Source organism: Diorhabda carinulata, chromosome 5, assembly GCF_026250575.1.
Source record: "Diorhabda carinulata isolate Delta chromosome 5, icDioCari1.1, whole genome shotgun sequence".
In the NCBI taxonomy this organism is placed as follows: Eukaryota; Metazoa; Arthropoda; class Insecta; order Coleoptera; family Chrysomelidae; genus Diorhabda; species Diorhabda carinulata.
This window is the reverse complement of record NC_079464.1, coordinates 1,951,054-2,023,142: the sequence shown is the minus strand read 5'-3', so window position 1 is coordinate 2,023,142 and position 72,089 is coordinate 1,951,054. Positions and strand designations below refer to the sequence as shown.

General features: G+C 36.2%; 2 protein-coding genes and 1 pseudogene across 2 annotated transcripts in view; 2 read left to right on the top strand and 1 right to left on the bottom strand.

Annotated features, from left to right (window-relative positions):
- Positions 1–2,152, bottom strand: part of LOC130894215 (uncharacterized) — a 2,670-nt gene extending 518 nt beyond the window's left edge. Inside the window, exon 1 of the mRNA XM_057800860.1 lies at positions 1–2,152. This exon is cut by the window's left edge and continues 518 nt beyond it. Within this exon, the coding sequence (XP_057656843.1) occupies positions 1–319 (319 nt within the window). The 5' untranslated portion in view covers positions 320–2,152.
- A 46,201-nt stretch (positions 2,153–48,353) lies between these two features.
- On the top strand, positions 48,354–49,567 carry LOC130894626 (uncharacterized). Its single transcript, XM_057801552.1, has 2 exons — positions 48,354–48,451; positions 48,511–49,567. The coding sequence occupies exons 1-2, from the start codon at positions 48,425–48,427 to the stop codon at positions 48,943–48,945; spliced, it is 462 nt and encodes a 153-aa protein (XP_057657535.1). The 5' UTR covers positions 48,354–48,424; the 3' UTR covers positions 48,946–49,567.
- Positions 49,568–55,699: 6,132 nt separating this feature from the next.
- On the top strand, positions 55,700–61,796 carry LOC130894625 (uncharacterized; annotated as a pseudogene).
- The last annotated feature ends 10,293 nt before the right edge of the window (positions 61,797–72,089 follow it).

Here is a 72,089-nt window from a genome sequence, read left to right as displayed (position 1 = left end):
GTGCCTGACCCTTGCCTTTGAGGCGGATGAAAATGTCTCCGCCGCTTGTTTTTTTGACATTATTAATGTTGACGTTGAGGCTCGCAACGTCAGCTTTCTGTTGCATAGTTTTTAATACTTCGGCGAAGAGCCTGTCTCCTGTCCTGACCAGGACGGATTCACCCTTTTCCGACCTCCTACCTCTGGCGGCCCTCGGGTGTACCATCATATTGTAATTACCACCGCTTTTGCCGGTAAATTCTATTATTTTTCTCGTGGGAGCTACCTCCCCACCGAGAATGAGGACATTCGTGTCCTCGCCCAGGTTCTCCCCGACCATGGCGTTGATCGTTTCAAAGTCTTTTCCTGGCTCCCCTTTAAGTCTGGCGACATAGTGCCTCCAGGCTTTTTTTGGTTTTTAGGGAGGTTACCGAATTCTCAATAACCTCGAAGTCCCCGGGGTTTAGGGATTTCGCCATCTCCCTGATTTCGAGAGTCATGTTTTCCGACTCTTTATCGCTGTTTGGATATATTAGGACCATACAGTCCTTTCTATCCAGTGCCTCCTGGCTCCTCATAGAGAGAATCTTAGTTTTGGAGAACACCTGGTCCTTCCAGAATTTATCTTTAATTCCTTCAAATTCCTTGAAGGAACCTCCCTTTTCAAGCGCTGCCTTAATTGCTTTGGCAATCTCCGCTTTTTTAAGCTTTTCAGCTTCTTTCTGGCATTCTTGGCATTTTATGCCGCTTAAATTAATCTCGGATGTGTTTTTTTTATAATCCGTAGTCTTGATTTTTTTGCTAGTGTTCCCATTTCCCCCATCCTCCTTTTGATTTCTTCGTTATTAATATTTAGACTCGCGATTATCTCTTCGACCTCGCTGAGCTTTCCTATAATGGCCTCTGGGGCCGTCTCATCATTTCTGGAGTTTTCTTCCCTCCAGGATTTTCTTTGAATTTTTTTTTCTTCAGCCCTGGTGCTTTGGCACCAGTAAGGTTTGGTGACCTTTTTCTCGATCCCGGGTAGGATCGAGAATAGGTCGGACTTTCTGAAGTCAAACTCTTCGCTTGACTCCTGCACCTCTTCAATTAAATATTCCTCTATCATGGTCGACGTTTCACCATCGAAAAAAACTTGTTTCATTTTCTTGTGTTTTAGAATCAGCTCCTGTTCGAAGAGCTCCCGGGCGAGGTCATCCTCGACAGTTTTCACATCCTCATTAGTAGCTTTTTTGTCGTCTTCACCAGAAGACGACGTGTAATCCTCATCATTCAGAACTTTTCTCCTTCTGTCATGAGACAGAGATGACTCCGTCTCCGACGAAAGATTTCTTCCTCTTCTGCGTTTTTTTGTTTTTGTATTATCCATAAATAATCCCACGAGTGGGGCCGAAATAACTGTCCGGCGAGGCAGTGCGCCCTTACCTCGCTAAGGCAAGGTACTCTGGGAGGTCGCCTGGTATCCCAGAGGCATCGTTCATCCCGCGCAGCCATTCATCCCATAGCCATGGTGGCTAACAACGTAGGATTACGGATTTTTTCTCCACGTTTACTCCTGTTTTTTGAGCTGTTTCTTAGCTTCATTCCCCTCTACCTGTCCGTCGAGACGGTCCGAGAAGAGAGGAAGTTATTGAGCCACTCCACCAACGTCAAGGTCTTACAGCTCTCAGGAGTGGAATCTAACTTTACTTTTTTTTGTTGTGGGTGGAAAAATCTTCAAAAGACTTCTGGGAAGGTGTCCCAGGTGTGCTGGATTCACCCGTTAACCGGGCGCCTACCAGCTAAAAACCCACCCTCTTCTCCACCGACGCATGTGGAACCGTTCTTAGCGAACATCGCGTCACATGCGCCGGCTGTACTCTTCACTCCGTGTGCTCTACGTATTCTTCGCTTCCTCTAATAAATAACACATGCACTAGACACTAAAAAACATCACACGCACATAAAAAAAGAGAGGACATACACGTAAATAACCATAAATAAAACCTACCTAAACTGTATAAGTAAAACTTAGGCTAACTTATCCTATTTTTAAAATCATGTGTATAGTTAAAACTTAACCTATCTTAAAATTTGTAAAAACCTAACCTAGGAATCTAAAAGAATTTTTCTTTTTAATTAATTCTAATTTAAAATTGTGTATAAATAAAAGAAAATTTTTTTTCTTTCTCAATCTAATTAAAAAAAAAAAAAATAAAATCTTAGGTCTAATTTAAAATTGTATAAATAAAATGTGTCTTAAGTTAATTTAAAAAATATAATATAAAATATAAAATAGTTTAAAATATATAAATAAAAATCCTAAATCTAATTTTAAAAAATTGTATAAATAAAAATCCTAAATCTAATTTAAAAAAATTGTATAAATAAAATTTCCTATATCTAATTTTAAAAAACTGTATAAATAAAAAATAAAAAACCCTAACTCTAATTTGTATATATGTTACCGGCAATGTGTATAATTCAGGTATTGTATACAATCCCTAGGTAATGTATACAATCCCTGGGGCGTCCAGGCAATGTATGAAATATCATGAATATCATAAATAAATCTTGAGACTAAACTAATGTTAGGTAAGCCGGTTAATATCAATAAATCTTAACTTATCAAATAGCGGATAAATAAAACATGTTGTATTTACTTGAAATAAACTTTATTATCAACTTTAAAATCACAAAAAAATAACAGGAAACTTAAAATTCTTCTTGTTTGTAACATAACATTACAAGTATCTTTTAACATAATATAAGTAATTTTGTAATTGAACTTCACAAACAAAACAATTCTCTTTATAACAAAAAGTAGGTCTAATAGGCATTCACAATTTTAAGTAAAAGTAGGTTTTATTTATTCTTACACAACAAACTATTATGGCACTTTGAAGAGCACAGAGCCTTACTTTTGACACAGGAACACTTTTTAGAGTCACAGTTTTTTTGCAGCTACATTTCACAAAGCCCTGTCCTGTCCCCGTAGATTGAAAAGTCGCAACTGTACGGAGTGTCGTTTCCAGATTGGGGACGTCTTCTTGCAGTAATTTCTGATGGCAAACAGTGAACTGTTGTCTTGAATACAATGTCTTGACAACGCCTTGCTTTGTGCCTAGTTGATATAGATCATCATCAGTTTTGTGTAATACTACAGCCAGTATATTGCGAGCATCACCACGACCTATATCGACTTCTGGAACAGGAATGCGTACAGTGGTACCCAACGATACGGGAGGGAATTTTTTTTCAGAAGTTTTAAGCATTTTCTGAGCTTGTACTATCAAATTCTCTTTGGCTCTGATGCGGTTTTCTATCGAAAAGGCGTTTTTTGCGCATAAAGGACAGTAGCTTTGGATCCAAAACCTTCTGCAATATTTTCTTCCTGTGCAGCATAAATAGTATGAATAGGCCTATTGCACATTCTTCACGAATGACCACCTGTTGTCTCCTCGGAACAAACACAGCATATAAGTGCACAACTCAATGACTCCTCTCGTACTGATACCAAATTCGGATCATGTAACGCTTGATCATTTACCTCACAAGGAAGATTTTCGACATTCGTAGGCTCAACAGCATTCTTAGTATTTGGGATAGCCATGTGTTCATCATGCGCACTTTGGACATTTGAAGCTTCCTTACCGATGTTAAAACTATCGAATGCAGCGTTTTGTTGATCTGGTGCCTGTAGAGGTTGAGTGTCAGCTGTTTCAGTTTCTGATGTCTCAGCCGCATCTCTTACAGATTCTGAAGATGACTTCATCACTTTTTCTAAATCTTCTTCGCTCTCCAGGTTGTGAGTATCCTCAAAAGGCAAAGATATGCCAACTTTTATTTTCGACCCAAAAAGAGCTTCATAAGGTGTTCTTTTGATTCCTGAGTGAAACGCCCTATCACTCCCCCCATCACTCCAACGTTCGCTATCGTTATCTTGCATCCAAGTTGTAAGCATGTTTTCAATGTCCTGGTTAGCTCATTCGACACTCCCTTGACTTTGGGAATGTCTAGGCTTGCCATGCACAATTTTTAAGTTCGGCCAGTATATTTTAAGATTACTGACCACTCGGTTTGCGAATTCTCGACCGTTGTCCGATTATAAGATGGCTGGTGCACCAATCAGTGTAAAAATATCCAGTAAATTGTACGCTACTTCCTCAGCGCGTTTTGTTTTCAGGGCTCTTAATATGACAAATTTTGTGAGATGATCCTGATAAACCATTATGAATTTATAATCCCAATCTGGATGAGATTGATAGTCTATCAAATCTACTTCACAGCGAGAATTAAATTCTGTTGAAAGTATGGGCTTCACGACAATCCCTTTTTTTATTCCTTTTTGTTTTTGCTGGCAGGGTTCGCAAAGTTACAAAAATAGTTCAACATCGTGGCGAGTTATATTCTTATATCTTGAAGAAAGCTCCTTCAGCATTCTGTCTTGTCCTCCATGGCCGATACTTTGATGTGCGTCGTGAAGTATTTGAAATAATTCGGTATCAGCAACGTAGTACATAATATTGTTATTTGTAGTAGCATCCACAGGAAAAATCAACTTATCTTTCTGACCAACAGTTATAACATCATAATGCTTCAATAACCAGTAATCCCGAGAAGCCTTTTTCTCAGCCGTTTTTGCATTTTTTGTTTCTTCTATCAATTGTTCATAGCGATTTTTTTTCAATAAACGTGCGATTTTTTGTATTTGCTGCTTCTGTTTTTATTTGTAATTGTGAATAAAATCTTTCTTTCATCTCAGCTATTCGTTGTTCGGCCGCCATTTTTTAATAAATTAAATTACTTTCCTACCTGACGAAAATTAGCAAAAATAATAACTATGACGCAAATAGCTCAATACACGTGTTAACAGTATCATCGCACGTCGCGAAATGAAATGGAGAAATGCGGCTGTTTGCTTAAATAGTGTCGCGGCATCCTTTTTCTCAAGCGGTGGCGGCGGCTCCTTTGACCTGAAAGGCCGCCCGCTCGCGGTATCCTTTTTCTCAAGCGGCGGCTCCTTTGACCTGACCGGCCGCCCGCCCGCCGCGCCCGCGCTGCCTCTTGTCAAAGGATTTAATTTTATTTACAAAGGCTACCGCGTGCGGCGTACACCCGAAAGTGAAATTGACAGTTTTATATCGAAGCGCCTCCGTAGTGAAAGATTGTGTTTGTGAACTGTTGTACTACGAATTGAATTTATCCTCAAAAAATCCGACATTTGATAAGATTCTGGATAAATTACACCTATGTACTTACCTCCGTAGCAACCTACAGACGCTCCAGCCGTAAGTCAAACTAAAAGAAAGTATTAATAAAAAAGGTAATTCCACATTTATGTGGAACATAAGTATACGTAGTTCACGCAATTACAGAAGAAAATAAGTTCCTAAATATTTTGTTTTGGATTCAGAGCGTGATAATGGCTCTCTTATTAAAAATACGGGTGGTAGTAACTCTGACAGTTCGAGTGATGAAGAATTGTGGTGTAATTTTACTTTGAATTTACCTACTTTCGCATATTTTTGATTAAAATTATCTTTGCACCTAGCTTGTGTGTCCCGATAATTTTTATTCGTATTTTGTTTTATTAAACACAATTGCGTTCGGGTGTACCGACATTATCTAAACGAACTTACTTTGATCGCGCCGCCTTGGCGCCGTGCCGTCTCTTGTCAAAGGATTTAATTTTATTTGCAAAGGATACCTGCGTGCGGCGTACACTCGCGAGTGAACGGTCATGCTAAAACGATTCACTTCCATTAATGCTTGAAATGGCGCCTCTAGGAACGGTGTCAGGGTTCTATGAAGCTTACCGTACTTATTTGTTTGTAATAACCACAATTGCGTTCGAGTGTTACATTACCTGCTGCAAGTTTGGCATTGTATAGAATACCTAGGTAAAGTGTAAAATAAATTTTATTTCATACTTTACCTGCCCGTTTTAGGTATTCTATACATTGCCTAGGTATTGTATACAATACCGGATTATACACATTGCCGGTAACATATATACAAATTTAAAAAACTTGTAAAGATAAAATAGTTAAAATAATAAATTAAGACGCCACAATTCTACCTACACAACACATTAAAAACCGTCACGCTTTCTATCTTCTTCTTTGGCCTTTATAATTCCCGTAACAATATTTATTATCTGGTCGTAAACCTTCTTATCCTTAATGGCAGCGATCATCATATTTCTACAATCCAGGGTGCCTTCTCCTAATATTTTTTTATTGTCTTTTGTTTTTGCCTGTGGACTCGACAATCCATCACCACGTGACGGGGGTCCTCCGTCACACCGCAGGTGGGGCATAGGTCATCTCTTGTTTTTTTTATTCCATATGTATATTTCCTGAACGACCCATGCTCCGTTAGAAATTGGGCGAAGAAATAGTTTGTTCTGCGGTGTGCGCATTTGTACCACTCCGTCACATCTGGGATTATCGTCATCGTTCACTCGGCTTTGGCACCCTCCTCTCTCCACTCTCGCTGTCATTTGTCCAAGCTGACTTTCCTTTCTTCCTTTCTTATTCTTTCAATGTTTTCTTTGTCAGCTTGGATTCTCCTGTAGATTCTGACCCTCTCCTCCACTAATATGTGGAATGGGATCGCTCCCGCGATCGTCTGCAGCGCTATTGCTGAAACAGTTCTATATGCGCTGCAGACCCGAAGCAGCGGTATCCTCTGTGCCGAGGTGTATAAGTTTTTATATTTTTCAATCTTCATGGCCCGTATAGGAGGGTGGATTGAATTACTTCAAGTAGAACCCTCCTCCTTTTGCTATCTTCTGTAGGGCGGAAGTCCTTTCCTCGGCTTTTCGCACCGCTGCCTCCACGTGTTTCGAGAAGGTCTGTCTATTATCAAAGGTTACGCCCAAGTACTTTAATGTTTACTGTGAAATTACAAAGTGCCCTCCGAGATCAAATTGGATTTGATACCGGACTGTTCTTGGACCTCTTAGCACTATTATTTCCGTCTTCTCTACTGCTATTTGTAGGTCCATCTGCTCTATCCAGCTTTTAATTCTTATCATGTTTTCTTTTATTATATCTACGATGCCCCAATTCATATCGCTTTCCGCTAATATCGGTAGGTCGTCAGCGTATGCGGTCGATCTGGTGCCGCCCTCCAGTTCTAATCGGAGTACCCCGTCATATAATATGTTCCAAAGGGTCGGTCCTAACACCGACCCTTGAGGTACTCCGGCGGTCAATTTAATTTCCTGCCTTCTCGATACGCATATTCTCCTTTCGGTTAGGTAGTCCTTTAAAATATTTACTAAATACCCTGGGGCCTCCATTTCATTTAATTTTTGTATTATGAGGCCCCAGTTAGCTGAATTAAATGCGTTTTTGATGTCTATCATAACGAGGGCTACCCATCTTCTTGAAGCTTTCGCCGCATCGTGTACCCACTTTGCGGCGTCCACTGCTGATCAACCCTTGCGGAAGCCGTACTGCTGATCCGATAGAGCTGCTTTGCTCTCCAGGAATTTTTCTATTCGTTTTTTAATTAGGATTTCGTAATATATGAGGCCGGCGAATCGGGGGGTTTCCCAGGCTTTAATAACAATACCAAATTTCCTATTTTTAATTCTCTGGGGAACTCTTGACTACACAGTAGTTCGTTAAAGACGGATGTAACAGTTTCAGGCCTCGTTGTGATCAGGGTTTTAATTGCCTCTGGTGGCAGGTCATCAGGGCCGGGGGCTTTACCCTGCTTGATATCTTCGGCAGCGGTCAGGATCTCTTCCGTCGTGAATTTTGGTAGAGCCGCGTCGATGCTGCCCTCCCTAGAGAAGTTTTCTTCTCTTTTTTTTAGGAAAGAGCAGGGCTGCTGCTCTTCGTTTAAGTTGTATGGGGCGACGGCCTTCAATGCTTTCATTGTGATTTTATATGCGTCGCCCCATATGTCCTTTTCTAGATCCTCACATATGGCCCGCCATCTTTTCCTATTTTCGTTTTTTATTAACTTGCCCAGTACTTTTTTTTTCTGTTTGTAAATATCTTGGTAACTTCCTTCGCCCCCGCTTCTTGTGTATGTCCTCCGGGTAAGGAGGCAATCCTCTCGGAGTTTTTCTATCTCATCGTTCCACCAATATGGCATTTGCCTGTTACTATTATTTTTATTTTCCCTTATAATTTTTTCTTTTATTTCTTATTTTTATTTCTATTTATTTTAGTTGTTCTATTTTTAATGTCAAAGGTGATGAACCTGTGGTGGGTAAATATCTGATCATCGAGAACGTCCCAATTTACAATTTTTCTGGATGACCCCTCACTAGCAAGAATCACATCAATGTGACTCCCGCTAGTGTCCCTCACAAACGTAGGTTTTTTGTTATTCAAAGCTATTATGTTTATTTGGGCCATCCAGTCGTCCCAGAGGTCACCCCTCTCATCATTAATAGGGGATCCCCATTGAGACGATTTTGCATTAACGTCCCCGACGATCAGGAAGTTCTTTTTGCCGGTGACGGTATTCATCATTTTCTTTACTATTTTTCTATAATCAATCATAGAGATATTGGGGGAAATGTAGCAGGCCACAATCGTGATCTCGCAATCAAGCTCGACCACGACGTAGCCCGCCTCTCTTTGCATATTCCTCACCCCAATATCCCTATTTCTAAAGAATACCGCCACGTCCTTTCTCTTGTCCTGTACCCAACCACCCCCCTCAGTCAGTTTTTTATTGGGTTCTGAAACGATAAGAAGATCCGCTTCGAGTTGAGCAGCTTTAACGTGGGTCAGGTCGTGAGCTAGTCTGACCCTTCCCCCATTAATCTGCAAAACCCTGATGCCGGTCTTGTTTTTTTGTATTCTCCCATTCTTCCCCCGCTAATTTTTCCCATACCTCATATTCCCCATCCCCTGTATCTAGTTCCTCCATAATTTTTTTTGTTTTCTCCTTTTTCCTGTGTTTTTCTTCTTCCTCTATACATTTCTTTCCTATATTTTTTAAGTTTTTGTTAGATATTAATTCCCTCAACTCCTCAATTTTTTAAATTAGTTTTTCGTCCCCTCCCAGCATGTTCTTGATTTCCATTATTTTATTATCTATTTCCCTTTCCTCCTCCCCCGTTGTTGTCATTTCTCCCTTCTTTTCTTTTTTAGTTTCTACTTCTCTCTCGACTTTACTTTGGGCCAACTCACTTCCTGCCTCCTAGACTCGACCTCTCCGGGCACGAACCTAACCTAACTTAACCTTTTTTTTATAGAGGGGTTTAGGAAATCTGCTTGTTAGACTACCCCGTCTGTTGTTCTTGCGACAGGGTGCCGCCTGGTCTGGCGTATGACGGGGGTGTGTCGGGTTGACGACCTTGCCAGTCGTCGACGGACTAAAACCCTTTCCCCTCTTTACTTCCCAACGTCCATCCGGAAACCGCTCTCGCATTACTTCAGATTACTTCAGAATTTCTTCCTCACTTTTTGTTTTCATTATATCGGTTATCATCTCGTTTATTGCATTCCATTTATTTTCTTCTTCTATCATTTTCCTGATTATGTTTTCCTTCGTAACTCTGCAGCCGATTTTTTGGTGGCATACCTCTCTTTGTTGTTTCCAATTCTGGCATTGGAATATTATATATTCTGCTGTATCAGCTTCTCCGCAGTATATGCATTCGTTGTCACATGTTTTTCCAATTTTATATGTATAATCTCTGAAGCTGCCACGTCCTAGTAGGAACTGCGTGATATGAAAGTTAATATTTCCATGTTTCTTGCTTACCCAGATTTCTATGTTAGGTATTAGTTTTTTTGGTCCACCTGCACTCTTCGGTTTCATTATCATTCCAACTTACCTGCCATTGCTGTAAGGCTTGGGCTTTAGTTTCCTTCCCAGTTTGTTTCCTACGCTCTTTTTCCACGCCATATATGACGTTTCTTTCTTCTATCAGTAAATCTATTGGTGGTTGTTCCGCTATTACTAGAAGTGCTTCAGTTGGTGCAGTTCTGTAAGCGCTGCATATCCTTAGCGCGGAGAGCCTTTGTTCTCTCTGATATGCTTTTCTATTTTTCTTTGTTTTTATTGCCGTTGACCATGCCTGCATAGCGTAAAGCAATATCAAGTTTGCGACTGCTACCAATACTTTTCTTTTACTTGCTTGTGGGCCTCCAATGTTGGGCATGATTCTAGCCAATGCCATAGTTGTCTGACTTGCCCGAGTTACTGTTTTGTTCACGTGTACTGAAAATTTAAGTTTTTTGTCTATCCACACTCCAAGATATTTTAACGAGTCTTTAGGTGTTATCTCCAATCCAAGTATACTTAACGGTTTTTGCTGGACTTGTGTCCGTTTTGTATTTATTATCAGCATTTCTGTTTTTTCTGTAGCCAGCTCTAAATGGTTGTTTAGGAGCCATTTCTGGATATCCCCCATAGCAGTATCGATTTTTATTTGAATTTCCTCCATGTCTCTTCCAATTACAATTGCAGCAATATCATCTGCGTATCCTACTAGAGTAACATCTCTTGGTAGTTCCAATTTTAGAAGTCTATCATACAATATGTTCCATAGAGTTGGTCCCAGAACAGAGCCCTGTGGCACTCCAAATGTCATGCTCATTTCCATTGTCTTTCCTTCTGTCTCGATGACTATTTTCCTTTTTGTTAGATAACTCATTATTATCTTTATTGTTGTTCCTCTATTCTGTGATTCTTTTATTATTTCTTTCCACGTTGCAGAGTTAAAAGCATTTTTGATGTCCAATGTTATTAGAGCCGGTAATTTATGATACCTGTAAGACTTTTCGTGTGTTTCTTTTCTTATTATTTCCGTGACTAACTTTACCGCATCTGTCGTAGACCTTTCGCTTCTGAAACCATACTGTCTTTCTGATAGGCTGTCTTCTAAATTTAAATCTTCCTTTAACCTGTTTCTTACTAAGTGTTCTAGTAACTTCCTACATGTATTAAGAAGACATATTGGTCGGTACTTTGGTTCTTCGTTTGGATTTTTCTTTGGTTTTTCAATTAAAGCTAATCTTGCTATTTTCCATTTTCCTGGGAACTCTCCACTTTTTAGCATATTACTGTAGGCCGAGCAGAACATTTCCGGTTTCTTTTGTATAACTGTCTGTAGTACTTCGACTGGTATGCTATCCGGGCCAGGTGCTTTTTTTAGTTTAAGTTTTTTGCTAGCTTCTGTTATTTCTTCTGCTGTTACCTCTGGTACTGGTCCGTTAATCATCACCTGCTCCCAGGAGATTTCCTCTCGCGAAGGAAAAAGTGTTGTTGCTATCTTTATTGCATTTGTCATTGTGAGCGGTTGCCCTTTTGTTCTAAGCTTTAGTTTCCTTGTCGCAATTTTATATCCTTTACACCACGGATTGTTATTTATTTCCTCACATATCTTACTCCAGCAGTACCTTTTCGACTTATTAATAGCCGTTTTCAAAGCTTTCTTCTTGCTTGTATATTCTTCTGTTTCTGCGTTGTTAACTGTGGCCTGCTTTCTGTTTCTTCTGGTGAGCTTTCTCCTTGAAGCCAAACATGCTTTCCTTAGCTCTGCGATCTCTTCAGTCCACCAGTATACTGGTTTTCTGACATTCGTTGTGTCTCTTTTTGGCATTGCAGCATTACATATTTCTTCTAATATATTTGACACTTGCTCTGGTGTTTCCAGCGGGCCTTTTTCTCCAGCCTCGTTTATTGCTCTGATGAGTCTTGTTTGATTAAGTCGTGCCAGGTTCCATCCATTTTTTGGGTTCTTGCTGCTTTCATCCGTTATTGATTCCTGTTGAATTTCGAAGTATATGTACCTATGGTCGCTTAAGGTTTCCTCCTCAAGTATTCTCCAGTTTATTATTTTTGTCCCTATTTTCCCTTTTGTCATTTTTAGGTCTATGATTGAGCTTTTATTACCGCTAAGGAATGTAGGTTCTGTGCCTTTATTAATAAGTACCAAATTACTTTCCGTTAACCACTCGTATAATATCTTGCCTCTTTAATTTGTCCTGGGCATACCCCACTCCCTAGCACTAGCGTTAAAGTCCCCTGTTAAAATGATATCTTTATGGGTACTAGAAATTTTTTTACCGATAGTAGCCAAGATCTCTTTAAATTCTTGAATGTCTTTGCTAGGAGCAATGTAGCAGCTGAGCAGGATAAAATCTGGTACGTCCTCCCATATAAAATCGTTGTTTGTGCCACTTCCATACACAGGAACCTTTTTATTACTTATTTTTATTGCGACATCTCGGTTATTGTCATAAAACCACCATGGGTATTTATAAAAGGTCATGTGCTGCTTTACATCTATTTAAGTTTACTTGAACTATTCTAATTGGTAATATTTTGCTTTTGTCAGGCATTTTTTATTGTTTCTAATTCTCTATTTTTCTCTCTCATTCTGCCTCTTGTTCCTCGTGTTCTTTTTTCTTTTGTCTTTGATATCTGCGACTTTTACTTAGCGCTCTCTTGAAGGCCTTGCATTTTCCGGTACCCGTAGTATGACTTTCGCCGTTACATAGTAGACATCTAACTTCCCCTTCCCTGCACTCTTTAGCTTGTGTCCATCTTTGCCACATTTATAGCGCAAAGTTTTTCAATTTGGTCCATTGCAGTAGTCGACTGTATGACTATAAAACCAGCCCCTCGAACACTTGCTTAAATATATCTTTTTTTTGATTTTACATCTAGTATTGTGCTTTCTATTTTCTCTCGAAGAGTTTTTACTGCCTCCTTGTCTTTGTCTGTTAATATAAGAACTTTTCCGTTTTTTGTCTCTCGTATTCCCCTTATTGCTTGGGTTGCGTCCATCCCTTTTACCGTTTCTTTAATTTTTTGCTCAGTTTCTGCATAGTTATTGTTGTTACAGTCAACTATAAGTGCATAAGTATTTTTTTCTTTTTTGATCGTGTTTGGTTCTTTACCTTCTCCTATATTTACTTCTTTGTAATGGTTTGAAGAGACTTGTAGTTTGTTTCCCTCCTAATGTCTTCATTACTTCTGGTGTACATGACCTCTTTTTTTCTTCATCCCATGTAAATTCGACGGTAACCGACCGCTTTTTTTCACTTCCATCCTTTCCTATTCGCATGGAGCCCGTCCTGGGGTAGCTGGTTTTCTGTTTCCGACATTTCATTTTTTGATTTTTTTGGTTTGTTCGAGTTTCCTTCTCTAGGCAGATTGCTTTCACCACAGCTATGAGCTCTATCCGCCCTTTGGAGTGCCGCCTTTCACCTAAGGAACCGTCGCGTCCATGCTGGTTTTGGTTCGCCCCGGCTATTTCATTTCGCCGGTACCACCCATATCTGGGAGGCGTTCCCCTATCCACCACCTGGGAAGGCGCCCGGTATGGGACCAGCAACCCACTCGGGAACCTAACTTAACCTAACCTAACCTTTTTTTTTTTTGTGGGTGGGAAAATCTTCAAAAGACTTCTGGGAAGGTGTCCCAGGCGTGCTGGATTCACCCGTTACCCGGGCGCCTACCAGCTAAAAACCCACCCTCTTCTCCACCGACGCATGTGGAACCGTTCTTAGCGAACATCGCGTCACATGCGCCGGCTTTACTCTCGACTCCCTTTTCTCTCTCCTTTTTTCTTCTTTAGTCTCTAAATTAAATAAGAGTAAAAAGTTACACGAGAGGGACAACACACATAACACATAAATAATACATAAACATACATATATAATAACTACTGACACACCCGAAAAATTGTATATATAAAAATTCCTACTCCTAATCTTACCCTACGTTAAAAGTTTATTGTATAAATAAAAACCTATGCTAATCCTATTTTAAAAAAAAATTGTATATTATAAAGCTCTGAATATAAATAAAACTTACCCTAAAAACACTTAATCCTACTTTAAAATATAAGGTAAATATAAAAATATAAACTCCAATATAGATAAAAAACTTATCCTAGTATAAATAAAAACTTATCCTAATATAGATAAAACTTATGTCCTAATCTAATTCTATGCTAAAATTTTTTGTATATTTTAAAATTGTATAAATAAAATCCCTAACTCTATTTTGTATATATAAAACTTTAAAATCAGTGTATAAACATATAATAAAATTTTAAAAAACTTGTATAAATAAAATCAATTAAAATTAATAAATTAAGACGCCACACGCTACAATCACAACTACATATTAAAAATCTTCACGCTTTCTTCCCTTTTCCTCTTTGGCCTTTATCATTCCCGTAACAATATCTATAACCTTGTCGTACACCTTCTTTTCTTTGATGGCAGCGATCATAATATTCCTGCACCTCAGGGTGCCGTTACTTCCTATTGCTTTTTTTAATTCGTTCTGTTTCTGCCGGTGGACTCGAACATTCCGTCACCACGTGACGGGGGTCCTCCGTCACACCGCAGATGGGGCATAGGTCATCTCTCGTTTTTTTTATTCCATAGGTATATTTTCTGAAAGACCCATGCCCCGTCAGAAATTGTGTAAAATAATAATTCGTTCTGCGGTGTGCGCACTTATACCACTCCGTCACATCCGGTATCAGTGTCTTTGTCCACGCGGCTTTGGCACCCTCTTCCCTCCACTCTCGCTGCCATTTGTCCAGGCTGACTTCTCTTTCTTCTTTTTTTATACTTTCGATGTTTTTTTCCCTGTCAGCCTGAACTCTCCTATAGATTCTGACCCTCTCATCCACCATTATGTGGATCGGGATTACTCCCGCGATCGTCTGCAGCGCAATTGCAGAGACAGTTCTGTATGCGCTGCAGACCCGAAGCAGCGGTTTCCGTTGTGCTGTTGTGTACAGGTTTTTGTATTTTCATAACTTCCGCCCATACTGGTGCCCCATAGAGGAGGATCGAATGTATATTTTCTAATAGTACCCTCCTCCTCTGGCTGCCGGGGCCACCTTTGTTAGGCAGCATCTTTTGTAGGGCGGAAGTTCTTTCTCCTGCTTTTTTGACCGCTGCTTCCACGTGCTTCGAGAAGATCAGTCTATTGTCGAAGGTTACGCCCAGGTATTTTACTGTTTTTTGGGAATTGACAAGTTGGCCGTCTCCGAGATCGAATTGGATTCGATCCCGAAACGCTCTAGGTCCTCTAAGCACTATTTTTTCCGTCTTCTCTACTGCTATTTGTAGGTCCATCTGCTCTATCCAGCTTTTAATTCTTATCACGTTTTCTTTAATTATATCTACGATGCCCCAATTCATATCGCTTTCCGCTAATATGGCTAGATCGTCAGCGTATGCGATCGATTTGGCACCGCCCTCTAGTTCTAATCGGAGTACCCCGTCATAAAGTATATTCCAAAGGGTCGGTCCTAACACAGACCCTTGGGGTACTCCGGCGGTCAATTGGATTTGTTGCCTTCTCGATACGCATACTCTCCTTTCCGTTAGGTAGTCCTTTATAATATTTACCAGATATACTGGGGCCTTCATTTCACTTAATTTTTTGATTATCAGGCCCCAGTTGGCCGAATTAAAAGCATTTTTAATGTCGACCATTATAAGGACCACCCATCTTTTTCTCGAAGCTTTCGGCGCATCGTGTACCCACTTTGCGGCGTCCACTGCTGAACGACCTTTGCGGAAGCCGTACTGCTGATCTGACAGAGCTGCTCTGCTGTCCAGGAAATTTTCTAATCTTTTTTTAATTAAGATTTCATAGTATTTTCCCAGACAGTCTAACAAGCATACCGGCCTATATGAGGCCGGCGAATCGGGGGGTTTCCCAGGTTTCAACAATAGTATTAAATTTGCTATTTTTAATTCTCTAGGAAACTCTTGCCTGCACAGTAGTTCGTTAAAAACGGATGTAATAATTTCAGGCCTCGTTTTGATCAGGGTTTTGATTGCCTCTGGTGGCAGGCCATCAGGGCCGGGGGCTTTACCCTGCTTGATATCTTCGGCAGCGACCAGGATCTCTTCCGACGTGAATTTTGGTAAAGCCGCGTCGCTTTCCATGTGGAAGTTTTCTTCCCTTTTATTAGGGAAGAGTAGCGACGCGGCCTCTAGCCGCTGCTCTTCGTTTAAGTTGTATGGGGCGACGGCTCTCAACGCTCTCATTGTGATTTTATATGCGTCGCCCCATATATCCTTTTCAAGGTCTTCACATATGGCCCGCCATCTTATCTTCTTTTCATTTTTTATTAACTTGCCCAGAGCTTTTTTTTCTGTTTGTATGTGTCTTTATACCTTTCTTCGCCCCCGCTTCTGGTGTATGTCTTCCGGGCAAGGAGGCAATCCTCTCGGAGTTTCTCTATCTCATCGTTCCACCAATATGGCATTTGTCTGTTTTGATTTTTTTTGTTTTTATTATTTTTTATTACTTTGTCTTTAATATCTTTTAGTACTAACTGAAGAGTCTCGAAGTTCACCACCTTTTTTTTGTCTATTTCTATGTTTTTTATTTTGTCTATTAATTTATTCTTGTATGTGTTTTTGTTAGTTCGGTTTATGTTATTATTTGGTTTTTTCGTCTTGCTTTTAATGTCGTAGGTGATGAACTTGTGGTGGGTAAATATCTGATCGTCGAGAACATCCCAGTTTGCAATTTTTCTGGATGACCCCTCACTAGCAAGAGTCACATCGATGTGACTCCTGCTAGTGCCCCTCACAAATGTTGGTTTTTTATTATTTATTGCGACTATATTCATTTGGGCCATCCAGTCGTCCCAAAGGTCACCCCTTTCGTCATTAATAGGGGATCCCCACTGAGACGATTTTGCGTTAACGTCCCCGACAATCAGAAAGTTCTTATTGCCGGTGACGGTATTCATTATTTTCTTTATTATTTTTCTATATTCAATCATAGAGACATTGGGGGAAACGTAACAGGCCACGATCGTGATCTCGCAATCAAGCTCGACCACGACGTAGCCCGCCTCTCTTTGCAAGTTCCTCACCCCAATATCCCTATTCCTGAATAATACCACCACGTCCTTTCTTTTATCTTGTACCCAACCACCCCCCTCAGTCAGTTTTTTATTTGGTTCAGAAACGATAAGTAGATCCGCTTCGAGTTGAGCAGCTTTAACGTAGGTCAGGTCATGAGCTAGTCTAGCCCTTCCCACATTAATCTGCAAAACCCTGATGCCGATCTTGCTAGAGGCCATTTTTATTTTATCTTAAAAGCGTGTCGATGGTTATCTATCTAAATACCCCCAGTCGCTATTTACCAAATACTATATTTCGATATTTAGGGCACGCCATCGTGTCCGTCCTATGGCCTTTATTGTCGCACGAGAGGCACCACGCCTCATTTTGGCACTCTTGTGCCCGGTGCCCCTCTTTGATACAATTGAAACAGCACCTGCTTCTATCCTTGCCGCTACAATTATAGGTGCTGTGGCCATATTCCAGGCAGCGATAACACCTAAGGGGGGTGAACCTCTCCTTCACGGAGCAATACTGCCAGTGGACTTTAATTTTTTGGGCAGTTCTAAGGGCGGCCGCTCTATCTTCTCTAATTGCTGGGGTGGCCGTCTGTCCGCCTCCCCTGCTCTCCCTCATGCCTCTCACCTCAATTGCTTCTCTCTCTATTCCTGTCCATTGACAGACGGCCTCCTTTAGTTCTGGTGGGGTTACCGAAGGATCTACCTCCATGACGGTGAAGATTGATTCCTTCCTCTTCACCGTCATATCCATTTTGGTCTCGATTCTATTTTTAATCTCCCTGAGTCTTTCGGCCGCCCCTTGGCCCTTGACTTTTACTAGGAGGTCCCCCCCTCCCGTTTTCCGGACGGACTCGACTTTTACGCCTATTTTCTCGACGTTTACCGCATTTTTGATGTTTTTTAATACTTCCGAGAATTTTTTGTCGCCCGTTTTGATAAACAGCGACTCTCCCCCTCCTGTTTTAATTCCACCACCACTTTCCTCTCCCTTGGTAATTACCTTCCACTCCGTGTCCTCCCTCCTGCCTACATATTCTAATAATTGTCTGATTTTATTTTTCTCAATACCCTCTCCTATTATGACATTAATTATTTTTCCCCCCTCTCCGCCGCCAGTTTTGCCATCTCCTTTATGATTTTATATTTTTTTTGATCTTCCTCCTCCCCTACCCTAACCAAATAGTCGTGCCATTCTCGCTCCTTATTTTTTGTTTTGATCCTATTTTCTATAATGTCCATCTGCCCCTCCTCTAGTTCGTCTATTATTCCCCAAACTTCTTCCCTTAATTTTTTAATTTTTTCTATTGTTTCCCCACCCCTTTCTTTTCCTATTATTATCAGACTACTTATTCTATTTCTTAATACTTCCTCTACCCTATCCCTTTCCCATCTTGTTTTTTTATATACCTCCTCTTCCCATTCTTCCCCTGCTAATCTTTCCCATACCTCATATTCTCCACCCCCTGTATCTAATTCCCTTATAATATTTTGTGTTTTCTCCTTTTTTCTTTGTTTTTCTTCCTCTTCCCTGCATTCCCTGCACCTCACTTTTCTCAGATTTTTTTTGGATATAAGTTCCCTCAGCTCCTCTAGTTTTTTTATTAATTTTTCATCCCCTCCCATCATGTTTTTAATTTCTAGAATTTTATTATCTATTTCCTCCTCTCCCGTTGTTGTTTCTCCCTCTTTCCTTTCTTTTTTATTTTCTATTTCCCCCTCAACCTTGCTTTCCTCCCTTTCCCTTTTTTTTCCCGTTTCTCCGAATATTATTTTTTTCAATAATGCCCCCTCACTACTCTCGTCACCCTTTTGGTTTTCTTCTTCTCCTTCTTCTTCATTCTCCTCTTCCAGTATGGTTGATTGTATCCTGTCCGTGCTTCTGTTTATTTTTTTGTTCTTTTTTTGTCTTTGTATTAGTTCTTCTTCTCCTCCTTCTTCTTAATTTGTTTGTGTTTGTTTGGATCCATTCAGTTCCCACGAGTTGGGACGTATGAAAAGTCCGGCGAGGCAGTGCGCCCTTACCCCGCTAAGGCTAAAATACTCTGGGGAGGTCGCCAGGTATCCCCAGAGGCACACGTTCGAGACTGACTCCGCGCAGCCATTCATCCCGTAGCCACGGTAGCTCACAACGTAGGATTACGGATTCTTTTCTCGAGGTTTACTCCTCTATGTCTTTTTGGTCCGCGGGCAATTATTGAGGAACGCATTTGTTCCTTATTCATCACCTATCCGATGAGGTTGGTCGGTCATGTTTCCTCTTACAAAAGGTTGAGCGACTCAGGACCGACCACTCCTTTCGGAGACACCCTATGAGCCATTGGGACGCGTCGTGTCGGGTAGACCAAACCCCATCCCAGAGAACTCGTTCCGAGGATTTGGGCCGACTCACTTCCTGCCTCCTCGACTCGACCTCTCCGAGCACGAAACCTAACCTAACCTGACTTGACCTAACCTAACCTGACCGAATCGATAGCATCGACGACTTTTCCGGTTCCGAAAGAGCAATAAAAATAATGGAAATAAATTAAAACCAATTTTATTCCACGAAAATATAGTTATTTTCCTCATCCTCTTCCATTGGAGGTCAATCATTCTTTCCAGGATAAAAAAAATTTTATATCTACAATGATTGCATCAAATGGATTCACATTTTTTCGCCGGACTCGCCGTCTCCAGTGAAATTCATGAAGATGCAGGTCAAAGTTACTTCTGATTGCCCCCCTCGATATTCTTCTTCTCTTCTCTGCCTCCAGCTGGATTCAATATTTTGGGTGTAGGCCCCTGTAAAATTTAGTGCAGTGATTCTCAACCTTTTTTTGTTGCGGCACATATTTAACGAGTTCAAAGCAAAATGAGTTCTTCCGCTTCATTCAAAGTCAAATACAGAAGTATCCGTTATGAGAAATGGATTGCGAACCCAATCAAATTTCTTATGTTTCAAATGATTAACAATAATTAATTTAATAGTTTTTTAACTGTCTTTAGGGACTGACTCAAACTTTTCTAAATTGCCTTCCTGAGCTTTATTTTTCCATAAAGTTATTTGTTTTTTGAATCCCACAAGCTTATCGGTTGAGTTTAAGATATTTTCATTGCCCTTGCATACTTGATGTTGTTAAAAATAACAAAAATGTCTGATAAGTAAGCCAGTTTAGTACACCATATTTTATCTTCTAACAAATGAACAAATTGATAATTTTTATTTTGTTAAAAAAATATTTTCATTTCGTCTTTTAATTTCAGCACACGAGATATAACTTTTCCTCTGGACAACCATCTTACTTCTGTATGGAGTATCAAGGATTCTTACTTGGCTTCCATAGCTTGGCATAATTTACTAAATAATCTACTTTTTAATGGTCTTGATTTGATATAATTAACCATTTTAACACATTGTTCCAGAACTATTTTCAAATCTGATGGCAAAAATTTTGTAACAAGTGCTTCTCGATGCAAAAAACAATGGGTAACTAATATATCCTCATTCAGTTCTTTAACATGTGCTACAAATCCTTTTAGATGTTCAGTCATAACTGGAGCACCATCTGTGCAAATGCCAATACATGACTTCCAAGAAACTTTAATTTCTTCTAAATATGAACTAATTACTTGAAAAATATGTTTACCAGTTGTAAAATCAGATAACTCCCGACAACATAAAAATTGATTAATTATATCATTTTCGTGCATAAATCTAACGAATGCAATTAATTGAGCATTTCCTGTAATATCTGTTGTTTCGTCGACTTGTAGAGCAAAATTCGAATTTGCAACAGTTTTTGCAGTATTTTGCTCAATATTTTCTGACATATCTTTAATTCTGCGATGGATTGTATCATTTGAAAGGGGTATCTTGCAAATATCAATATCAGCTGATCCACCAATCATTGTTTTTACAATTTTGCGACAAGCAGGTAATATAATTTCTTCAGCCAAATTTTGAGGTTAAGTTAACAGCAATCAATTCAGCTATTTCGTAAGAAGCTACTTGAGCCTTTTCAGACACATATACATGTTTTTCAAAAACTTTTACTTGCTTAATTTTTGATGATAAAGACCTTTCAAAGTAGCTTTAATCTTTAGTTGAAAGCAAAGGATGATTAGTCACCAAGTGACGTTGGAGTTTGCTAGGAACCATAGCACTATTTGATAATTTAAAACCAAATATCACACACTCGGGAACAACTATGTCATTTACCATTGTAAAGGTAAATCCAAATTTCAAAAAATCATCATTATATTTCCGATGGACATCGTATTTTTTTGAGCAAGAAGTATTTTTACTTGTGCCGAGGTTGGCTCATTAACTTGGTCCCTAACGTTATCAATATCACTATTTGTATTATAGTTATTATTAACACGTTCACATTAACATTTATTTGTAAGAAAATTTTTTACATAGCTTTAACAACAGAACTTATTATATATCTCATTTCTTCCATTCGCTCAGTAGTCGGTTGGTCGGACAGCGTTGCCAGTTTTCATGAGTTTTGAATTAATTCTGGCGTGAACATACTCCCCGCGTTGAAAGCATAAGGATGGCTTTCAAAGGTCAACTGGAAGGGGGCAGATTTTTTGAAAGCTTCTTTTGATGATTTCTCCAGAGGGAGTTCTTATAGAAGCGACCCTAGCGATACCGTCAGGGCCTCTATGGAGCTTGCTGATTCTACCTAATAACCACTGAGTGGGCATAGTGCTCTCGCCTTTCACTAAAACGAGAGAATCTTCTACTAGATGGCCTTGGTTGGACTTCCATTTGGTGCGTCTTTGGAGCTCCGCAATGTACTCAGATTTCCATCTGTTCCAGAAGTGCTGTGCTAATTGTTGTACGAGCTGAAATCTGGAAAGTCGATTCATTTTTATGTCGGTGACATCTTGATCAGGTGCTGCAATTATTGGTCTTCCAATCAAGAAGTGAGCTGGGGTAAGAGGTCCAAAATCGTTGGGATCAGAGCTCAGTGGGCATAAAGGACGCGAATTCAAAATCGCCTCGATTTGTGCGAGAACTGTGGCAAATTCTTCAAATGATAAATGAACTTGGGTCAAAACGCGCCTTAAATGATGCTTTACGCTTTTGACAGCTGCTTCCCACAAACCTCCGAAATGAGGAGAGTAGGGTGGTATAAACCTCCACTCTATATTCTGAGAGCTACATTTCTCGATTATAGTGTTGCTGCCATGTTTTAGAAAATCCTTTAGCTCTCGCTGTGCCCCGACGAAGCTTGTTCCATTGTCGGACAATATTTTTGATGGTTTGCCTCGTCTAGAGACAAAACGATATAGCGCTTGAATAAATGATTCTGAAGAAAGGCTAGAAATCAATTCCAAATGGACTGCTTTAGTTGATAAACAAATAAATACGCCAATATAACATTTACTTAAACGACAACCTCTACCTTTCTTATCGTTAATCATAAATGGCCCCGCGTAATCAACTCCCACTATTGAAAATGCACTAGAAGGATTAGTTCTATCGCGCGGTAAGTTGGCCATAATTGGCTGTATGGTTTTAGCATTGAATTTGAAGCATTTCACACAATTCTTAACAGTCTTTCGTGCAAGATTTCTACCGGATATAACCCAGTAATTTTCTCTTATAGTGCTTAAGAGCAGCTGAGGGCCGCCATGCAATAGGCGTTCATGTTCTTGTAAAAATAGTAGCTTTGAAAAATGATGCTTTGAATTGATCAAAATTGGATGCCTTTTGTCAAAAGAGTAATTTGAATGTTTTAGTCGCCCTCCTACGCGTAGCAAACCATCGGGTTCTAGAAAGGGACTAAGACTTAATAGATTACTATGGGAGCTCAAAGGCTTGTTATTTTTCAATGTTTCAATTTCGGTAGAATACGATTGAGATTGACAAATTCGAATGAGACATTTTAGAGAATCACTTAACTCCTGTAATGTAAGAGAACCGCCTCTTCTGCGATTTCTCTGAAGACAATTATCCTTAAATCGTAAAATGTATGCCATTGTTCGTTGCATTCTTGAGAAATTTGAAAAACGTTCAAAGGGAAAACTCAGAGTAGGGGGCGCAACATTGGTCAGAAGACTGGATTTAAGTTCAGGTAAATCATGAACCACCTCCAGCTTGTCATTGGGCCAAAAACTTGGGTCCTTAGCTAGCCAAGTAGGGCCGCGCCACCACAAATCAGAGTTTAAAATTTGACTAGGATATATTCCCCTTGAAGCAATATCTGCTGGATTATCGTGGGTGGGGATGTGCCTCCAATCGGCGTGTTTAGTGAGAGACTGAATTTCTGCCACTCTATGGGCCGTGAATGTTTTTAGCAGATTCGGGCTTGTGCGTACCCAAGCTAGAGTTATAGTTGAGTCCGACCAAAGTGTGAAAGATTTGAATTGAATTTTCAAAGCAGTTTTAGCTTTATCTGTTAGGCGGGCTAGAAGCAATGCTGCGCATAATTCCAACCGCGGGATTGGTATTGTTTTTATAGGTGCCACCTTTGCTTTGGCGCATAACAGGGATACATGAACCTTTTGATCGGAATCAATACTTCTCAAATAAACACAGGCTCCGTAAGCCTTTTCCGAAGCGTCAGCGAAACCATGCAGTTGTAATTCAACAGCATTCTTGCAAATAGCTTGTCTGTTTAACTCAAGATCGTTCAAAATAAGAAGCTCCTTCTCCAACCTTACCCAATTTTCAGATATAGCTTTTGGAATAGCGTCATCCCAAGCTAATTTATTTTCCCATAATTTTTGCATTATCATTTTTGCGATAATAGTACATGGGCTTAGTAAACCAAGGATGTCGAATATTTTTGATATAGTAGATAAAATTGTGCGTTTTGTGACCTTTGTACCTATAGGATTGGTATGAATTTTATATTGAAGCTTATCGTTATTGCAAACCCATATCAAGCCTAATGTTTTTGTTTTGCCATCATGCGCAAATTCTAGTATATCGGATTTTAAATCATTTGAACTTATATTTTTGAGCGCGTTGGTGTCGTTAGAGCACCATTTTCGGAGTGCGAAACATCCCGATTTAAGAGTGTCACTTATCGCTTTACATATGTATTGCGCATGCTCAAGTGTAGGTGCACCTGTTAACAGGTCATCTACATAAAAGTCGTGCTTAATGATTTCGGCTATTTCCGGGTTCATTTCTTGAATATCCTCAGTGAGTTTAGCTAAACAGCGTATTGCAAGATAACTGGCAGAGGCTTGCCCGTATGTAACGGTATTGAGCTGGTAGACTTCCAGGTTATCACTCGGATTTTCGCGCCATACAATTTTTGCAAATGCCTTTGCTCGGGCGTTATTGAAATTTGCCGGTACATTTTAACTATGTCTGCCGAAACTACATAGTTATATTTCCTAAACCTTAAGACTATTGATAGTAAATCGTCTTGTAAAACGGGTCCAATGACTTGAATATTGTTGAAGGATAGACCGTTGCTAGAGGGCGCTGATGCATCGAAAACTACCCGTAGTTTTGTGGTCAAACTCTCTTCTCTCAAAACTCCGTGATGCGGCATGAAATATTCGAAGCTTGAATCATTGCCGTTACAAATTGTCATATGGCCTAGCTCTTTATACTCGTTCATAAATTGTATATATCTGCTGTGCAGCATTGGATCTCTCCTGAATTTTCGTTCTAATGCATAGAAACGTTTTTCGGCCTGAGCTTTCGACTCACCTAAACTAGAAGGTTGTTGCTTCAAAGGTATAGTGACTGTAAAACGTCCGTTCGCGTCTCTGGTAGTAGTTTTGATGAAATTGTCCTCGCAAAATTGTTCATCTGGAGAAAGTTGTCGCGTGCTAGATATTTCCTCGATTTCCCAAAATTTGGCTATTGAATTTAATAATTCCTGGTTTATACTTAAATTACAAGAAGCCTTTTCAACGTTGTTAGTACTTATTTGCCCAGATACAACCCAACCTAGCACTGTATCAATTAATAGCGGCATATTTTTTCCTAACGAAATTTTGTTATTGCTTAAGATTGTCCAAAATAGGTCCGCGCCAATGAGCATGTCTACTGGTCCGGGAATATTGAATTGTGGATCAGCTAGCTTTAGATCACCTGGAATCGCCCAAGATTGCGTGTTGATTCGACAACACGGCATCACACTTGTAATCTCTTTTAGAATATAACAATTGCCATGCGCTTTAAAATTGGTATGTATAGATTTAAATGAAACCTTACACCTTTTACTGACCTTTGAAATATTGTTTGAAATTCCGAAAATTGAAAGATCTGTTTTATGTGTCGCAATATTCAAACGCTTTTGCAAATCCTCCGTTATAAAGGAAGTTTGAGAACCACAATCTAATAACGCTCTTGCTTTGTGAAAATTATTGAAATTGTCTGAAATGAGTAAACAGGCGGTAGATAATAGCACCTGCCCCGCCGCTGGTACCACTACGCCACTGCTTAGTGCTGCGGAACTTGAGCTCGCGTTGTCCGCTATCTCGAGTTTTTCATGCAAAATTGTATTGTGCCAAGCTTTACACACTTTGCAAGGCCCTAATTTACACTGTTTGACAGAGTGACCCGAACGCAAACAGTTATGGCAAAGATTTGATTTTTTGACAAAATCTTTTTTTTGTGTTATTGTTAATCCGAGAAACTCTGCACAACGATATATTGAATGCTCTTTCTTGCAATAGGAGCATGTATATGTACTTGAGGTCAATGACCTTACTCTACTTTGTTTATTGAATTTATTTTCCTCATTACTAAATTTTGAATCTGATTTATTTAAACTGAGACTGTTCTTTGATTCTAACATATTAAGAAAATTGGAACGTTTTTGTAAAAATTGTAGGAATTTATCTAACTTTGGCAATTCTTCCTGATCTCTATTTTCCCTTTCCCATTCAAGGTTTGAGCTAGTATCTAATTTATTAGTAATCCAAAAAATTAGTAGAGGATCCCAATTAGTTATATTTTGCCCCAATTGTTCAATAGATCCCAAATGTTTGTGAATATCGTCAGCTAAATTTTGTAGTTTTTCAGCTGTCGGTTTTTGTATATTTTCTAATGAAAAAATGGCTCTAATATGTTCATATATTAATTTTTTAGTATTGTCAAATCTTTTTGAAATTGTGGCCCATGCCACTTCATAATTGTCGGCCGTATATTTGATTTTGGAAATGGACGCCGCTGCTGTTCCTCCTAGTGCACTTCGCAAGTAATAAAATTTTTGAATATTATCTAATTTTTTACTATCATGAATAAGGCATTTATATGTGTCCCTGAATTCTAACCAATCTTCAAAGTTTCCACTGAATTTAGGAAGTGATATATCCGGAAGCTTTATACCCTCGTTTTTACAACAAGCTTTGTCTGAAATCACGCTAAGATTTGTATCATTATCGTGATTATTGTAGCTTTGTAAAATGTTTTTAGCAACAGCGATTGCATCATAATATGAATTTTCAAATCTCTCTCGTTCGATTAATTGCTCATCTAAATTTATATCATCCTGTAACTCTATTTCTAATTGATATGATTTGAATTCGTCAAGATAATTTTCGGCATCACGTAACCTATCTTTTAATTTTGTAACTTCTGTTTGGCTTAAATTAGATATAGTTGCAAATTCATTTACCGCTTTTGTGAAAATAGTTAACTGAGCTTTAATTACACCTCTTTTCTTTATTAGTTTGCCAAGTTCTGCCATTTTATATTGTCAAATTGTTCAAGCACAAACAGAGAAGCTTTGAAATCGCAAATGGAAAGAAAAATTCGGAAATAAATAATTTGGAACAAACTCACTCTGATTTCGGTCGAACTGCCTGATTCTTGCAATTGAACTAGTCGGCCAGTTGAGTTGATGTCTGGTCGCCGTGATATTGTATCGACTACTTGTTTGGTCGATCACTTTGCACTCGTTGATAGTTGCTTGCAGCACGTGGTAAATTGTTTTTGGGTTATAGTTGTTAATAATATATTGTTTATTGCGAATTTTCACTGGTTTTGTTTATAATCCGCTCGTAAGGACCATTTTTTTGTATTATAGTTATTATTAACACGTTCACATTAACATTTATTTGTAAGAAAATTTTTTACATAGCTTTAACAACAGAACTTATTATATATCTCATTTCTTCCATTCGCTCAGTAGTCGGTTGGTCGGACAGCGTTGCCAGTTTTCATGAGTTTTGAATTAATTCTGGCGTGAACACTATTATCATCATTAAACTTTCTCCTTTTTAACTATTCATCCATTTTCAGAAGGATCTAATAAAATAAAAATAATATTTTCGAAACATTTAAAAAAATGGTTCAAATAATACCTCTGAATTTATAATAATCTAAATTATGCACTCACTTGTAATTTATGAATATGGAAAATTAAACCTTTCTGAAAGTGAAACATTTTATGATCTTCCTGCCTTTTGTTGTCCCAGTAAATTTATTGGTTTTTCCTTCAGTATTCAAATCTTCGAACAGCTTTTTGGTAACAATCACAGCTCTACTGTTGATAGCAGGTTTCATTACTCGAGTAGTCTTCTTTATCTTCACTGGAGTAGGCAAAACTTCGTGAAACGATCTGTTGAGAGAATTATCGCCCTCGTTATCTGAGCTTGAGGAAGTTGGAGGGTAACCGTCATCTGAATCGGATATGTCTGAATCAGACGGCACCATTTTGCGACGCTTCTTTAGTGGTCGCTTTACATTTTTCTGAGTTCCAGAGGTTGATGGCTGGGCTAGGTTATCATCGTTTCACAAAGTTTGATTGATAACCAAACCGTTGGTGTACAATTCTGCGGGAGGATCTGGTCGTTCAGTGAGAGTACTTGGGGCATATGCTTCTTCTGGAATAACAAGAGGATTAAAGGGGTAAAATTGAGCCTGGATATGTTTTGTTCCCCTTTGTGAGTATGTATTAAAATAATTTAATGCGTGTTGATCCCAAAATGTTTCAAAGCTTTTGAAACAAGCTTTGTCGTGTGTTGTATTTGAAGGCAAACAATACAATATGATATCATGCTCCTCTGCAGCTTCACAAATTCTATAGGTTAAGTGGGATATAACTCCATCAAAAATTAGAAGACACTTTCCTGCTGGTTTAAACTTAGCAAAGTGTTTGATATATTCTCAAAACAATCTGTGGTCATAGACCTTTTTGGGGTCATCTTTGTTGATGATCGAGGGGGGCAAATTCTTTTCCCAAGCAGGTTTTTTTTTAGCTAAAACTTCAAGGTCTTTATGTAGCTGTAACCTACACCCTTTCTCATCCATGTTAAACAATTTTTCAGGGGACTGCAAAAGGTCAAAATGATCGGAAAAAATGAATTTGTTAACTTTTTGAGCACGGGCAGGGTTAAGCCTTTGAGCTTTTCTTTTTTTAACATCTGGATTCCTTTTCAAAAAGCCCTTTAACCGATAACGTCCCGCAGAACACTCTTCACTCCAGATCCCACGTTTCTTCTTCACAGGATTCTCCTCAAGATTCATTTCTGGAACAACAATAACCAATATAGCGAAAATTTTAAATAAGTGCTGGTAATATGGCCAAATGCAGATATTATGGCCAGGGTTGGCCATACCACCAACAAGTACTGGTTTTAGTTGATACTAATAATAAAGATTAATACAAACAATTGCTTACTTTATAATGTTATCAGTCGACTAAGTATTGAAAACTGTTCTAAAAACTACAGTCAGATCAATTGCATATAATAGCTGCACAAAGAAATAGTCGTGAACTTACCTGTGTCCCTAGTAGCAGCGTCTCTCTTTTCACAACGGATCAGCGAAATAATGGCTACTGCTCACTGAAAAGCTTCCACCCCTCAAATAATGGACTTTACAAGCCTTGGTGACCTGCCCGAAGAGAATCCACACGCACTCTAGTGGAACTCATTCGAACTAACTGTAATACTACGACTTAGCCATATTACCAGCATGGCCATATTATCATCATCCACCTTATATAGTTCAGCTTCAGCTACTTTCAACTCATGAAAAATATTTCATCCAGTTAACCACTTCTGCCAAGTGCGTATTTAAACATTTCTTCAGAGAGGGGGCAAAATTCTGCCAGAAAAACATCTTTTTTCACAAAACTCAACTTTTAAAATATATGAAGCTTAAACTAAAGGCGAGTTTACACGGTGCGAGCTAACGGGTCAGTTGAGACAGCAAGTAACTGTATGCCAGCTATTGTTACCGTTTAAATGGATCCGCCGAGCTACTGTCTCTTCAAGGATGGGCAGCTACTGAATGCGAGTAACTCCAAGATTTTTTGATTTAACTGGCCACTTGCCAGAGACATTAAGCCAGTAGCTCGCATCCTATTCGTTTAATTTGAACGGCGAGTACAGTACCTTGCTAGACAGTAGACGCGACGCGACGGCGCGCTCGCCGAACTTCTTAAAATGGCGGAACGTTGGAGCAGCCAAGAAAACGTGAAATTCGTTAACCTGTATCGAGACCAAGAAAATTTATGGAATTTGTTCGATTCGGAATATAAAAATAGAGATGCACGGAGAACTTCGTTACAGCATATTGCTAAAGAAATGAATATCCCAGGATTCACTGAGAAAGATGTAACTAAAAAAATTAAAAATTTGCGTTCAACATATAACCAAGAACTCATAAAAATTGAGAAAAGTAAGAAAAGTGGTAGTGGTACAGACGACATTTATAAGCCTTCTATAAAATGGTTCGACATTATGGACTACATTATGAAAGTTATTAATTTAAAGGAGAAAGAAACAACAAGCAATTTGGTGAGTATACATACTATTTTATTTCAATATTTTTTTATTTTATCATATACGTTTGCCAATCAACTGCTCCTTCCCCACTAAAATAATCTCTATATTTATTTCTCAACTTCTCAGCAATTGCTTTCGACCTGTTATTTATTCGGGAACGTCTTATACTTGGTAATTCATTAATTTCTGATCTCCACTGTCCTTGAATTATAGTCAAATTTATATTATCTTCGTAATCTGCACTTCCTGGAGGTGTATAAGTATTTGGCATAGTCATTCGTAACCAGTTGTGTAATGTGCATGTAGATTTGACAATCTTTATTGTCGTTTGTTCGTCGACTTGAATTGGTTTTCCCAAAATCCGGAAACGAGCTGCCAGAATACCAAATCCGTTCTCCACAATGCGTCTCGCTCTGCTTAATCTGTAATTAAATATTTTTTCCGCAATTGTTGGCGTACTTGAATAGGGCTTTAACAAGTATGGTTTGAGTGGAAATGCATCATCTCCAACCAATACTGCCCCTTGGGGTAGTAATGAGTCGTTTTCTAAAAGTGAATATAAAGAACTGTTTTGGAAAACCCCTCCATCTGCATTTCGTCCATATGAGCCTATGTCTACATATTTAAAACAGTAATTATGATCCACTAGGGCAAGAAGAACGATGCTATTAGTTCCCTTGTAATTATAGTATTCACTGCCAGAATTCGGTGGTGCTTGAATTATAATGTGTTTTCCATCTATGGCACCACAACACCCTGGAAAGTCCCATCTTTCATTAAATCCTAGCTGTATATCTTGCCACTCGTCTTGATTTGGTATCTGTAAATAGAAATACATTTTCATTGCAGGAAACCCATGATTTTACTGAAGATAGCGTGGATATGTCACAAACTGATGAGGACATAAACAAGGATGATACTATAGGCATTGCCAGAACGCCAACAGCAAAAAAGAGGAACCTATCCCCAAAAAAAGGAATAAAGAGTGTTTAAAATTCTTTGCTGGTTCAAATAAACTAATTGTTGATGTGTGGACTGTATTATTTATTAATAATATTAAAACATGTGTTAGTTGGGTTTTAATGGCGATATAACAACAACACATTTCTAATTAATACAAAAATAGAAAAAAACTTTATGTTGGGCGGCGTTGCCACGTTTTCGACTTATTTTAACATAATAAAAAATTATTTTAACGATTAATTTTAACATAATAGCCCCCTCTTTGAAGGGATGCCTTCAAAACAGCTTATTGTAGAAATTTACTTGATAATATATACCTATGTTTACAAAGTCTATCACTGTATTAAGATTGCAATAAATCGATTTAATTGTCTATGTCTTCTTGTCTTGGTAATGGACACAAATGTCTGATGGAACGAATAATTAGTCCCTTATGGGTTTGGACTTCAGCAACTCTTGTAATGCCGTCTCTTCCGGGAAATAATTTCCTAATTATTCCCATTGGCCATTGGCATGGTGGATATAGGGTGTTTTTTATTAAGACTAAAGTGCCCACAGAAATAGTTGATGGGGCGTCTTTCCACTTGTACTGCTGATGTAGCTGAGAAATATATTGTCTTGAAAATCTTCGCCAAAATTGTTGGTAGAGTTTCTGGATGTGTTCTAATCGAGTCAAACGATACTTGTTGGTATTAGTATAGTCAATGTTGGGAATGGAGGTCAGAACTCGACCTATTAAGAAATGGGATGGTGTAATGGGTGACAAGTCATTAGGGTCATTTGATTGCGCCAACAATGGTCGAGAGTTTAATATACCTTCGATTTGTATCACTAAGGTGCACATTTCTTCGTAAGTCACATTATTATTAATAAGAGCTCGCTTCAAATGAAATTTGCAACTTTTAACGGCTGCTTCCCACAATCCGCCATGATTTGGGGTGTGTACGGAGGAATAAACTTCCATTGTATATTATATTGACTGGTAGAATTGACAATAGAGGCCTGATTGTTGAATAAAAATTTACTAAGATCTTTCAATAAGTTGTTAGTGCCGTGAAATGTAGTTCCGTTATCGGAATATATTATTTTGGGAACACCTCGTCTAGATACAAAGCGTTTTAAGCATGCTAAGAAATTGTTGGAAGTTAAATCAGTTACTATTTCGCAATGTATTGCCTTAGTGCAAAAACAAACGAAAATAGCCAAATAACATTTATTAAGTTTAGCTCCTTTACCTGGTTTGTTCAAAATATAGAATGGGCCGGCATAATCAACTCCGGTCACTTCAAATGGAAGCGTAGGCCTAATTCTTTCATTCGGTAGGTTTGACATTGGACAGGAAAATGGAATAGGATTGAACTTGAAACAATTCACGCAATTTCTCACTGTTTGTTTGACTAATATAGAACCACCAACAGGCCAGTAGAATTGTCGAACCGAACTTAATAGTAGTTGTGGTCCTGGGTGTAACAATTGACTATGTTTATGATTAAAAATTAGCTTGGTAAAATTGTGTTTACTTGAGAGTAAGATTGGATCACTCACAAATGATGGAAGTTAAAATTATTTTACTTCCTTGCTACACCAATGCTGCGTAAATAATTCAACAATAGCTTCATTAAAATCTGGCGATCCCACCTGTTTAGGTCCAGAAATCTTGGAGTCAAAGTTGCTTCATGCCGTAGGAACCTTTCATCTTTGATGGATGGATCCAAATATTTGATCAAAGATAACTTCAATAAGTCTTGCCGAATATTTTGTTAGCATTTGAGAAAATTTCTTTGAATTTCTCCCGAATAATTTGGGAACTTTTTTCATTGAATTGGGAATGAAAAATCCACCAATTAAGCACACATCTGTTTTATGCGGGGGCTCTTGATCAGCATTTGATTCAAGACATCATGTGCAGATTTGTCAGTTTTACAGAAAGCATCATTATATAGACTAAGAGACCGAACTTAATTTCTTGATTTCTTGTTGTTTATCTCCAATTTTTCATACTTCACAAGTAGATTTGAAAAATTGTATATAGGTCTCTTCGATGGTTTTTCTGAATCTTTTGGAATAAGATGTATAGCTTTTCGAGAAGCTATATTGAACAGTTGATCAGGTGATAAATCTAAGTTGATGGAATTCGCTTACCGATCGAACGAGTTTATAAACCTATCAAGTTGTTCGCAACTGCTCTTGATGTTATGTGGCTGCAATTCTTCTGGAATATCACACACCACAATTTTTATACCATTGGTCCAAAATTTTATGCACATTGTCAGTAATGCACATAACAATTTTTTTACCGGACATATTCGTAAATGTTAGTCTTTCTTTGGAATGTCCTTGGAGTAGATTCCTTAAGTGTTTATCAGAATAACCCTCTTCATCATCGGATAAAGTTTTGAAAATATCCTGAACTTCTTTTATGGTGTATTGGTACTCATCATAGTTTTCTATATAGTTACATACTTTAGTAAACATAGAAGCTAATTTAGTTTTTGGTCTACCTTTTTGTGTTTCAATCGGTTTAGATTTCGTAAACTCTGTGTAACAATGTTTGTGATAGCGTGCTTCTGCTGCTACCAAATCGATTGTACTTAAAAAGTCGAGCTTTTACTGTTTCACCCTATATGTCACTCTTAACGTTGCACTTTTGTAAGAAACTGTCTTTGAATTCAATTGTTGTCACCTCGTGAAATAGTTTTCTATACTGAGTTGGAATTTTAGAACTGTAACTTGCTGATTTTCCACAAATAAAACAACACGTCTTAAAATCAAAAGTGTCATGAAGGGTTCTACGAGTAACTCCATAGGTTGAGGTACTGGGTTCATTATTTTGTGTATGTATTGTCTTAATAGCTGCTTGAATACTGGAAGGTCTTGTGTATTGTTGCCTACAATGTAGTTTGATAGTACTCTTTCCCTGAAATCTTTCATGTAAACCGTCTTGTCCTTTTTTACTGGCTATGTAAATAGCGTGAATTCCATTCCTCACAACTACAATACTCCGATTCTCAATTAATTCGTTACCGAAAATTAAACATTTCAAGTCAGATTCATCCATCGTTCATTGTTTAAAACGTGTCTGGAACAGCATGAACGCATTAGTCCGTACTCCAACTCCTACAAAAAATGTGTCATATCAAAATGTAAGCCTTGTAAAAGTGTCCTTATTGTATAAATAACAATATATTTATTAAAATATTGACCATTTTTGTCTATAGCGTCGCATATACTAACTTAAGCTATAAATGTCAATGAAAAACATTTGTAGGCAATATTAATAGAAAGAAAACAAGACCAAAATTAAGTTAACATCTATTTTACTAACCGTGTTATGACCGTTTTATTAGAGGCAGGCAATATTCTGTTAAAGGGGGTGGGAGGGGGGTGAAGCAAGAGGGGGAGTGTCGGGGACTTTTGTGTATATGCTCCTTTTAGACTGATGTACCATCAGGCAAGATTTCAGATTTTCACTAATTACTTCCGACAAAGCACTATTTTCCCCCTTTATTGACTGGGCTAATAGGAGTCAGGACAGCGCTCGTTGATGCACTAACTTCACGTACTATATTTATACATTAGTATATTAATTTTGACCAGCATCGCCCAAACTTTATAAATTTTTAAGGAAAATTCACCCAACGTCTAACCTGTATATCTAAGTGAATAAAAAAGCTCTTAGATACCAAAAAATATGATTTCATAATATAAAAATAGAACATAATAAATATAACATAACATGATAAGCCATACCTAATATAATAACATAATAAAACATAAGGAGTCTAATTTAGTTCGTTTTTTTATATTTTTCTGAGGAATGGATTGCTTTTAACAAATTTTTGGTTTTCCTGTATATTTTCATAGAATTCCATACAAGTTGCATCTAAATTATTTTTAACAATTAACAAGGATTTCAAAGTTTCCACTTTATATTGGGTTTCTCTCTAGTCCAGATGGTTAATAAAGAAAAACCCCGTTCGATCGGTGCATCAGTTACTGGGATACAGAGGCAATATTCTACCAATTCGCCAAATATTATTGGACACATCATTTTCTTTAAAGCCTTAAAAAAATTTCAATTCACCTATCTGATACCGAAACACAATTTTGTTTCCAATGCCCAAGTTTCTGTGGTGGTGTGGTGTAGCACTGAATGAAACAGATTTCATCAAAGAGCTCAATTAAATTTATTTCCGCATAATGTTGAATTAAATAGTCACAGCATACTTGAACCATTTGATGCGTATGTTTCATGTTTAATATAATCCAATTAAACTTCTCGATTCCCTTAAAATGGCCTTCCCATTACTCCAGATACTGAACTTGTGAAAGTCCACCACTTTTTCTTTGAAAATATTTGATTTAACTAAGCCGTCTTGCTGACATAATGCAGTTCCTATTTTGGTACGTGCATCCGTCTGAAAATATTACAATTGGTAATTTTCTTAGTAAGCAGTGTCGTTCTAAGTAGTCTAACAAGCAAGAAATGAAGGTTGAGGCACACAATGAAGAATCAATTTCAGTGAACCAGTAACACGTTGCGTCGCTGGTGCCACAATTAAAGATGGTAAAATTATGGCAGCAAAGTTTCGTTTTAAAATAAAGATTGCTAGCATTAAGGGCTCGTTTACATTGGTCAAGTTACTTGAATCAAGTTTACTTTAGTCAAATAAAGTGTTAACACTACATTCAAGTAAAAAAACGATTTTTGAAACCTTGAATTCAAGTGGAGGAATTGTCTTGTGGTTTGTAGTGAAAATGGCGGCCCCTCCTGATGCTATGCGTGGAGTCGTTGCACTGTTAGTACCAATAATAAGCGATGTTACAGTAAGTGTATCAAGAAAAACTGAAAGAAGAAGAGCAAGGGTATGGATAAGGAGTTGGATTCGTCGTAGATTACAACTCGGAGCTTCAGATACCTTACTCAGAGAATTAGCTGTAGAGGACCGTGATTCATACAGAAAGCACCTAACAAATTTGATGAACTATTGTCTTTTGTTGAAAAGAAGATTTCAAAAGAAGATACAATGTTAAGGCAAGCGATACCGGCAAAGACTAAACTGGAAATAACCTTAAGATAATATATTTGCTACTGGTGACAGTTTGTCATCTCTGCAGTACCTGTACCGAGTGCCAAAATGTACAATTAGCAAATTTATACCTGAAGTTTTGGTAGCCGTTTATGAAGTACTTGAAGAATATATCAAGGTAAACTGAAACACATTATATTTGTGAGATTTATTGTACAATTATGTTAACAGTTACAATTAGGATATAAATTTTCAAATCGTTTCATCATAATCATCAGTGTTATTGTTAATTACAATTTCTTCAACAAACATCAAATTCTAAGAATCATTTTCTTCTTGGGAATACTCGTCGGTTTGTAATGTAAAGCTGTTTTCCAAAACAGTATTAAGTAAATCGTGTGAAGTTGCTTGTTGATGAATCCCTCCCACATCAGTGCTGTCAGATCCAGTGGTACCTGGATGTTACTGGGGATAGTGCTGAAGAACTCTGATTTTGCATATTTTGTTCCAATGATTTAATTCTTTCAGCTATCAGAATATTTTGGATAGCTTTTTGGGCTTTAAGTGAGTTTATGGGATTTAATAGCCTCAGTTGCGCTGAAACATATTCTCCAAAATGAGACAGTTCATCACAAGCCGGTTTAACAGAACCACTTTTATCAACTGGCTTAACAGTTTGCGATATTTTTTGTAGCTTATCTACAATGCTTTCAACCGTATGTATTTCGGATTTTTCAAACTTTTTGGAGCGCGGAGGCTGCATTCCAGTTGTTTCAGAATTAATAATTTGTTTTTTTTTTGTTGTGGTTGACGTTTCAAAGAAATTGGAGAATCCACATCCTCTATACCTTCAATATCAAATACGTCAGTCACTGTAGGTAGATTTTGTAATTCCTTGTCCTGAAATGAAACAGATTAACTGTACAACATAATACAAATATTATAAACAATTGTGACAAATTATAGAAAAAATTTGTTTCTGGTGCCAAGTACAAAGGAAGATTTAGAGTCTTTGAACGGCCAATTGCATTGTCTCCTGAAACTGTTGATTTGGTTGTTAAAAGTTCTTGTGCACTTCAAAACTGGCTTCGTAAGTGATCAGGCAAACATTACCTTCATCCGTAGATGTAGAAGATCTTGTAACATGCACAATTATATCAGGTACATGGCACGCCACTGCCAATACATCATGTCTCATGAGTACATCGAAACTGACTTCCACTAATGCGTACAAACGTAAGCTGAAAGAGTCTAGAGAACATTACGAAAAATTCTTCTGTTCAAAAGAACGGTCACTGCCTTGGCAATGGAAGTGGATTGGTGCTTAACAACCACCACCCAATAACCTTTGACTTTCTAAAATGAAACGTATATGCTACCTGCTATTTACGACGCCGTTTAGGCTGCAGTTAATGTTTACGACCCACCTTCATTTTAATGAAAATAATAAGTTTATTCTGCCACAAATAACTAAGTATTTTTTGGTTTTTTTTAGATCAAATATTTCAGTTATGAAACCTGTTAAAAATCCTGGGGACAGGTAAAACTTCACACATACATTCCTCATTGTAAAGCACTAATTAGGTCTGAAACTGTAAATATTTATTAATAAATGATGTTAAGTCACAAAAAAATGATTTTTTTACTTACTAGTGTTAAAGTCGAATGTCTGCTGGACGAAGATCCCATTAAAAACCGTGCTGCATTGAATCAGCTTAGTTTCGGTTCATAAAGTTCATCTGTTCCATCACCAGATTTAATTGATTTCGTAATTCTAATACATTCTTGGCTAACGACTGTTTTAACCTTAATTTTAGATCTTATCACTTCCAAAGTTACATTTGAAAAAGTGTTTTGCAACTGTTCAACTAACCCTTTAAATGCTGCTTCCCTCAAATTCCTATTTTTGTACTCTTTCAATGACGCGTTCCACAGTAATGGGTAGTTCTCATAAATCTCAAGGAATTCAATTATTATCTGTGCACTGTTCCACTTCACATTTTTCGAACCCATTGTTAAAAAAATACGCTCGTCAACAACAACATTCATTGTGACGCCAGATTGTAGGTTAACATTCTCTAAAGCTGTTTACTTGAAGCAAGTACATATGATCGACTTTGAACTTGCGTTTACGTCAAGTGACTTGTTTCAAGTACATCCAACTTGACTGAAAAATCAAACATGTACAAATTTTACTTGTCACTTGAATCTAGGAGTCAAGCACTACTTGAACAAGACAGAAATTACTTGAAGAAGCGTTTACACGCGTCAAGTTGATTGACTCCAGTAGACTTGATTCAAGTAACTTGACCAATGTAAATGAGCCCTAAGGTAAGGTGCAACCTTCACTGCCTGCAAGTCCATTGTGAGAAGAATAACTTCGTTATTCTGGGCTTTTTGTTTGTCTCTTGCTTGGTCCTTGTTCAAAATGTGTTTGTTCCAAACCCTTTCTTCTACTTTTGGACTTTATGTTCGCAACATATAACACAAATCTTTTTTGGGGTGAAATAGCGCCAAGTTCTCTTGATGAAACTTTCTTAAGAATTTTTTTCTGCATGAAATAGGCAATCCTTTTTCCGTACAATAGTTCTTGTAAATTTCATGAAGATTTGATAATGATTTTATTTCCTCATCCAAAAAAGCTTTGGGGAGTCCCTGCGTACATAGTGTAAAGGTACTTTTGCCATCTGATCAAAAAACTCTTTTAAAGGAATATCATAAGATAAAGATTTTCGGACACTATAGCTATTGTCTCTTCGTGACTGGTTCAATTTTCCTTTCCGGTATGCATTGATAGCACGGAATTCTTTACCCATCTCTGGACTGTGAAAGGTTTTAGAGCAAGTGTATTCAGAAACATTTTTCTGCATACAGTCCAGGTGTTCGCACCATCATTTAGATTACATACGAAGGTTCCAAGTCTTCTAGAGTTTTCATCGCTACTTTTTGTACACTTTTTAGTGCCAATTCGAGAAAAATGAGATGAAACGAATACTTTTTTTTGATCCCAAGTCATGTTTTTCCAAAATTCTAAGAATATTTTATTTCTTGTATCCTCTGAAAATTTGCTGCAGAATCTGACCTTTGATTTTTCACATTTTTTTGACGCACAACGTGGTCCAAGCTTTCTGGCACTTCTCATTATATCATATTTCACTTTTCTCTCTCTTGAGCGAGTGTAACCTAAATGCGCCTGTCCTGTCATTCTCATCCTCTTAGTTCTATTTTTTTTCCACTTTTCTGGATTACCATTCTTCCATCTTTTTCGGCCTTCGTTCATATTTTCATATTCGTTTTCAGTCTCAGTAACGTACCCACTTTCAGTTTCAGGAATGTCAGTTTCGGAAATATAATCTACATCATTTTCATCAGTTTCTTTAGATGTACCGGCTTCACATTTGTTTTGAACAGCAAAATTATCGATGCTTGATAATAATAATATGTTGTGTTGTGTGACGTTTACTTCTTTGTTATATTATCGTATTCTTTAGAAAGTGAAGTGAGGCAGTGACTCACATAATAAGGGGAGTATACTCACTCGAATAGTACCACCAAATATGAACAATTCTCCTCTTTTGGCAGAAACTATTTGATCAACTTGTTTTTGACTTTTGTAAGTAAAGATTTTTGGTGTGCACGAAACAGTAAAAATACCAAATTCGTCGTAGCAAAAAACTCGATCGGCAGTAAAATTATGTTCACGGTATATATTCTCCAAGATCTCGAAGGAAAAAATCACTCAAGTTTTGTTGAGACCTAATGATCTGGTAGCGCTAGATTTTCAGATTTATGTTAACTTAAATTTTTGAGGCGTTTCAGGAAACTTGCTTCCTTCTTCTATTTATTATTATTCCAACTTATTACGTATTTGATATCATTGGCCTTGGCAAATTCATACGCAAGCTTTTTAACTTCCATACATGCAATCCATAGTGAATCCTCTTCTGTTTTTGTAAACACTTGATGTGGTGTAAATTTAAATTCACGATTTCGCAACCAAGTATGTTTCACGTAAGTTTTTTAATACGGTTTGTAGTGTTTGTGCATCAACTCTATAGTATAGGAGCTGGCAACGTTTTTGAGAGAGAATTTCAGGTCAGCTGGTTTTCTGAGTCTGGGCGGTCTGTCTGCCGAAAGCGGTTGTGTTGATTACTGTGCATCCTACCTGTACAGGTAATAATCCTGGATTTTTAAACCATTTTTACAAACTTAATTTTCATATTTTGGCCTTTAAAAAGGTCTACCAGACATAAATTCCTTATTGCCAGATATTTTTATTATTGTTAATCATGTGACAGACGACAATTTTTTATTTTTTTTATAAAAAATTTAAAGTATTTTTTAATGTCTGTAATTTTTATACTATGTTCCTTTGAGATAAAAAAGTCTAAAATTAATTTGCCAAACGTTAATTCGGTTGTTAATCTTAAATAAAAATTAAAAACTCATGGAAGGAATTACTGTATGATGCTAGAAGTCAGAGAGAGACAGTTACAAAACATCATCGAAAATGAGACAGAACATGATAGAAAAGATACATTACTCACTTATTTCAGTAAAGACAAGTTTAAACGGAAAATTTGTAACATAAAATTGAAAATTAAATCTGAATAAGTTATCAATAAGTGAATTAAAAATGCTTCTTCAAGTTTCAAAAATAATATTTTTTTTATTTAAAATGTCCTGATTTACACACACGAATTACATACATTTAGTATAAATTAAAACACACGCGAATTACATACATTTAGTTTATTTAAAAAGTACTGTTCAGTCTATAACAGTGTCACAGTAAAAGGCGGCATCGTCATAGTCATCTTCGTCGTCAGTCTCATTGAAAACATCATTTAGATCATCCTCTTGGGAATTGTCGTCGTCTTCTAATACTCTATCATCTATAATATAAAAAAATTAACATTATTGTAATTCTTGTTCGTTATAAAGTATTTTAGTTTCTATTGATAAATGGTATATTTTATAATTACTTTGAATTATTACATCTGCAACTGATGACGGTAATTGCTGTCCCACAAACCAAACAAAATCATATTTGTCATCGTTGATTCTCCAACCAGAAGCAACAGGAGATAAAGATGTTGGATGTTTTGAGTGAGCATTTCTCCATAGCTTAGTAACGTAGCGAACCCGCAACAAATGCTGGAACAATTCTGCTTTACAAGGTGGCAAACTGGATGAATCAAAATTTCTAAAATTTTTATCAAACTTCTCATCGGATTTCTTAGACTGAAAATTACTGGAGAATAGATGAAATCGAACATCATTAACATCCGAAGAATTTTTAACTCCATACATCTCACAAATAAATTTTTCAAGGATAGCATACGTAGTGTCAAGTATGTTGTCGTCATCCGTAATAATGTTTTCGAATGCTAATTGGTACTCGTTAGATTTCTCTAAAATTTTAAAAGGCCTAACTTTGCCTTTTCTGAAAAATGCTGGCGTATAATCACACCCGGTTAGTGCGTGGAAGCACGGTAATGCTTTTGATAAAGATTCACCAAGAATACGGTATAGTTCGTTGACGTTTATGTATCGCTGATGATTACCCACACCCATATTTATCCAAATTTTTAAAGACGCGTTTAAGTGATCCATATTTCCCAGCAGTATTATCAAAATATCAGAGTCAGAGCAGCGTATAACAACGTCTGCGTCAAAATCGATTTGAAAAATGTGAAAAATTATCCTAGAATCAGCTTCTTCGTGTTCTTCACATGATAATTCTTCTTCAGTTGTCTTAATTACTTTATTATCAAAAACTTTGTAAGAATAACATTTATTGAAGCTTACGTGAATAGTTTTATTACCAATGAAAGATGACATGTCATGATTGCCCTAGTGATCAATAAGGAATTTAACTAAAGCTTCTTTAAATTGTATATTTTTAAGTTCTGCGGAAAAATTATGTGGCCGAACTTGATTTGGACCAATTGATACCGGACTTGTTTCTTCTTCACGTCGCGAACGTTCACAGTCTTTGATGGACGGCGAGAAGTATTGGTCGAAGATAATGTCAATCCGAGTAGATTTCATCTGGGATATAATACTCAAAAACTTCTTACTTATACCATCATACGTTTGTGGTACATCTTTCATGAGATGTAACAAAAAGAAACCATCAACAAGGCAAACATCAAAAGATGACGGCGGTTGATCTGTACTATTTTCCATTTTCTTTTCAATTAGCTTTGCTAATTGCGATTTATCCGTTTTGCAAATTGAACCATCTGGATGACACATTGACGTCGGCATGGGGGTAAGCGGGTATCTCAAAACTTTTTCGTTGTGAACCTTGTGGGTGAGGGAAATCCCCAACATCCTACCAAATAGATCTTATTGCATTCGCAGCTCAACAACCTTATTGCCCAAAGTCAACTTCTTTTTCTTTGGCGCCTCAGCAAAATTTAAAATTTTATTTTTTTTTATAGGCTTGTCAAATCTACCTTCATCAACAACGCATTCACTGATAAATTGGTTCTTTATATTCTCACCATTCTCTTCGATATTTAATAAAAAGTCAGCAATTTCAGGAGATGCAGACTTTGATGTAGCAATATTATACAAATTTTCTTTGTCTAATGTCGTATCAAACGGATTACAATTTTTTTCAAGAACTTCAATGAAATCAGCAATTTGTTTTCCATAAATTTTCACTCTATTCGGTTGTAATTCTGCCGTAACATCTTGTAAGTACCTTAGACCACATACATCCAAGACATGTGATATTAATGTTGCTCTTATGCTGTGGCTTTTAGTCCAGCGTTGACGTGCCGCTATAGAGTTAGTAAAGTGAGCGATGCCACTTAGTCGTTTAGCAGCATCAGCATTGATTGTTTGTTCCAAAGTTAGATCTACTGATATTCGCGAAAATGGCTTATCAGTTCTCTTGACGCCAAAGCATCCTTTATTAAAATCATCTTCTAGTCCCGGATGAGTTTTATCGACATTATTTAAATTATCGGAATATTTAACACAGTATCTAGCGTAATTTGGTTGATTAACAATGAAAAATAAGTTAGCCATTTTCGAAATCACGTGCTTGAACATTTGAAAGTCACCCATACGTATACTTCTTGAAAGATTAATATAATAACTTATCAACTGTATATAAATGAGGTAGAACTGTGCTGTTTTCCCATGTCTACCTTCTCTGGTCTTTGCTACATATCTTTTATAAGAATCGAGCAGCTGTGATAACACTTGATTAGGTACTAAATTAGTTTCTGATGAAGATGAAAATAAAATTTGTTTGTCCTGATATTCTAAAAGATCTTCATAAACTTGTCCCTTCACAAAATCGTATTCCGCACTCTTATGTTTTAAAAATTCGTCAAAATGTAACATCTGTAAGCCTAATGCCATTAACGGATGCAGACGTTTGCATCGATTAAAATGTTTACCTTCTATTATTCCTTTCACCGACCCAGAAGCAATGATCTTACTCTCAATCATCATGTGAGATAATCCGCACTCATCGATGAAAGTACCAACAGCTTTAAAAAAAGCCATCATCAAATGAAACGAGCCAAGATGGATAAAAAGATTACTAAATTTGAGACCTTCAGTTGCTTGAATTTTATAAGCTATTTTAGCTATTGCTAAGTCATAAGTCACTTGTACATAAGTTTGACCACATTCTTGACCAACTTTTTGTGCTTGTTCCATGGTGTAGGCTACGACTGATACATTTGTTGGTGATGAATAGATAGGAGTTAGATAAGATATAATTTGCTTCGGACTATTGTCATGGATAATTCTACTGTTAAATCCTGGCCATGACGGTGTGTTTGGCACGTGAAAAAAATTTGAAAGCATATGTAGTAGATCAATGGTTTGTATAGATGAAAAATTTTGGGGTAAAATTGGTGATTGATCAATTTCAACAGGTGTTAAGCGACCTATCATCTTTATTCGCTTATCATACGGTACAATGTCATGAGTTATTTCTGTCAAAGATCGTTTTCTTTTTTGTCGTGGTCCTGTTGGTGATAAATCTGAATCGGCATTGCTAGCATCTTGGTTCAGTTCCATATGAGAATCATTGCTATCAATGTTTTGATAAATAATTCCTACAGTGTCGTGTAAAGTTTTCTTTCCATCCAAGGTGTCGATGTATCTGTCAAAATTATCAAAGGCTACTCCGGTGCATAGTGAAGGTTTTAGAATAATGTCTGGAGGACAAACTTGTGAACTTTTTACCGATGAGATGGTTGCTTCTGTTTCCAATTCTTCTAGAGTCGTATAGTTACAGCAATGTCCTAATCTATTTAAAATATTTATCAATTTTTTACTACTTGTTAAACTTTTTATAGTCATACCAAGAGTTATGTGTTTAGATGGTTTTACATTACCATTACTCACACAAAAAATTGCATCGGCAGCCATTGAGGAACTCAGTCTTTTACAATTTATACCATCTTTACGTCTGATCTCCTTACCTCCCATAAATACTCTGAAGAATCGGTCTAATTTATCTGGAATCACGCATTCACCCGCAATTAAGTCGGTTGTTTTAATTTTTGATGGTAGTTTAGATTTCTCAATTTTTAAAATAGTATCTCGCAAGATTAATGCAACTTTATCTATAAGATCGTTTTCTTCAAGTTTGCTAAGATCATCTTCAACTAAACTACAATCTTTATGGATGATAGTTTTTTTCTTTTGTTTGGATATAAATTTAATAGTTTTTTTGAAATGTTTTTGGATTTTCTCTTCCAGATAATGATTAGTTATTAAATTAATACCAGCCTGAGGATGAAGTTTCTGCTCATAACTCAACTCAATATTATACGTATCACATAAAGATGATAATGATACACAATTCCTTTTTTTAATAACTTTTTCTTCTATTGTTGATACAATGTGATTAAAAATATCTATGGATGTGACGATTTTTATGCCACGTAGTATGTGGAGTATCAGAAACTACTTTGTTGTACTCATTTAAATAATGCAATTCACAAAAGTGATGATACAAAATTTTTTCATTAACAGATTTAAAATGATTAATTTTTCGTAATAATTCGTCATTATTAAGTTTTTCCATCCATTCAGTAATTTTTTCATAAACTTTTGTGTCGTTTGTTGAGTGAAGATTTTGTTGTTTACCTTTATTTTGTTTACGATCTTTATTACAATAAAAGCAAACATTTTTCAGTGGTCGATCTGGTTCAATCTCTTCTGTGTTCATGTCGGAAGTATCATCATGAACGTCAGTTTCATTGATACTTAAATCAATTGTCGAGCTGGTAGCAACATCTCCTAACGTTAACTGAGTATCTACACTTGGAGCAACATCTTCTGAAAGAACCTCACTGTTGATGCTAGGGTTAGAATGCCCTGAAATGCACTGATTATCGAGATTTGAAGAATTTCCTGATGTTTTTTGACGATTTAAACTAGAAGAAGCAACCTCACAAGCGATTTCACTGCTCGACTTTTCAGTTACGTTGTTCGTAATATTTTCAGGATTACTGGTACAATCTATTTCTGAAGAAGAATCACGATATTTTGCCATTAAAGCTGTGAAACTACTATAACACTGTCTATGATATCCATCTATATTATTTATTTCTGTAGGCAGCTGAATATCACAGTATTTTAATTTATATTTAACACGTATACTCAAAACGTTCTGGCATTTCTTTAATTTATCACTCACAAAAAGGATTAATTTATCTTTAGATCCTTTACAAAAAACACATTTAATTTTATCGTTAGACATTGTAAAAATTAATAAATAAACATTAAAAACAACACAAATACAAACATGTGACTTTAGACTGACGCCATATTGTGTACTTGCTGGTGCGCAGACGTTACTATCTATCTTTCTTGCACTTTGAGCTCTCTCTCTCTCTCTGACTTCTAGCATCATACGGTAATTCCTTCCATGAGTTTTTAATTTTTATTTAAGATTAACAATCGAATTAACGTTTGGCAAATTAATTTTAGACTTTTTTATCTCAAAGGAACATAGTATAAAAATTACAGACATTAAAAAATACTTTAAATTTTTTATAAAAAAAAATAAAAAATTGTCGTCTGTCACATGATTAACAATAATAAAAATATCTGGCAATAAGAAATTTATGTCTGGTAGACCTTTTTAAAGGCCAAAATATGAAAATTAAGTTTGTAAAAATGGTTTAAAAATCCAGGATTATTACCTGTACAGGTAGGGTGCGTAGTAATCAACGCAACTGCTACCGGCAGACAGACCGCCCAAACTCTAACCGAAAGAGTAAGAAGGACAACATATCAGAAAACCAGCTGACCTAAAATTGTCGTTTTCTAAACGTTGCCAGCTCCCATACTACTATATTCGGCTACTGACTTCCCAGAAGCTACTTTGTATTTCAAAACTTCATCGATAACATTAAACATTGTCTGTTTGTCTATCTCCTTCCACATAGTTTTCTCTTCCTTTCGACTTTTGTCTACATTTTTTCTGTAAAACAAAGTGATGAAATAATTTCAAACCTAAAAACTGAAATAAAAACGTGGGTTACATTCATACACTATGAATGTACTCTGTTTTTTGCTGTATGAACTTAACTCATCGCAAAAAATGAAATAAAAACTAACCATATATATCATTACTTACGTATCAATTTACAAATTTGGCGCTATTATCTTCCTAATAAAAATGTCGTTCAAAGTAGGGTTATGAAATTACTCGTGGCTGTATTATTTTCGTGTCACCTGTTTACGTTTCAGATCTATTGCTGTGACACATATACGCGGCATTAGTGTGACGTCACAAACATTCTTTGTATCTAAACAAACCTGGTAGCCATACTATTTTCCATTTGTGTCTAGATTTTTGATTACTTAAGCGTTTTATAGGAGTTATTAAAGGAAAAAAATTGTTAAAAAGAAAGTAATCGTATTCACTTGATAAAATAAAAATAGTTATAATAATTTAAATTGACAAAAAATACAGTATTTTCTCATTTTAAAAGCTATATTTTAGGTTATGCTCACTGGATTAATGTATACTATTGGAATAATATTGAAATATATCAAATTAAATAATACTGACTATTTCCTTTGAAAAATTTAAGCCAACCAAAAAGCTGTAATATTTTATGTTTACCTAGCAACGATCAAATTTCAGCGATAATACTGCACTAGTGCAAATTATCGATAATTTGCACTAGTGCCAAATTTTCGTCTAGGATTAATAAACATCATTTGGTTTTAATTTTATATTTTAAGAAAAGGAACAATTATTGAAAATGCAATTAGAATATACAACTTTACTGGAGGCCGACGATGGTGTTTCTATGCTGCTTCCACCACTTCTTATTGTTACTTCGCTACTGTCATTTCGCATTTTTTGTACAATTTCCTCGTGGTGTTCACTATTTACTTGGAGGTAACTCTTTATCGAGGCCTGATTTGAGTGTCCGGTAACCTTCATAATTTGATTTTCTGAAACCCCAACCTTGGCAAGCTGAGTAACTGCCGCAGCACGGTTCGAGTGATTTGTCACTTTTATTCTTTTCGTGTCAATTCCTATAGCTTCCGCTGCATCTCTTGTCCACTTTGAAATTTCATTTCGTCCTACTGGACAATTTTTAAAAAAACCTTTTGATGTTTCTTTCATCCATGATGGGTTTACAGTTAAGAAAAGACGATCGATCGTAATATGTTTTCCTCTTTTTTCTTTCAACATTTTAAAAAGCCTGCAAAATTATAATGATAGATTGTTTGATATCATGCTTTACATTAAATACCTTATTGGGCATTTATCAGGCTCGGTGGTGTTTTGGACTAACCATCTTTTTTCTGTTAACCTATGACTCCCTCCTTGCGCTGTCTTAGAAAAAATAGGATTATAAGCTATGCGTCCTGTAGGGTTGCCGTAGTTGTCAAATTCTTCTTCAAAGTAACTCAAAAGGCAATTACATGCTTCTCTTCCTCTCCACGCCAGTTCATATGAAGCAATATGAAAGAACTTGCGTTGAAGTCCGTCCGGGGTCGACTCGTCCCAAATGGCACACATTTTATCAATATCTTGTCCTGATAAGCTAGATGCACTTGTTTTTCTTTTTTCAGGACACTTTTGCAACTGCTTCCTTTTTGCGTCTCTCGCAGTTCTGGCGCATTCAAACGTTACATCTTTAAAAGGATCGAAAATAATGTTAAACTCTTCATAACATTTTTGTTGCAAAATTTTCGCTACTGTATTCCAAAGTGTTTTGACAACACCTTCTTTATATTCTTCCCCATCACTACGTCTCATGTTGAAAGCGAAATCTCTTAGAATTACGGCCAGCTGTGCGACAGAAGTTTCCTTGTTCAAAGTGTATTTTCGTTCATCACAAAATTGTTGAAACTGTCGCCCCGCAGAATCTCTCGACTTTTTCGTATTCAGTGGAGTTAGTTTATCCACTGCGGCGTCTATTACTTGCGTGGAATTCTGCCCAAAACGTAAACTCATTTTGAAATATTTTTTCACGAACAAAACTGTTGTCAATAAGTTACCGTAGATACCAATTCAATGCCAATATGATGATCGTCAACTACGGTATAATTTAAAGAATAACAAATTTTAAACACAGAATTAAGTTTATTTTAAATTAAATTTTTCTCAGGAAATAGTCTGCCAAAATGCCCTCTCGTGCATGTCAAATTGTCTCATAATTTCCTCGAGTGCGCATTCGCGCACTCGAGAAAATTAAATTATCGACAATTTGACATGCACTCGGGACATTAATATTGATTATTTGTTCTAGTGTCATCAACGCATGTTTTAACATTATCTGCAATAGCAACCTTTTTTAAGGACAATATCGCCCAACTACAAAGAGGTGAAAACTCTTATAGCAGTGGCAATGTGAAAAAAATGATTTTCGATCCTGCTGTTTCCTCTGCTCTACTTTGAGGTGAAGTTACAGCCAGTATGAAGAATAGAACTTATAATGTTGAGGTGAGTTTTGAAATCATATCAAAAAGATCGTTGTTATTTTGCATAATGTTATTTTTCAGGTTTCCATTGATTACGAGGATGGTATATTGGATGCCACCTGCTCCTGCCCCAGGGGACAAGCAGTATGCCATCACATGGTAGCTGTATGTTTTCATGCACACAACAACGTCAGTGTTACTGACAAAACCTGTGTGTGGAATCAGCGCAAACCTACTGGCGATGGAGAAAAAATTGTGAGGATTAGTGATCTCTACAAACCAAAATTTTCTAATTATCAGGCTTTTTCGAGACCAGCATCAACCCAAGAAATGGCAGATTTTAGGAATGAATTAGGATACTCTAATCCAGTTGGATTTATATGGCTGTTTATGCCTGAGCAATCACAATTGACAAGCATAATAAAGAATATTGAAGATATTTTATATTCACTAGAGTATACACAGGTTACTGACAAAGAGACATTTTTAAAATCAAAATGCTCAGTAGATATATAAATAAAGTTGAACAGATAACTAGAGGACAGTCAATTAATGAAAATTGGCTAGTTGCTAGAAAGTACAGAATAACTAGTAGTAAATTTGGCTCTATACTCTCAGCCTACAGGAGGAACAAATTCTTAAAATCTTTATTTTCAAGCCTACTAGAAGGGTACGAGCTGGATGGTATACAAGCGATAAAGTGGGGAAAAGAACATGAAGTGACAGCAATTGCTGTATTTCAAAAAATTACCGGATTATCAGTGGATCCAGCCGGATTTTGCATGGACTATTGTGGATTTTTGGGTGCTAGTCCTGATGGGTTTGTTAGCGAAAGATGCTTAATTGAAGTAAAGTGTCCCTTCAAACACAGAAATGTTGGAAAATTGAGACCAGTGTTAAAAGACAAAAACTACATAGTTTACTTTGAAGAAAACTTGATGATAATTAACGAGAATCATCACTATTATCACCAAATACAAGGTGCGTTACATATTGCTGAAAAGGATATGTGCTATTTAGTAATATGGGTACCAAGTGACTGTATCATTGTACGAATTGGTAGGAGTGAACAATGGACAAAAAATTTAAATATTTTAAAAACATTTTATATTTCAAAATTCATACCATTTATTTTATCGTAATAAAATATTAACAGAATTCTGAATTTTTATTCATTTCCTGCAAAGGGAATTAAATTGAGAGAAAGTTTTGAATTTAAATGATTAACAATAAGCTATTTAGAGTGTGAAAACTTCAAACACTACGTCATTTTTCAGAGTTTCTATCCATGGCTCTCAAATTTTAATTGCCCTTAAGGTATTTTGTTTACAAAAGTGTGACTACATATATTCTTCTCAATTAATATGAAAACACATATAAACTGTCTTAATTATGTAATCGTAAGCCAATGATTTACATTTGATAAAAAGGGGAAAATTAAGGTTCACTAAAAAGAACTGTTTAATAAAACTAGCTATAATAACTTTATTTGTAAGTAAAACAACATATTTAAAATAACAATGTATATATTACAGACAAGTTGATACAATGCAAAGATAAACATGTTTTACAAGTTAAATAGGTTCATAAGACTTAAAAACTATTTATACAAAATCTAACGATATGATCAATCTTTTGAATCCCTTCATAATAAAGTTGTCCAACTTCTTTAATTAAAGGATACTGCAAGTTTGTTAAAGCCCCTACTACCTGAAACACAGCATCAGCATGTGGTAACAAAGAATGTGGAATTAAATTTAATATATTGAACACCTTCATTCTCCTTATAGCACGCTCCACATGAATCCTTGCTCGAGCAATGCATTCAGTTTGATGAACTTGTTCTGTAGTGAATTGAGGAGTTGCAAGAAATGGGGGAATGTTAATATGAACTCCGGGAGGCATTAAATCTTTAATTAGGAATCCTTTATCTGCCAATACCAAGTCTCCAGGTTTAAGTTGATTTAAGATTCCACAATCTTTGACAATTTTTTTGTCTGATGTTGAACCTGGATATTAACATGATAAAAATGTAGCTACACCATTTGGTGCAACACCTACTAATCCTTTGCATGTATTTCTATGCTTATATGAGCTGTACGTCAACTTCTGGGAAGACATACTTTGGCGATTTATATAAGTATAAACTTCCGTACAATCTATTATAATTCTACAATTTGTGAAACTACTAAAACAGTTTGGTAAGCACAACTGATTTTTACTTCTATCTGGTATTTCAGACATGAATTGTTTGAATAAAATTTCATGCAAGGCATGCACCCATGTTGTTACAACATTTGAGACTGTGTCTTGTGAAACATTAAACCTTACTGCTAAATCTTGATGTGGAAAATTTTGTTTCAATTTCATCAAAGTCACGAGCAGCTGATCAATTTTTCTCATTTTTTCTACCTTCCATTTAAAATAATATCTTATTTCATTTTTTTCCAACAAATGATACAGAGCCATGAATACATCTGTTGTAGGCAAACCAGTATATAAAATGACCAAGTTATTATCACTCCTAATATGATCAAAGGAGAATGTTTCTGATAAGTGAGAGAGACTACCTGTAGCTTTTTCTAGACTTTGTCGTAAGCAATAGTCTGCTTCTGTCATAACATGGTTGCTTTGAGAGAAGTCGTCTGTTTCTTTTGACGTAGATGCTTGTGGTTCAATTTGCAATCTGCAAATGGATAAAACAATAAATAGAAATGAAAAAATCACTAAAGGTATCTACTTACTCCAACCCATCTTGAAGTGGTCTTTTCTTTTTCTGGGGATATTGGTCGTGAAACATTTTTCCTTCATTGTGTAAGAAAATGGTTGGCCCATTTTCTTTTTTTCCATCTACAAAATGACAACTACACAAAAAAGCTCCGGGACTTGGTTCTGTTGTTCTTCTACAAATATTGTGAAAAAATAAAATTTTAAACAGTTATAAAATTCATCATTGTTAGCTTTATTCATTTGCTTCTTACTTTTGGATCCTTTGGAAATCTATAAAACTTACAACGCTCTCTGACATTGTAATGCTTACAGCCAGGTGCCCAACACTGCACCATTATTATTTAGATGAAAAACGCTAAAATTAGATATAAAACATGAGAAAAGAATTAGAACAATTGTTATTTTTGTAAACGAAACTAACTGTTTCTGAATAATTCCACTTATAAATAGAAATTCATGAAAACTCATCAGATATTTTAGTAGGTATAACAAATCACATTTTTCAGAAATTTTATAATTTTCTTAAGTATACCGTGAAATTATTTAGGAAGGTTGATTTCATTCACAACGACTTGATTTCGCAAAATAAAAGTTCAAACTGTACATTTTATCTAAAACAATTATATTTAACAAGATTACAATAGTGAGGTTAGGTTAGTTTTATCTTTTTATTCAAATTATATGGTAAAACGTACCTGTTTTGATTGGAGTCGAATATATACTTTAGTAAACGTCCTAGTGATGTATACAAGTTAAAATAATTTATTTTTTTTCGAATATAAGGAAATAATAACTGATCTAAAATCACAGCTATTGTATCTAAATGGACGATATATTTGTTTAGATACAGTTACAAATTGTGACGTCACCACTAATACTGCGTATAAATAAGCTACGCATACACGGATAAATCGTTCAAATGATGCGCGTCTAACTAGGGATACGAAAATATCGATAGTTGGGCCCATCGATAGTCTGTTCATTAACCATCGATAGTTCCGATAGTTTAATATTTTAAATAAATGCTGGATTTTGGATTTACAAAAAAAAAAAACGAAAAACTATCTTTTATTTTAGTTAGCTTAATAACCACGCATTTTTAGTGACAAATATTAATTGATCAACATATTTTTCTTTGATTCTTGATCTTCTTTCATTTATAATAAGGCCTGCGGAGCTGAAGTTTCTTTCAGACTCAACCGAGGATCCCGGCGTGCATAAATACCTAACCACTAACTCTTGCAAAGGATTTAGTTCACCATTATTGAGCTATAAACAATCAATTTCTAGACCATTTTAATGAAATAGATAAGTTACCTTCCAATAGAGTAACGGATCACCATCTTCAGGCAGATTTTGTCTTTCCAAGTATTGCCTTTTGATAATTATTGCATCAGCAATGTGATTTCTTGATTTTTGCTGATTTTTTTCATGCATAAATCCGAAAAGACAACTTTTTGGGGAGTTGGTTGAACCGTTGGCTTCATTTCCTTCATTGTTTTTCAAATTTCTCATTAAAGGACTCATTTCTTGATCCAGGAAACAGGAGGCCTGATTAGCATTCTCTGCACTTCGAAACCCATCTTTTTTCCATCTCGGATCTGAAATAGTGCTAATTCTGGTAATTGTTCTGGATTCGTTGGGAAACAGTCGATTTCTTGTTGATTCAATCAACCCTTGACAAAACAATTTGCCAAGGTCTGTAGAAATATTAGCAGTATTCAAAAAATTATAAATACCAAATGATATAGGTATAATTATGATACAGTCACATATTTACTACCGCTAATTTTTTCCGTGGCATCATCAAATATAGAAAGGCATTTTTCTAAGTCTTTTAATATTTCAATGTCATCTGCAGTCAATGGAGTAGGTGCATTTTTTAGTTTTAGTAGTGTGGAGTTAAGAGCATTGGAAGTTAATAAGATTCTTTTAATCATTTGAAAACAGCTGTTCCATCGTGTTGTCACTTCTTGGATTAATTTGTAAGGAGTTTGATTTTCGTCAACAGTACCTCTCCATAAAATTCTTTGTTCCTCTTTAAATTTAGTTGTGGCCAGATTGCTACTTTTAAAAAATGTAACAATTTCTTTACACTTCTTTAAAATTGGTTGTATTTCTGTGTTTTTAAAGTTTTCCTGCACTGCTAAGTTCATTGTATGTGCGAAACAAGGTAAGTGTCTTTTTTTAATAAATCACAGGCTTTTGTCATATTTGCTGCATTATCTGTAACTATGCAGGTAACTTTGTCGAATAAATCCCATTTATCACAAATTTATTTGATAGTTTTTGCAATATTTTCTGATGTGTGGGATTCATCCATTTTTTTAGTAGCTAATATTACTCTCCTAAGGGTAAAATTTGAATCAATGTAATGGCAAGATAAACAAATATAAGCTTCATTTGCTGTAGATGTCCAGATATCAGTAGTCAATGAAACATATTTTATATTTTCTAAATGGTTTTTTAGCACTTGAGAAGTTTTCACATATAATTGTAATAAAAGCTTATTCTTAATTGTATCTGGATTTGGAAGTACATATTTTGGGTCTAGTAACTGTACAAATTTGATAAAACCTTCATCTTTTACAATTGTGAACGGTTGATAGTCTTCAGCAATCATCATCACAAGAGCTTGATCTTAGATCTTTTTTCTTTGAGAGTTATTATCATATTGCAGTGTTCTCCGGAAATAAGGACTGATTGATCGACCACTGGATCGAGTTGAAGAACCTTCAGATATTGAGCTTCTTTCTTCATCACCTAAAATTTATTTTTAAATACATGAATAATTATGTTGATGTAGATACTTACTTTGCTCGAATGATTTGGATATCAAAAGTGTCGGATGAAACCTTTTTAAATGATCAGAGAGATTACTGGTGTTTCTACTAGTCTTATATTATTTGCCACATTCACAACATTTAGCTAGCTTCTTGTCAGTGGATGCTTTAAAATATCTCCACACAGTAGATATTTTATTTCTCTTTCTGCTCCTGTCGACTTCAGTTAATTCAGTTTGAATATTATTAAGGCTAACACTAGTAAAACTACTAGAACTTGTGGGAACAAGAATTGGCACTCTAGGATTGACTTTTGAAGAATTTTCATCCTCATCGGAACCACTATTGTTATTTAAAATAGAAAAATATATACAGGGTGACAATAAGACTTGGGCCATGTAAATATCTCCCATATTTATGAAACAACTCAAATAAAATCTGGGAGACACATTCTAGACATAATTTTGAATTATCCCTGATACATGAATCAAAATGGCCGACTTCCGGTATCAACGGAAATGCGGTCAAGTTTAATTCACCCTATGTATTTTAGATTTTTTGGAATCTACTGTTAAAATTACTAAAGCAAAATTTTAATTTTTCTAAACAAAATTTTTTTTCAATTGGTTGGCTTCAAACTTGAAATATATGTTTAAGTAACCTCTAATGCTCAATTAAAAAATAATTTACAAATTAAAGTTAAAAATAAATTCTCCAGATAAAAAATAAATTTGTAAAACCTGGTTTTCGCCGAAATGTCACTTTTTTCTAAATGGCACCTATCAAGAATTTTTTCATTTTTTTAATATTACAAAGTAAAAAATTACACAAAACACTATACGAGTAATATAACCTTTAATTATCCATCTACACTTATTGCACAGCACAACTAATAGGATCAAAGATCAAAGTTGAAATAAAACCAAAAACCAAGCCTCACGCCACAGGTTGGAACCTTAACCTTTACATTTAACGTCTCCTTTAACCGCCTTTCGCGGCTATTCTTCTTTTTTTGTTTCTTCTTGCTTCTCTACCTGTGCATGCAGACAGCAAAATGTATCATTTAGCAAATTCAGCCGGACTTTGCAGTGAAGATTTTGAAAAATGTATTCTTTTGAAATAAGTGTCTGTATGCTTAACTTGAACTTATCATGTTCCAACTCCTCGTTTCTTGATTACTATCGATAGTATTCGATAGTCCCAATAGTTTATCGATAGTATCGATAGTCAAAAACTATCGATACTATCGATAGTACTATCGATAGTTTCGTATCCCTACGTCTAACAACATATATCTCTAGTGTATGAAGGTGACTCATGTAAGAATCTTTCATAATTTCCTGCAATGGAAAACTGGAAAATAAATTTTCTCTGGTTACAAAATATTTGTTATCTGAACATTACATTGATTTCAACGTATTTATTGAGTAATAAAGAATAGATAAAATCTGATACAATTAATATCCAGCATTATTGCAACCTACAGTTATTGAGTAAATACACTCAACCAAAATGTATCGCATCACTTATTGTGGGGTCAATACAACAACTAGGTAACTACAATTCAGTTGTTTCGAGAAAAACGCAAATTAAAGTTTTGCTAAGATTTCGGAAGATTGTGGAGACTAAACTAAAAGTTATTTTACTACCATTTCTGGATTATATTTAATTAGAAGTATTTATGTCTCGTTTTGACCACAATTTTGTAAGAATTGACGAAAAACAGTCCTTGAAATTTAATGTATCCTAAAAAAAAAATCAGTTACCTAGTTTTAGCAATAAGGATATTTTTGATGTTGAGTTAGAAGTACTTACATACCAAATGATCAATATTGTTTTTAATAAATGATTTTTCATATCCAATTCAGGAAGCCTTCACAGCACAATGTTAAGCCGCGTCCACACTATGCCGATCGACAAGGTCGATCGACAATGTCGAACGACATAGGCGACATTCGTCTCGTCCATACATAAACTGCTGTGTGGACGTATTTCATCAGTCGACTGTGAGTAGTTGAGTGCTGTACTTTAGTGAAACAAGAAACAAAATGAGTGATGTAGATGCTCTTGTTGCTGCTGCTACTGCCATATTTATGTCCGCGCTTGTAGACCAACATGTGCATCGTTCAACAAGGTAAGTCGCTACCTTTTTACAACTACTTAACTTCTGTACTGTTATTTTTATAGATGAGGAAACCATTGTCTCCAATAAAATTTGTTAATAAAAATGGATTTCGACATTATTTATCAACACCCTAATTGATAACTTTTGAATTCCAGGAGGTTTTGGATTCGACCTAGTCTCGTTAATGGGAGAAAAAAGTACAGCACAACCGAATTTATAAAAGATTTATTGTTGGATGAAGTGGATCCGTTAAATTTAGAATATAGATGCAACGCTGGATTCAAAAATTTTTTCCGGATGAAGAGTTCTGATTTTGAAATATTACTGGGAATGATAGGACCCATAATTTCAAAAAAAAACACAACTTTCAGAAAAGCCATTCATTCATATTCGTCCTTGAGCTACCTGCTGAAGATGTCGAAACAAACAATTTCCTCCATCATACCAGATGTTTGTGCTGCACTCATCTCTGTACTTCAAGATGAAGTAAAAGTAAGTTAAAATAATAAATAATTACTGTTTCTTTGTGGTAATATGTCATAATTTTTGGTGCAAGTCTAGTGCAGTGACCACTGTGTCAAGGAGCTGGTAAATAAAATAATAAATGGTTCCTATTTGGAATAGCAATAATTCCTAATAATTCTAGGTCCCGATTTGCCAGCCACCGTGGCGCAGTGGTCAACTGTATTGACTAGTGACCAAAATCTTCATTAAAAAAAGTTCCTGTACTTAGAGCATTCAAAACTATTCGTATGTTTGATAATAGGTACAAAGGTATAAGAAAAAATTTGAAAATTAACTTATTTTATTAGATTTTTTCCCTCATAATAGTAATATTGTAATATAAAAGTATAAGAATTGTAATACAAAGGTATAAGAAAAATTTTTTTTCTCTCATAATCATATTGTTATATAAAAGTAATTAGTTAGGGTGTTTACAATGAAAACATGTCTTCTAAACCAGGAATGTTCGACTGACTTTCAGCTTGAACATGGGTAGGAGTTGGAGTAGGTGAAGGAGAGTATTCAGATTGGAAAGTGCTACATTCGGAACCAGGTGATGACAATGGCGGGGTTGCAGTATTCTGTGGTCGATGGTGAGAGTAGCTATAGTAGATAGTATAGGGAGCTTGCGAATAAAATGCCGTGTTAGGACCACTGCAGCTAGCTTGAGGGATACCAGGGTTGTACATGCCAATTTCTGCCTCATACAAGACATGATTTATAGCATTTTGAACGACAAATCTTGCTTGGGGTGAATTAAGTTTTTGTATTTTTATTGCAATTTGCTCACCAAAAAGAGAATACTCATCCATTGCATCTTCTTTTTTGTTTTGAATAGATTTCATAACATTCAGAGCTTCATTCAACAGTGGTGTCGTGATAGGAGGAGCTGCAAGAGGTCCGCGTTTTCTTTTAAATCCCAATTTAGGAGACCTGAATTCTCTTTCCTTGGGTGACTTTGTTACCGACGACACATCCTCTCTTTCCTTGTCTTCATCACCAGCAGTGTCCTTGTTGACTTCACTGTCTCCAATTTGTTGATTTTGTGAAACCTGTAAAAAAGAGAAAAAGAATATCTTGGTTATTAGTAATAATTAAATAAATATATTTAACACTTATTACATAAATATATTTATTTTCATTTTCAGAAACCAGAAAATGCATCTGATTGGAACATCATTGCGAAACAATTTCATGACCTATGGCAATACCCGAATTGCATCGGAGCGATCGACGGCAAGCATATAACTCTACAAGCCCCAATTCACTCTGGATCTGAATTTTTTAACTACAAGTCTTCCACAGTATCGTTTTACTCGCTATAGTGGACGCCTCTTACAATTTCATCTATGCAAACGTTGGTTGTCAGGGAAGAATTTCTGATGGTGGAGTGTTTAATAATACATCTTTCAAAGAACAACTTGATACTAACGCTTTACATCTTCCTCCACCATGTCCTTTACCAGGACGACAATTACCAATGCAGTATTGTCTTGTGGGAGATGAAGCGTTTCAATTAACTGTAAACTTAATGAAGCCATTTTCTGGTACATACGCAAGAGGATATAAGGAAAGAATATTCAACTACAGAATACAAGTCGAGCCCGCAGAGTTTCCGAAAACGCTTTCGGTATTCTTTCATCTAGTTTTCGTGTGTTAAGGAAGCCGATGTTATTAGAACCAGATACAGCAACTAAAGTGACTTTGGCTACAGTTTACTTGCATAATTATTTAAGGAAAACCTCATCACGATCTATCTATTCTCCAAATGAAATGTTTGACAAAGAATGCCCAGACAATGGAGAAGTAGATCCAGGTTTGTGGAGACGAGATTTATCATCATCTCAGCTTTCTAGCGGTCGTTTAGTCTCTAGAAGAAATAATACAACAAATAAATTCGACATCTGATTTTCATTAGTACATTGTAAACATTTAAATTTTGTTTACCTTGGGAAACTATTGTAAATTATTGTACTTTAATGAATAAATAAAAACATTATTACTTACCTCAGTGTCCAATGTTTTTCTTGGTTTGTTTTTGTCAGCAAGGAAAAACAATCGGCCATAGGCGAACCACTTGCTTTGGTAAATCTCATCTGTTCCATTGCCTGTTTTTTGAGAGTCCTTTTCTCTTTTCCTTTCGCGAGAAAACTGTGATTGGAGGTTTTTAATTTTTTTCTCTACCTCTGACTTTTCGATTCCAAAAGAAACTGCGATTTCTGTAAGTAAATCGTGCCTTTTGTTTTTGTTTTTGTACTCTTCATTTGTAGAGTCCCAGAGTTGAGGGCGGTCTCTGTACATATCAATAAAATTTAATGTTTGTTCTTTTGTGAAATTCATTTTGATAAAACAATTAACTTTGGTAAAACACAATTATAGAACCACTTCTCCCGTTGCGCACACAGGTTTTAACAAAACTAATGATTTAAAACTTTATTATCACGCTCAACAGGTCCAAACTTGGCAATTATTTCCATTCGACTGAAAATAAAAATACACTTCATTCGGGTTACATTCGACTCGACAAATGTCGATCGACACGTCTACACTATGTCGACTGTGTCGATCGACCGCTGTCGACTTAGTGTGGACGCGGCTTTAGAGTCAAACTAAATAATTCAAAAACATTAAGCAAGCAGGGTAGTAAATGAATAGTTTATTTAGTATTTATAAGTTTTTATTTACAGTAATGTTAATAATATTTTTTACAAGCAACAAATCAAAATCCATAAAATCAAACGATGTTTTTTAATTAAATTTACAAAGTTAAAAATAAAAATTGAGCAAAAACAAAATAGTAATAACAAATTATAGATTTTCGTTGTCAGAATCATCAAAATCGCATTCGGGCTCGCCGACATCATGAGGCAGATCTAGGTAAAATTGTTTGTACCTATCTCCGAGTGCTGGGGGCTTTAGCGAGAACAAGGAAACCAGATCCCTGTGTTTCAAGGAGGTGATTGGGATTGGTTGGTCATACCTCTGCTTCAGCTGTGACAATGTGTGCCGACGGTTTCTTTTATTAAAATCTAAGACTTTAAATGGTTCATCAAAATTCTCCCTGAATCTCATCTTGTACGGTTCGGATTTTTCGAAACGCATCCAGCTCATATTTTGCCACCGCACTTCCTCTGAGTTTTCACCCTTCTTCCGGTTCGTGACATTTTCCCTTCATAAAAAGCTTGTAATCATTGATATTTTCGATCTGAAGATCGAACACTTGGTAGGGTTTGTCCCCTTTTCTTCTTGCGCTTCTTGCGATCTGCTTCAAGTCTTCCGGCCACGACTCTTTGCAGCACGGTGGCTACAGCTGAATGCATAGAGTCACACTCCATCTGTGTGTGGCCCGGGACTAGAAATTTCATATCGATGACTGATATATTTTGTAGCTCTTGCACAGCAATCATGAACATTGTTGCGATGAACTGATTAAGATTTTGCCCACCACATCTGTCACTGTAAAATACTACGTTTTTTACGTTACTGGGGAGGCCTTTTAAAAACAAGTGAACGCAACTTGCTATTTCACAGCTTCCTCTACCTCCTTGGGTCTGGTCCCACATGTAGCAAAAACCTTGCTGGGAGTTCAGTGTGTATATCGTAAAGTTGTAGGTAGCGAGTCTTCGTTTATAAAATAGAGCATTGTTAGCAGGATCAGATGGTACGAGAAGTACTTGCTGCAATTCGAAATTAGCACATACAGATTCCCCATTAGAATTTTGTGCCTCTTCTTTGTCTTTAATTTTTTCGGCACGAGCTCTATCTTTTAGCAGTAAGTGCTTTGTATACTCTTCCTTTAAGGTTTCTTTCTCGTTTGATGAAGCATTGGTGTAATGAGAGCAAACTCGGCACTGATCCTTTTTTGGATGAGGGAATCCCAAATTATAGCATTCGTTAAAAATTTTTTGATAAAAAGGTAAAGTTGCCTTCGGTTCACCATTTTCACTACAAACCTGAATGTACAAATTGAACATTCTTTTAATGTTTAGACTCTGATCCAGGTAAAGGCGCTTGGTGGTTGCACGACAGTAATGAGACGGCATGACAGGGAAACTTTCTATGTGTGCTTTTACATTTTGAACAATAGCTGGTGGAGTTTGCTTCTTGATGTGTCTTCCTCTCTTATTTTCTTGATTTGTATTTTCTGTGGTTCGCTTTTTCATCGCTATGTCTACAACACCTTTTTTAATGCCCAAAGTATTGAGGAAGATTGTCTTACACACTTTAACTTTTTTTCCCTGGCTGGGAAGATAGAATGTGACGGTAAAATTGCGTTTTGAATTATCGGCTGTTACACGCTTTTTAGTCAATTTTTCACTGTTGGCGTGAATAAAATCCCTTTGTCTGCTGTATTCTCCTAATGCATAATAGGCTGAAAAAATCCTATTTCGCTCCTCTTCCGAGATTTTTTCGTTGCATTGGCTCCTGCAGTTTTGGCACGGGGGTTTCATTTGGACAGCAGGAATGACTTTCTTCCGAGAAGAGACATAGGATTCGCCCCTAGCCCTCTTTTCCTTTCCCATTTTTGTTGACATCTAAGCCGTTTTCGAGGTTTTGCCGTTGTCTCTGGACACACCTCCATTCCATCGAGGCGTCCACTGTTGCTCTTCACTTTTGGGATCCGATGTGTATGGAGATTGTTAGTGTCACTTATAGAGGTTTCGTCTGTAGACATTTCATCGGGGCAAAATTCAGAGTGGTCTGATGAGAACAAAGGCTCTTCATCAACTCCCTCATCCGAATCACAATTTAAGTTGAGAGTGTCGAGTTTCTCACCTGGTCTTGTAGTGTTGGTTTCAGCCGAATGACTGGGCCCAGGGATGGAATTTCTATCGTATGATGTACCATTTAAATTCCCCATTTCTTCTGGTTGTGCCGCTAGTAACGAGAAATATAAAATTAGAATAATTGATTGTAAACCACTACATAAGTAAAGTGTTCGATGAATAGTTACTCACAAGTCTCTCCAGTAAGGTTATTTGCTCTGTGATCTTCTGGTATTGCGTGATGACGAGAGGATGGACTACATGATCTGGCTTCTGATTTCAATCTGCAGTCGTTACCTACATCAATATAAATGAATGTAAATTGTAAAATTATGATATATTTTCTTAATGTAATTTAAAACCGGAACGGGGGCCCTTGCAAGGATTACATGAATAGTAGATAGAATTAGAAAAAAATAGTAGATAGAAAAAAAATTTTAAATTCTTGCATGACGAAAATTTGAATGAAAAAATGTATACAACGTAAATTGAAAAAAATTAAAATGTGAATCGAATCCGTTTTGAAATCAATAAAAAATAAAATACTGAGAGGTACTTCAACCCGGCACCTGCATCAAGCATTTTCTGATATAACTATGCGAGCGGTGATCAGATATCAACCAAAATCAACCGGCCTCAACTGAAACTCAAAATTTTCTAAGATGTGAGAAGAAAACAAAAGTTAAAATTGCAGTATTGAATTGTAAACACATTACAATTAAATTTTAATACGGTGTCCTTGATTGCTTTCTATGCTTACCGTGCCGCCAATGATCACATCAAAGGAATCGCCGCCATTAACCCGGTAGAATTCGTTGCACGGCTTAACCTATTGTCTGCGCTGTTTTCGTCTTTTTCGTCGTTTACACCTAAGTGCATCTAAATCCAAATGTTCCGAAATGATGATTCAATAATAATGACCGGAATAAATTCGTGTTTATGAAATAAGTGACAAACCGATTAAGGCACGCTAACCAAACGACTATTCCGATAATTTTAATTTCGGCATTGTATTTCATTGCTCTGTAAGTTCTAGTCTAAAAATCCTTTTAAACACTCTTTGATATTGACAAAATGAGTTGGTATCCACAATTTCCTAAGTAAATTATTGAGTCGGTAACGGTATTTTAATGAATTGAGTAATAAAATTATACTTACTTATGTTGATGTTGCATAATTGCATAATACGTCTTGTTCTTGAAGAATCTCCGAGTTTTAGAAGAATAAAGCACTAATAAAGAGTTAAAGAAGAATAATATCACACACTGTTAACATCCAACTAGCTCGAAATTATAGAAAGCCTTACCTTAACCTTACCAAGACAACTAGAGCCACCTGTTGACAAAAATCAAGCCCCAGTCTTGTAGTGCTACAACTAGACATGTTGAGTTGCCTACTTGTTGCTTCAATCTTGCAGTTCTGCTAAGTTGAACAACTAGATAAGTGAACTTATCTAGTTGTAGATCGAACATTTTTTCTGATCATCAACTTATATAGTTTTAAAAACTCTAAGTAACTCCTGTAAAATGTCTACAACAGATACCTAGTTGTAGTATGGTGTGGACCTCACCTAATGGGATTTATCTGTGCACTTACCCAGATTTCGCCAAATTTGTAGTTACCTAGTTGTAGTACTCACCTTACGTTATGATATTGCTTATTGTATGGTTCCTTTTTGGGTCACTGTCAGTATACCGCCCTCCTAGTATTCTGATGTAATTTCATATGTATAATGCATAGTGGATGTGAGTTGTTGATCAACTTCAAAGCAAATGCTCAGAATGCCCACCATTTACTTCAATACACTTTATGATCCGATTTCTTAAAGATCTCTTAATATCAAATAGTCCGTGTCTATTATTTTTAATTACATCATTTGCGACCAAATTGAAAAATCCAAACGATTTAAATCAGGGCCTCTTGGTGGCCAAGTAAACTCACTTTCACGATCAATTCATCGATGCAGAAACTGTTCGTTTAAGTATTGACGAACTTGTACAGAATAATGTGGTGGTGCCCCGTCGTGCAAAAACTACATATTTTGTCTTAATCTTCTGTCAGGCGCAATATTTTTTTGACTATAATATGGCGCAATATATATCAGGTTGATCACATAAATAAGTTACCTAAAAGGGTTGAACTAAAATGAAACATGTTTTTGTTATAGACAAAGTACTCAAAAGAAATGTTCATTGTTCTTCTTCAAAATAATATAGGAATTTCCAATAATGTAATTGAAAACAATATACTAGTTTCTGTGGTAAAAAAATAAAAGGCGAAAATAACAAATAAAGCTGATAAAAAGAAAATTTAGTTGACAAAAGAAAACTATTGCCATTATTATTAAGCATTAATATTTTGTTTCAAATTGGTGTTACACTCGTTACAGTAACAATTCAAGTGGAACAAACATGTGGCTTTTTTACACAAGATGCAGTCATATTTGGTGAGCCTCCTCTTGTTAGCTGGTCCTTGACAATCCTGGCTTCGTCTTCTTTTCGCACCTGTAGCTTCTTGACCTTCTTCATTGGGAAGGTTTAGTTCGTCCTGTCGGTATGGCTGCAATTTTCGTTGCAGGTCGAGGGGCATACCTACAGTATTCTGACTTCGCCTGTATAATTGCGGAAGTACTAATTCGTCTACTAATTTTTTCAAAAAGACTTTTCTTCTAGTGACTGCTTGGTCGTTCCCAATGTGAATCAATCTCGCATTAATTACACTCATATTTAGAATAGCGCAAAACACTACCATCGGCCAACGACGAATATTTCTTGGTACATTATAACTGGCACACAATTTATCAGTTGTATCTACTCCTACTTTTGTGCTATTATAAAATGTTATCATGGCGGGTTTTTTCTGATCATATGTCTCAGGATCTATTTCATTATCGTTGTGTAAGGAGGATACTAAAAAAACGCACTTTTCTTTTTTTAGAACATAAGAAACCAATGAGTAATCTTTTTTGAATCCAAAAAGACTACTAATTTACTTGCTTACTTTAGACATGTGCCCCGATTGAATATACTCATCAATAAAGTCTCTATATAATTTTTTATAAGCATCGTTCTAGATCAAGAAATCGCTTTTTAGCTTTATACAGTGAGCTACCCAACTTGTCAATATTCATTTTCAATGGCAGTTTCACTACGAAAGCCCCATTATCGTTACGTTTAAAATATTTTTTAAAATGATTCTCACACGCAATTTCCTCTTCCGATAGAATTCTAGGTGAATATTCGGTTTGTTCTAATTCCCAAAATTTTCTCAAATCATTTTGGATTTGTTGTTCAACCCAAAGACTGAGATTACAGTGCATGACCATGTTCTTAGCATTTTTACCTAAAGGCTCAGTAATGACCCACCAAAATATGTTTCCTGTAAGAAAGAAGCATTAGGACCTAAAGAAATTTTATCATTACACAGAATACTCCAGAACAAGTCGACACCTATTAACATATCTACTTGCTGCGGCTTAAAAAAAAGGGATCCGCAAGTCTGCACTTCTCTGGAATTTTTCATTGGTTAACGTTTATTTTTGACGCAGGTAATGCACCTGTAATCTTAGATATCAAAAAACAAGAAATTTGTGTAGAGAATGCATTGTTCTTTGAGAAAATGTTGGCATCACATCTATGATTTATTTGTGAAATTGACCCATTAATACCATTAAGTGACATATTTACTTTTGTTTTTCAAGCCCCAATTTGTTACAGGCTTGCTCTGATAAAAAGCTTAATTGTGATCCGCTATCCAAAACCTACTAATCTACCTCTGCGGTAGAAAGAAACACTTCGCTTATAGCGCAGCTGGCCGAATTATTATTTGTAGGGCAGGGGCGAATATGGTTTTTTGGCCTCGAATTGAATCGAATCGAATAAAAAAAAAGTTCGAATATCGAATCGAATATTTTTACCTATTCGTCATTCAACTCAAAGCAAAAATTTTTGATGTTGTTTTAATGAATACAGTATATAATTTCTCTTCACGTTTTATTTTGTGGTTCAAGTTCAATACATTTTATTTATATTTGGGCTCTGAAAATGTTTTTTTGGTGCAAACTTTTAAATATTGTTCATAGATAGAATCGCAACTAATAATTATGTTTAAAAAGAAAAGAAAATCTAGTATTTACTATCATTGTTGATGATTACAGAATCAGAAATGAATTAGATATTCAATTGGGTAACGTTTTTGTACAAAGTCTGATTTGTTGCGGAGAGAAAAAATACAGAATTACTAAAATAAATTTTAAAATAATAATTTATTAAAGATAATAAAAAATGAGATCAACAAAAATGAGCAATCTCAAACATTGAAAAATTAGGAAAAGAATGAGATATGATGATTTTGTACTAAGTTATACAATTGATAGAATATTGACAAAAAGAAAAACACAAATAAATACTTCTTAAAAAAGAGTTAACAAAAGGTAACTCTATTGACAAGCATGCTAGACCAGATAAAAGAAATTTCTTACATGAAAATAGAAAATATGTAACGCATACCTATGCCATGTAACTTATACATAGCGTTTCATATTTTCATGTAAGGAAGTTAAAATTCCTACATTTTGAGAATCCAAAGAAGCCCGCGGATCTGTCAAAATGAGGCCAGCAGTTGAAAATTGGCGCTCGCTGTTTACTTCTGATGCAGGAATTGAAAGATATTTCCTGGCACAGTTGTACAGAAGTTTGAAAGAATGCTTGCTTTCTTTGGCCCAGTAATCATAGGGATTGACATCTTTTGGTATCAAGGGCCTGGCAAGATACAGATCTAGCTCGTCTTCTACCAAATTCTTTTGGGTTCTCTGCTGATATGAAGATGCCTCACAACTTTGTAGATCCTCTATATCTCTCCATATTGAGGCATATTCAGCTCTGAGCACCTTCATCTATGTCAGAGATCACTGGACAAACTTTATCAAACCCAATCTCTAGAATTTCATTAATTTACTTCAACTTCCAATGATCCTTCTTATCACTAGGGATTAACTCGGGAGCGGTCGCTACGCCAACTTTCACGCTATTGGTCGCACGTGAGAGTTTCTCTCACAGCTCCTTTTTAAAAATGTATTTCACTTTTCTTTACCCTTAAATTTTACATAACCATGAATTTATTAAACACCTGGTATCAAGCTTCATTTTAGATGTTTGGATGGTATAGTATAATAAAAAATAATATCTTTTAAGGAAAAACGTTTATTGCAAATTCGTACATTATATTACAAAGAAATTTTTTGTAATTGAACAAGTATCATTAATTTGTAATCATACATTTTTAATCAATGACATTATTTTTAATAAAAATTGTTTTTAAATTGCGGTAAAAAATTCAATCAGAAGATAATTGTTGATTATGGCATGTTTCACAAGTAAACACCGTGTGTTGTGGGCAAATTGGTTTGCCACATTGATGGCAACATTTTTTAACTTTTTTATTGCTTCTTCTTGGACAGAATGCGCAGAACCCTTCCTTTCTCACTTCTGATGATGTTGATGGCATATCTTCAATCTTAGCAATCCTTTTTATTGAGGACTTTAATTCTAAGGCTAAATTTGGAACCAAATACCTTTTCTGCTGATGCGTTTTCATCAATTCTAGAGCGAGGCTTTTTAGGTAAACTCTTCTATCAATTTTGTTATTGGTGTTGCTGAAATAAATAATCTGGCTATTGATACCACATATATTCATCAACGAAAAAAATATGGTCAATGGTCAACGACAGCTCATTCTTGAAACTGAATATTTTGATTTCATTTTATCAACAACATCAACACCACCCTTAGTTAGATTGTAAAACGTAATTATTTCTGGTTTAGATTGGCTACCAGTTTCTTCATCAATTTTCCCATCATCGTGAAAAGTGGAATACAATAAAACGTTTTTATTTGTTCCAGGTATGTAAGAAGTAAGTGTTCCAGTCGGTGAATAGGCAAACATAGTACTCAGTATTGGTCTTTTTTGAGAAAAAATAGGGGGAATTTCCCTTTTATTTTTCCTTATTGTTCCAACAATTGTCGTTCGTTTTTGGAGGAGCTCATTTCCTAAAGGCACAGAAGTAAAGTAATTGTCCATCGTTACGTTCCTTCCAGTATTTAGAATTGGTTTGGTAATTCTAAGGACTACACTTCGAGTACTGTTATCAAGTTTGAAGGGACCTTCTGGTTGTTTTCCCGCATATACCTCTAGATTCGAAGTATAAAACATTCGACAGTCTACTAAAGCCCAAATTTTTATGCCGTACTTTGCAGGTTTGCTACCCATATATTGCCTGAATCTGCATCGACCACGGAAAGCTTCAAGCATTTCATCAACTGTTGTATATTCTCCTATCTGATAATTCGACTGGCACCGAGCTACAAACTCATCAATTTCGAATGGGGGCAAGATTATCGACAGCTTTTCGACTTTCTCTGTCTCGATAATCATCGAATCTTAGTACACGAAGTAGCAAATAAAAACGTCTTAGCGACATTGTTGCTCTAAAGCATTCAACCCCCGTTCCATCAGAGGTCCATAGCTCACTTATATTTAGGTGATTTGCCTTTTTCACTCCTGCCATAAACAAAAGACCTAGTAATGCGTGAATTTCATCGTAATCGGTAGCTCCACAGTCTCTTGCCCGAGAATAATTTTCTCGCATTTTGTCTAAATATATGCTCGTGCATGAAACAATATAATCAATTGTTTCTTTGGGGAAGAATAATTGCCATGCATCAAAAATTGTTTTGGCATTTTCGCACACTGTTTTACCCCTGGAAGATGAGTAACTATGTTTTTTTTACTTGCCCGAAATCTCCGACTCCGAAGAGGGTTGGCCGACCACTTGGTTTTCTTATCTCTCCCTAAATAACTTGGTATATTAGTATCATCTTGTTCCGGCTCCATCTCAGATTCACTTTGTTCGGTGCCTGTATAATGTTCACTATGCTCACTTTCACTGTCACTTTCACATTTATCATGACGGTTTTCGGGTCTATCATCTTCCAAATCTTCTAGAATTACTGATTCAGATGGACCAGCCCATTCACATTGCTCTAGGAATAGAAATAAACATGATAAGTAACGAAAATAAAAAGAAAGTATCTAAAATATAAAACCACACAATTTATTTACCTATTTGTGAATGTGTTTCTTCATATCGGCCAACTTTTTCCCCCGTTGAAACATTATGGTATGAAAATAATTAGTAATAAGTAAAATTAACAAAAATTAAGAATAACACTTAAAAAAAATAAAAATAAAACTTTTACACGAGTGGTCGCGCGATGAGAGAATCTCTCACAGAAACGGGATGATGTTGTTTCCAACGAAGTTGAACAGGAAGTGAAAGGAGAGGGTAAACTGGCCTACCCCTATTAGTCAGAAGGGGTTCTAAAAATCAACTAGGGAGGGTCTCAGGTACCAAACTTGATGAAAAGATTTACAGTTTTACGAAATGAAACTTTTGTGAGAGAAAATCTCATATAGCGACCACTCCCGGGTTAAAGTATTTTTGAAGCGAGGGTCCATCATCATTGAGAATACATTCACACTATCTTCCTGGTATTGGGTGAACCTTGACTTTATAGATTTTAATAAACTTTTTGCCAATGCAACTGCATGAACATTGATTGATGTTTGTATGATCGTGAAAAGTTTCTTCTCACAACCTTTGAGAAAAGGAAACAGAAAAGAAGAGGTTGGGAATGTGTTGGATCCTAGCATTTCAGTACCTTCTTTGAGAGGTTTTAATACCTCCAAATAAGCTTCGCATAAACTCCACTCCTCTTAAGTGAAATCCTCAATGTTGGTGTCCTCAAGGGCACGACGCAATGGCTTCTTAACTTTTACAAGCCGTTCTATCATGTCAAACACTGAATTCCATCTCGTATCAACATTTTGAACTAAATACTGGGCTGGCTCTCCGCATTCAGTTTGATGCTTCTTCAAATCATCTGAAGCAGCAGTGCTGTGTTTGAAATGACCAACAATGCTGGTGCCTTTTTTGCACATTGTATCAAATCCTCTTACCTCCTTTCTAGCATCATGAACACATAATTGTAAAGTGTGGATGCTACATTTCCGAACATTCCAACGAGGATGCCCAGCTACAGCAGCAGTTATATTTTTGGCATTATCAGTTAGGACCCTGTGTGGAACCCTGACAATTTGTCATTGCCAAAACAAAAAGACTTATATTTAAAATCAAAATTTACATAGTGAGCTGACATTGATAAATAGCTATTTCTATGGGCTGACCATACATTAGTTGTGAAAGAAACAGGTAACAAAGATGGTTGATCATTCTGGAATTCCTTAATTTTTTTGGGTTTGAGCTCCTCATACATTTTCGGGATGAGATTTCTAGAAACTGTATTCCTGGATGGCATTTTATAAAGAGGAACAGTATAATTCATCAAATCGACAAAACCTTATTCCTCAACAATAGAATAAGGATGATAACCCTTGATGATGAAATCACAGACTCGGCGATTCATTTCTGTATGTCGGGGATCATCTTTATCCCATTGTACAGTGTGCACTCAATTCAGGGTTGCCGAAAAATCGGCGAGAGGTGTTTCCGTCATTAGTTGAGCCGAATCCTGGCTTTGGTTTGTCCACAATTAGTCCCATTTCTTGTTTGAAACGTTGTTTAATTTCTTCGGAGCGTTGTTTCACACTTCCCTTTTCTTCAGCGCTTCTAGCCTGCCATTTTTCAATGTTTTTGTTGTAGCTAATGTGTCACAAATATTCGAAACAACGAATCCACGCATGAAGAGTTGAAAAACCAAACCCAAAATAATTTTGATTGAAATGATGTGGAAGGTCGCGGCATAGTACTTCGAACCTCGAATTTGATTTCTTTATCCAACCAATTTTCGTTATTTTCCAAAAACCGCTGCTTTGATTTTCCCGCAGCAACCCATTTATAAAAAACTTTGGAGGCATAGCTCGCCAACCTCATTTTAATTTGCCTTTCAGAGTCGCTGGTAAGGTTTTCAAAATTAAATTTGGACGTAAGGAACTTAAAGAGGAAAGAGTTTTTATCTTCCTTTGAGTGCTTCAACCATTCTTCGAAAAAGTCCCTCCTCGAAATAAAGTACTCTAGAATAAAAAAAAAATGTACTCAAATGTGTTTGCTATAACACATCTTATTATAAATGGGGAAGGTACAGCTATTATATATAGAAAAATTAGCCCGGGTACAAATGGGTACAAGCCATTACGATTCCTTTAAAAATAATAAAACAAGGAAAAAATCATCCGTTCGTCTTAAATTTTTTTTAATATTGTTTGATTATCAGTCAAAATTATTTATTAGAAAAAAATCAGCACTTACTAGCATAACTAATATCCATCTCCAACAATCAATTAATATGAAACTAGGAAAACTTCGATTTGTGTGTTAGAAATATTTTGTAAGATATGTCTGTAAAAATCAAATTTTATTATGATATTTTTTAAAAGACTAAGACAGATCTACCTGCACTATACTTCTTCTAAACTCGAGTTGGCTGATGTTTCTTCCAGTTTTTCTGTACATGCGTTCTGTATTGTAACATCCACCATATAAGTAAAGTTGGGCTAGTACCACTTCTTTCCACGGACGCCAATGCGGTAATTGAAATAAGTATGAAGTCGATTCTAAGTGTTTAGACAGTTTATATGCATCGTACCAAGATACGTTGTTATCCATCAAATCGGTACCACCCATATTTTTGTTGTATTGTAGAACAAGGTCTGATCTAGACACAGATATGTTTTTTGATCTTTCCTAGAAAATCTTTCGACAGGTTTTATTGGTGCCACACCGAAATTAGTGCTCACCAATGTCACAACGCTGTTGTCCATCCACCTAACGTATGAAATCCCGCATGTTCTTCCCAAAACCGAGCTAATAGCGCCTCTAGCTCTTTTTGAAAATGTCTTGTCTTCAATTGGACAATCTCGCGGAATTCTATTCTCCCTAATTGTTCCCGTTCCACTATAGACGTTGTTATTCAAAGTATTCAAAAGATTGGTACAGAAAAGAGATTGTCGAAAAAAAATTATAACGACGAAATTTTTTTCTCGCCTAATTCGTCAATCATTTGAACAAGTGGTGCTGCAGCTTTGCCAAAGAGAGAAATTTATCAGGTAACCACTAGGTGTGTTGAGGCTCCACCATAACCAAATCGCACAGGTTTTCTTCTTATAAATTGTTTGCATCTGTGCCGGCCGTAGTAATTTATCATTGACTCGTCGGCGTCGTAACAAAGATTTTGTTCTGGTACAAAATTTTGAATGAATTTTTGTTTTAGAGCTCTTTCCCAATAGTTTCTTTTGGAAGGTAAAGGATTATATCCACTGAGTATAAGAATTTCAATGAAAACTTTGAATTCTTCAATAGAGATATTTGGATTAGGACTGTTTTTGAAAAGAGAGTAATTTTTTGTTTGAAGTGCTATTGCTTCTAGCAAATCATTTGAGGAAAAGAGCTCAAACATTTCAACGCAAGTCAAAGATGTGTATGCACTGTAGTCACTTGGTAAAAATTCTTCTGAAGAAGGTGTCAAATCTCCAATAATAAATTCAAAATTTGTTGGGCGCGGGGTCAGAGCAATATTATCAGGAAAATCGGGACTTGAGCTAGTGCTGGGCTGTTGAAAATCGGTTGCTTCTGCTGCAAGAAAATTCTCCTTAGTATTCTCCAATTATTCTCTTATTCTTATTCTCTCCTCTTATTCTCTAATTCTCGTATTATCGGCAAGAACAATTTCTGCACCA

Bases quoted from the DNA above. Each gene is read 5' to 3' on its own strand.
- LOC130894626 (XM_057801552.1), top strand. From the start codon at position 48,425: ATGAAGAATAGAACTTATAATGTTGAG. The intron at 48,452-48,510 runs GTGAGTTTTGAA...GTTATTTTTCAG, and splicing joins ATAGAACTTATAATGTTGAG to GTTTCCATTGATTACGAGGA.